The 63,040-nt window shown below is 37.6% G+C and overlaps 3 annotated features.

Moving 5' to 3' along the window:
• Positions 46,832–47,730: an enhancer, noted in NCBI's record as "OCT4-NANOG hESC enhancer chrX:61782657-61783555 (GRCh37/hg19 assembly coordinates)". NCBI's record gives its function as "activates a minimal SCP1, AML or CMV promoter by ChIP-STARR-seq in primed H9 embryonic stem cells {active_cell/tissue: H9 hESC(primed)}" and the evidence as "EXISTENCE:reporter gene assay evidence [ECO:0000049][PMID:30033119]".
• Positions 47,987–48,872: an enhancer, noted in NCBI's record as "NANOG hESC enhancer chrX:61783812-61784697 (GRCh37/hg19 assembly coordinates)". NCBI's record gives its function as "activates a minimal SCP1, AML or CMV promoter by ChIP-STARR-seq in primed H9 embryonic stem cells {active_cell/tissue: H9 hESC(primed)}" and the evidence as "EXISTENCE:reporter gene assay evidence [ECO:0000049][PMID:30033119]".
• Positions 52,837–53,371: an enhancer, noted in NCBI's record as "OCT4-NANOG hESC enhancer chrX:61788662-61789196 (GRCh37/hg19 assembly coordinates)". NCBI's record gives its function as "activates a minimal SCP1, AML or CMV promoter by ChIP-STARR-seq in primed H9 embryonic stem cells {active_cell/tissue: H9 hESC(primed)}" and the evidence as "EXISTENCE:reporter gene assay evidence [ECO:0000049][PMID:30033119]".

The raw sequence follows: 63,040 nt of genomic DNA on the forward strand, positions 1-63,040 counted from the left end.
ACAAAAAGAGTGTTTCACAACAGCTTTATCAAAAGAAGGCTTCAACTCTGTGAGTTGAATGCACACATCACAAAGAAGTTCCTGAGAATGCTTCTGCCAATTTTTTGTGAAGATATCCCTTTTCCAGCGAAGGTCTCAAAGCGTTCCAAATACCCACTTGCAAATTAAAAAGAGTGTTTCAAAACTGCTCTATGAAAAGGAACGTTCAACTCTGTTAGCTGAAAATAAACATCACAAAGAAGTTTCTGAGAATGCTTCTGTGTAGTCTTAATGCGAAGACATATTTCCTTTTTCACCTCAGGCCTTGAAGTGCTCCAAATGTCCACTTGCAGATTCTACAAAAAGAGTGTCTCAAAACTGCTCTATCAAAAGAATCGTTCAACTCTGTGAGTTCAATACACACATCACAAAGAGGTTTCTGAGAATGCTTCTGTCTAGTTTTTATATGAAGATATTTCCTTTTTCACCATAGGCCTCAAAGTGCTACAAAATGTCCATTTGCAGATTGTACAAAAAAGAGTGTTTCAAAACTGCTCTATCAAGGGAAAGGTTCAAGTCATTGAGTTCAATGCACACATCAGAAAGGAGATTCTGAGAATGCTTCTGTCTTGTTTTTGTGAAGGTATCCCTTTTCCAACGAAGGCCTGAAAGCCGTCCAAATATCCACTTGCAAATTCTACAAAAAGAGTGATTCGAAATTGCTCTATGAAAAGGAATGTTCATCTTTGTGAGTTAAAAGCAAACATCAGGGGGAGGAGCCAAGATGGCCAAATAGGAAAAGCTCTGGTCTACAGCTCCCAGCGTGAGCGACACAGAAGGGTGATTTCTGCATTTCCAACTGAGGTACCGGGTTCATCTCACTAGGGAGTGCCAGACAGTGGGTGCAGGTCAGTGGGTGCGCGCACCGTGCGCGAGCCGAAGTAGGGCGAGGCATTGCCTCACTCGGGAAGTGCAAGTGGTCAGGGAGTTCCCTTTCCGAGTCAATTAAAGAGGTGACAGAGGGCACCTGGAAAATCGGGTCACTCCCACCCGAATACTGCGCTTTTCCGAGGGGCTTAAAAAACGGCGCACCACGAGAGTATATCCCGCACCTGGCTCGGAGTGTCCTGCGCCCATGGAGTCTCGGTGATTGCTAGCACAGCAGTCTGAGATCAAACAGCAAGGCGGCAGCGAGGCTGTGGGAGGGGCGCCCCTAATGCCCAGGCTTGATTAGGTAAACAAAGCAGCCGAGAAGCTCGAACTGGGTGGAGCCCAACACAGCTCAAGGAGGCCTGCCTGCCTCTGTAGGCTCCACCTCTGGGGGCAGGGCACAGACAAACAAAAAGACAGCAGTAACCTCTGCAGAAGTAAATGTCCCTGTCTGACAGCTTTGAAGAGAGCAGTGATTCTCCCAGCACACAGCTGGAGATCTGAGCACGGGCACACAGCCTCCTCAAGTGGGTCCCTGAATCCCGAGCAGCCTAACTGGGAGGCACCCCCCAGCAGGAGCACACTGACACCTCACACGCCAGGGTATTCCAACAGACCTGCAGCTGAGGGTCCTGTCTGTTAGAAGGAAAACTAACAAACAGATTGGACATCCACACCAAAAACCCATCTGTACATCACCATCATCAAAGACCAAAAGTAGATAAAACCACAAACATGGGGAAAAAACAGAACAGAAAAACTGGAAACTCTAAAAAGCAGAGCGCCTCTCCTCCCCCAAGGTAACGCAGTTCCTCACCAGCAACAGAACAAAGCTGGATGGAGAATGACTTTGACGAGGTGAGAGAAGAAGGCTTCAGACGATCAAATTACTCTGAGCTACTGGAGGACATTCAAACCAAAGGCAAAGAAGTTGAAAACTTTGAAAAAAATTTAGAAGAATGTATAACTAGAATAACCAATACAGAGAAGTGCTTAAAGGAGCTGATGGAGCTGAAAACCAAGGCTCGAGACCTACGTGAAGAATGCAGAAGCCTCAGGAGCCGATGCGATCAACTGGAAGAAAGGGTATCAGCAATGGAAGATGAAATGAATGAAATGAAGCGAGAAGGGAAGTTCAGAGAAAAAAGGATAAAAAGAAATGAACAAAGCCTCCAAGAAATATGGGACTATGTGAAAAGACCAAATCTACGTCTGATTGGTGTACCTGAAAGTGATGGGAGAATGGAATCAAGTTGGAAAACACTCTGCAGGATATTATCCAGGAGAACTTCCCCAATCTAGCAAGGCAGGCCAATATTCAGATTCAGGAAATACAGAGAACGCCACAAAGATACTCCTCGAGAAGAGCAACTCCAAGACACATAATTGTCAGATTCACCAAAGTTGAAATGAAGGAAAAAATGTTAAGGGCAGCCAGAGAGAAAGGTCGGGTTACCCACAAAGGGAAGCCCATCAGACTAACAGCGGATCTCTCGGCAGAAACCCTACAAGCCAGAAGAGAGTGGGGGCCAATATTCAACAAACTTAAAGAAAAGAATTTTCAACCCAGAATTCCATATCCAGCCAAACTAAGCTTCATAAGTGAAGGAGAAATAAAATACTTTACAGACAAGCAAATGATGAGAGATTTTGTCACCACCAGGCCTGCCTTACAAGAGCTCCTGAAGGAAGCACTAAACATGGAAAGGAACAACCGGTACCAGCCACTGCAAAATCATGCCAAAATGTAAAGACCATCGAGGCTAGGAAGAAACTGCATCAACTAATGAGCAAAATCACCAGCTAACATCATAATGACAGGATCAAATTCACACATAACAGTATTAACTTTAAATGTAAATGGACTAAATGCTCCAATTAAAAGACACAGACTGGCAAATTGGATAAAGTCAAGACCCATCAGTGTGCTGTAACTGAGGAAACCCAGCTAACGTGCAGAGACACACAAAGGCTCAAAAAAAGATAAACGGATGGACGAAGACCTACCAACAAAATGGAAAACAAAAAACGGCAGGGGTTGCAATCCTAGTCTCTAATAAAACAGACTTTAAACCAACAAAGATCAAAAGAGACAAAGAAGGCCATTACATAATGGTAAAGGGATCAATTCAACAAGAAGAGCTAACTATCCTAAATATATATGCACTCAATACAGGAGCACCAAGATTCATAAAGCAAGTCCTGAGTGACCTACAAAGAGACGTAGACTCCCACACATTACTAATGGGAGATTTTAACACCCCACTGTCAACATTAGACAGATCAACGAGACAGAAAGTCAACAAGGATACCCAGGAATTGAACTCAGCTCTGCACCAAGTGGACCCAATAGACATATACAGAACTCTCCACCCCAAATCAACAGAATATACATTTTTTTCAACACCACACTACACCTATTCCAAAATTGACCACATAGTTGGAAGTAAAGCTCTCCTCAGCAAATGTAAAAGAACAGAAATTATAACAAACTATCTCTCAAACCACAGTGCAATCAAACTAGAACTCAGGATTAAGAATCTCACTCAAAACCACTCAACTACATGGAAACTGAACAACCTGCTCCTGAATGACTACTGGGTACATAACGAAATGAAGACAGAAATAAAGATGTTCTTTGAAACCAATGAGAAAAAAGACACAACATACCAGAATCTCTGGGACGCATTCAAAGCAGTGTGTAGAGGGAAATTTATAGCACTAAATGCCCACAAGAGGAAGCAGGAAAGATCCAAAATTGACACCCTAACATCACAATTAAAAGAACTAGAAAAGCAAGAGCAAACACATTCAAAAGCTAGCAGAAGGCAAGAAATAACTAAAATCAGAGCAGAACTGAAGGAAATAGAGACACAAAAAACCCTTCAAAAAATTAATGAATCCAGGAGCTAGTTTTTTGAAAGGATCAACAAAATTGATAGACTGCTAGCAAGACTAATAAAGAAAAAAAGAGAGAAGAATGAAATAGACGCAATAAAAAATGATAAGGGGGATATCACCACCAATCCCACAGAAATACAAACTACCATCAGAGAATACTATAAACACCTCTACACAAATAAACTAGGAAATCTAGAAGAAATGGATAAATTCCTGGACACATACACTCTCTGAAGACTAAACCAGGAAGAAATTGAATCTCTGAATAGACCAATAACTGGCTCTGAAATTGTGGCAATAATCAATAGCGTACCAACCAAAAAGACTCCAGGACCAGAAGGATTCACAGCCGAATTCTACCAGTGGTACAAGGAGGAACTGGTACCATTCCTTCTGAAATTATTCCAATCAATAGAAAAAGAGGGAATCCTCCCTAACTCATTTTATGAGGCCAGCGTCATTCTGATACCAAAGCCAGGCAGAGACACAACCAAAAAAGAGAATTTTAGACCAATATCCTTGATGAACTTTGATGCAAAAATCCTCAATAAAATACTGGCAAAGCGAATCCAGCAGCACATCAAAAAGCTTATCCACCATGATAAAGTGGGCTTCATCCCTGGGATGCAAGGTTGGTTCAATATACGCAAATCAATAAATGTAATCCAGCATAAAAACAGAGCCAAAGACAAAAAACCACACGATTATCTCAATAGATGCAGAAAAAGCCTTTGACAAAATTCAACAACCCTTCATGCTAAAAACTCTCAATAAATTAGGTATTGATGGGACGTATTTCAAAATAATAAGAGCTATCTATGACAAACCCACAGCCAATATCATACTGAATGGGCAAACACTGGAAGCATTCCCTTTGAAAACTGGCACAAGACAGGGATGCCCTCTCTCACCACTCTTATTCAACATAGTGTTGGAAGTTCTGGCCAGGGCAATTAGGCAGGAGAAGGAAATAAAGGGTATTCAATTAGGAAAAGAGGAAGTCAAATTGTCCCTGTTTGCAGACGACATGATTGTATATCTAGAAAACCCCATTGTCTCAGCCCCAAATCTCCTTAAGCTGATAAGCAACTTCAGTAAAGTCTCAGGATACAAAATCAATATACAAAAATCACAAGTATTCTTATACAACAACAGACAAACAGAGAGCCAAATCATGAGTGAACTCCCATTCACAATTTCTTCAAAGAGAATAAAATACCTAGGAATCCAACTTACAAGGGACGTGAAGGAACTCTTCAAGGAGAACTACAAACCACTGCTCAAGAAAATAAAAGAGGATACAAACAAATGGAAGAACATTCCTTGCTCATGGGTAGGAAGAATCAATATTGTGAAAATGGCCATACTGCCCGAGGTAATTTATAGATTCAATGCCATCCCCATCAAGCTACCAATGCCTTTCTTCATAGAATTGGAAAAAACTACTTCAAAGTTCATATGGAACCAAAAAAGAGCCCGCATCGCCAAGTCAATCTTAAGCCAAAAGAACAAAGGTGGAGGCATCACACTACCTGACTTCAAACTATACTACAAGTCTACAGTAACCAAAACAGCATGGTACTGGTACCAAAACAGAGATATAGATCAATGGAACAGAACAGAGCCCTCAGAAATAACGCCACGTATCTACAACTATCTGTTCTTTGACAAACCTGAGAAAAACAAGCAATGGGGAAAGGATTCCCTATTTAATAAATGGTGCTGGGAAAACTGGCTAGCCATATGTAGAAAGCTGAAAGTGGATCCCTTCCTTACACCTTATACAAAAATCAATTCAAGATGGATTAAAGACTTAAATGTTAGACCTAAAACCATAAAAACCCTAGAAGAAAACCTAGGCTTTACCATTCAGGACATAGGCATGGGGAAGGACTTCATGTCTAAAACACCAAAAGCAATGGCAACAAAAGCCAAAATTGACAAATGGGATCTAATTAAACTAAAGAGCTTCTGCACAGCAAAAGAAACTACCATCAGAGTGAACAGGCAACCTACAAAATAGGAGAAAATTTTCACAACCCACTAATCTGACAAAGGGCTAATATCCAGAATCTACAATGAACTCAAACAAATTTACAAGAAAAAAACAAACAACCCCATCAAAAAGTGGGCAAAGGACATGAACAGACACTTCTCAAAAGAAGACATTTATGCAGTCAAATAACACATGAAAAAATGCTCACCATCACTGGCCATCAGAGAAATGCAAATCAAAACCACAATGAGATACCATCTCACACCAGTTAGAATGGCAATCATTAAAAAGTCAGGAAACAACAGATGCTGGAGAGGATGTGGAGAAATAGGAACACTTTTACACTGTTGGTGGGACTGTAAACTAGTTCAACCATTGTGGAAGTCAGTGTGGCGATTCCTCAGGGATCTAGAACTAGAAATACCATTTGACCCAGCCATTCCATTACTGGGTATATACCCAAAGGACTGTAAATCATGCTGCTCTAAAGACACATGCACACGTAGATTTATTGCGGCATTATTCACAATAGCAAAGACTTGGAACCAACCCAAATGTCCAACAGTGATAGACTGGATTAAGAAAATGTGGCACATATACACCATGGAATACTATGCAGCCATAGAAAATGATGAGTTCATGTCCTTTGTAGGGACATGGCTGAAATTGGAAATCATCATTCTCAGTAAACTATCGCAGGAACAAAAAACCAAACACCGCATATTCTCACTCATAGGTGGGAATTGAACAATGAGAACACATGGACACAGGAAGGGGAACATCACACTCTGGGGACTGTTGTGTGGTGGGGGGTGGCGGGAGGGATAGCAGTGGGAGATATACCTAATGTTAGATGACGAGTTAGTGGGTGCAGTGCACAAGTATGGCACATGTATACACATGTAACTAACCTGCACAATGTGCACATGTACCCTAAAACTTAAAGTATAATAATAAAAAAAAAGAAAGAAAGCAAACATCACAAAGTAGTTTCTGAGAATGCTTCTGTGTAGTTTCGTTGAGAAGATATTTCCTTTTACACCACAGGCCTCAAAGTGCTCCAAATGTCCTCTTGCAAATTCTACAAAAAGAGTGTTTCAAAACTGCTCTATCAAAAGAAAGCTTCAACTCTGTGATTTGAGTGCACACATCACAAAGAAGTTTCTGAGAATGCTTCTGTCTAGTTTTTATGTGAAGATATTTCCTTTTTCACCGCTGGCTTCAAAGCGCTCCAAATGCCCAACTGCAGATTCTACAAAAACAGTGTTTCAAAACTGCTCTATCAAAAGAACGCTTCAACCCTGCGAGTTGAATGCACACATCACAAAGAAGTTTCTGAGAATACTTCTGTCTAGCTTTGTGAATATATCCCGTTTCCAACGAAGGCCTCAAAGCGGTCCAAATATCCACTTGTAAATTCTACAAAAAGAGAGTTTCAAAGCTTCCCTATGAAAAGGAATGTTGAACTCTGTCTGTTGAAAGCAAACATCACAAAGAAGTTTCTGAGAATGCTTCTGTGTGGTTTCGTTGACAAGATATTTCCTTTTACACCACAGGCCTCAAAGTGCTCCCAATGTCCTCTTGCAGATTCTACAAAAAGAGTGTTTCAAAACTGCTCTATCAAAAGAAAGCTTCAACTCTGTGATTTGAGTGCACACATCACAAAGAAGTTTCTGAGAATGCTTCTGTCTAGTTTTTATGTGAAGATATTTCGTTTTTCACCATTGGCTTCAAAGCACTCCAAATGCCCACTTGCAGATTCTACAAAAACAGTGTTTCAAAACTGCTCCATCAAAAGAACGCTTCAACTCTGTGAGTTGAATGCACACATCACAAAGAAGTTTCTGAGAATACTTTTGTCTAGCTTTGTGAAGATATCCCGTTTCAAACAAAGGCCTCAAAGCGGTCCAAATATCCACTTGTAAATTCTACAAAAAGAGTGTTTCAAAACTGCTCTATGAAAAGGAATGATGAACTCCGTGTGTTGAAAGCAAACATAACAAAAAGTTGCTGAGAATGCTGTGTGGTTCTAGGGGAAAATATTTCCTTTTTCATCTAAGGTCTCAAAACGATCTAATTGCCCACTTGCAGATTGTACAAAAAGAGTGTTTCAAATCTGCTCTATCAAAAGAATGGTTCAACTCTGTGAGTTGAATGCACACATCACAAAGTGGTTTCTGAGAATTCTTCTGCCTAGTTTTTATGTGAAGATATTTCGTTTTTCATCAAAGGCCTCAAAGCGTTACAAATGTCCACTTGCAGATCGTACAAAAAGAGTTTTTCAAAACTGCTCTATCAAAAGAAAGGTTCAACTCTGTGAGTTGAATGCACACATCACAAAGAAGTTTGTGAGAATGCTTCTGTCCAGTTTTTGTGAAGATATCCAGTTTCCAACGAATGCCTCAAAGCGGTCCAAATATCCACTTGCAAGTTCTACAAAAAGAGTGTTTCCAAACTGCTCTATGAAAAGGAATGCTCAACTCTGTGAGTTGAAAGCAAGCATCACAAAGAAGTTACTGAGAATGCTTCTGTGTACTTTCGTTGTGAAGATATTTCCTTTTTCACCACAGGCCTCAAAGCGTTCCCAATGTCCTCTTGCAGATTCTACAAAAAGAGTGTTTCAAAACTGTGATTTGAGTGCACACATCACAAAGAAGTTTCTGAGAATGCTTCTCTCTAGTTTTTATGTGAAGATATTTCCTTCTTCACCATAGGCTTCAAAGCGCTCCAAATGCTCACTCGCAGATTCTACAAAAACAGTGTTTCAAAACTGCTCTATCAAAAGAACGCTTCAACTCTGTGAGTTGAATGCACACATAACAAAGTAGTTCCTGAGAATGCTTCTGTGTAGTTTTTGTGAAGATTTTCCGTTTCCAGCGAAGGCCTCAAAGCAGTCCAAATATCCACTTGCAAATAATAGAAAAAGAGTGTTTCAAAACTGCTCTATGAAAAGGCATGTTCAACTCTGTGAGTTGAAAGCAAACAAAGAAGTTTCTGGAATGCTTCTGTGTAGCTTTTTTGTGAAGATATTTCCTTTTTCGCCATAGGCCTTAAAACTCTCCCAATGTACACTTGCAGATTCTACAAAAAGGAGATTTCAAAACTGCTCTATCAAAGGAGAGGTTCAGCTCTGGGAGTTGAATGCACACATCACAAAGTAGTTTCTGAGAATGCTTCTGTGTAGTTTTTCTATAAAGATATTTCCTTTTTCATAATAGACCTCAAAGCGCTCCAAATGTCCAGGTGCAGATTCTACAAAAAGAGGGTTTGTAAACTGCTCTATCAAAGAGAGGTTCAACTGTAGGAGTTGAATGCATACATCACAGAAAAGTTCCTGAGAATGCTTCTGTGTTTTTTTAATATGAAGATATTTCCTTTTTCACCATAGGCCTCCAAACGCTCCAAATGCGCACTTGCAGATTCTACAAAAAGAGTGTTTCAAAATAGCTCTATCAAAAGAATGCTCCAACTCTGTGAGTTGAATGCACACATCACGAAGAAGTTCCTGAGAATGCTTCTGTCTAGTTTTTGTGAAGATATCCCTTTTCCAGCGAAGGCCTCAAAACGGTCCACATATCCACTTGCAAATTAAAAAGAGTGTTTGAAAACTGCTCTATGAAAAGGAAGGTTCAACTCTGTGAGCTGCAAATAAACATCACAAAGAAGTTTCTGAGAATGCTTCTGTCTAGTGTTTATGTGAAGATATTTCCTTTTTCACCATAGACTTCAAAGTGCTCCAAATGCCCACTTGCAGATTCTACAAAAACTGTTTCAAAACTGCACTATGAAAACAACGCTTCAACTCTGTGAGTTGAATGCACACATCACAAAGAAGTTTGTGAGAATGCTTCTGTCCAGTTTTTGTGAAGATATCCCACTTCCAACGAAGGCCTCAAAGCGGTCCAATATCCACTTGCAAATTCTACAAAAAGAGTGTTTCAAAGCTGCTCTATGAAAAGGAATATTCAACTCTGTGAGTTTAATGCAAACAACACAAAGAAGTTTCTGAGAATGCTTCTGTGTAGTTTTTAGGTGAAGATATTTCCTTTCTCACCATAGGCCTCAAAGCTCTCCAAATGTCCACTTGCAGATTCTACAAAATTGAGGTTTCAAAACTGCTCTATCAAAAGAGAGGTTCAACTCTGTGAGTTGAAAGCACTAAACACAAAGAAGTTTTTGAGAATGCTTCTGTGTAGTTTTTATGTGAAGATATTTCCTTTTTCACCGTAGGCCTCAAAGCGCTCCAAATGTCCACTTGCAGATTCTACAAAATGAGTGTTCCAAATATCCAGTTGCAAATTAAAAAGAATGTTTCAAAAGTGCGCTATGAAAAGGAATGTTCAACTCTGTGAGTTGAAAACAAACATCACAAAGAAGATTCTGAGAATGCTTCTGTGCACTTTTAATGTGAAGATAATTCCTTTTCCACCTCTGGCCTCAAAGCACTCCAAACGTCCACTTGCAGGTTCTACAAAAAGAGTGTTTCAAAACTGCTCTATCAAAAGAAAGGTTCAACTCCATGAGTTGAATGCACACATCACAAAGTGGTTTCTGAGAATGCTTCTGTCTAATTTTTTGTGAAGATATTTCCTTTTTCATCATAGGCCTCAAAGTGTTATAAATGACCACTTGCAGATCCTACAAAAAGAGTTTTTCAAAACTGCTTTACCGAAAGAAAGGTTCAACTATGTGAGTTGAATGCACACATCACAAAGAAGTTTGTGAGAATGCTTCTGTGTAGGTTTTATGTGAAGATATTTCCTTTTTCACCATAGGTCTCAAAGCGCTCCAAATGCCTACTTGCAGATACTACAAAAAGAATGTTTCAAAACTGCTCTTTCTAAAGAACGGATCAATTCTGTAAGTTGAATGCACACATCAGAAAGATGTTTCTGAGAATGCTTCTGTCCAGTTTTTGTGAAGATATCACGTTTCCAAGGATGGCCTCTAAGTCTTCCAAATATCCAATTGCAAATTATGCAAAAAGAGTGTTTCAAAACTGCTCTATCAAAAGAAATGTTCAACTCTGTTAGTTGAGAGTAATCATCACAAAGAAGTTTCTGAGAATGCTTCTGTGTAGTTTCATTGTGAAGATATTTCCACTTTCACCATAGGCCTCAAAGCGCTCCAAATGTCCACTTGCAGCTACTACAAAAAGAGTGTTTCAAAACCGCTCTATCAATAGAAAGGTTCAACTCGGTGAGTTGAATGCACACATCACAAAGAAGTTCCTGAGAATGCTTCTGTCTAGTTTTGGTGAAGATATCCCTTTTCCAACGAAAGCCTCAAAGCCGCCCAAATATCCACTTGCAAATTCTACAAAAAGAGTGTTTCAAAACTGCACTATCAAAAGAAAGCTTCAACTCTGTGATTTGAGTGCACACATCACAAAGAAGTTTCTGAGAATGCTTCTGTCTAGTTTTTATGTAAAAAAATTTCCTTTTTCACTGTAGGCTTCAAAGCGCTCCAAATGCCCACTTACAGACTCAACAAAAACAGTGTTTCAAAACTGCTGTATCAAAAGAACGCTTCAACTCTGTGAGTTGAATGCACACATCACAAAGAAGTTTCTGAGAATGCTTCTGTCTAGTTTTTGTGAAGATATCCCGTTTCCAACAAAGGCCTCAAAGCCTTCCAAATATCCACTTGCAAATTCCACAAAAAGAGTGTTTCAAAACTGCTCTATGAAAAGGAATGTTCTACTCCGTGAGTTAAAAGCCATCCTCACAAAGAAATTACTGAGAATGCTTCTGTGTAGTTTCGTTTTGAAGATATTTCTACTTTCACCGTAGGCTTCAAAGCACTCCAAATATCCATTTACAGAATCTATTAAAAGAAGGTTTCAAAACTGCTCTATCAAAAGAGAGTTTCAACTCTGTGAGTTGAATTCACACATCCTAAAGAAGTTTCTGGGAATGCTTCTGTGTAGTTTTTATATGAAGATATTTCCTTTTTCACCATTGGTCTCAAAGCCCTCCAAATGCCCACTTGCAGATTCAACAAAAAGAGTGTTTCAAAACTGCTCTTTCAAAAGAACGGTTCAATTCTGTGAGTTGAATGCACACATCAGAAAGAAGTTTCTGAGAATGCTTCTGTTCAGTTTTTGTGAAGATATCCCATTTCAAATGAAGGCCTCAATGCGGACCAAATATCCACTTGCAAAACCTACAAAAAGAGTGTTTCAAAACTGCTGTATGAAAAGGAATGTTCAACTCTGTGAGTTTAAAGCAAACAACACAAAGAAGTTTCTGGTAATGCTGGTTGTGAAGATATTTCCTTTTACACCACAGGCCTCAAAGCGCTCCAATGTCCACTTGCAGATTCTACAAATAGAGTGTTTCAAAACTGTTCTATCAAAAGGAAGCTTCAACTCTGTGATTTGAGTACACACATCACAAAGTAGTTTCTGAGAACGCTTCTATCAAGTTTTTATGTGAAGATATTTCCTTTTTCATCATAGGCTTCAAAGCCCTCCAAATGCCCACTTGCAGATTCTACAAAAACAGTGTTTCAAAACTGCTCTATCATAAGAACGCTTCAACTCTGTGAGTTGAATGCACACATCACAAAGAAGTTTCTGAGAATGCTTCTGTCTTGTTTTTGTGAATGTATCCCGTTTCCAACGAAGGCCTCAAAGCCTTCCAAATATCCACTTGCAAATTCTACAAAAGGAGTGTTTCAAAACTGCTCTATGAAAAGGAATGTTCAACTCTGTGATTTGAAAGCAAACTTCACAAAAATGTTTCTGAGAATGCTTCTGTGTACTTTCGTTGTGAAGATATTTCCTCTTTCACCATAGGCCTTCAAGCGCTCCAAATGTCCACTTGCAGGTTTTACAAAAGGAGTGTTTCAAAACTGCTCTATCAAAACAAAGCTTCAACTATGTGAGTTAAATGCACACATCACAAAGATTTTTCTGAGAATGCTTCTGTCCAGTTTTTGTGAAGATATCCCGTTTCAAATGAAGGACTCAAAGCGGTGCAAATATCCACTTGCAAATTCTACAAAAAGAGGGTTTCAAAACTGCTCTATGAAAAGCAATGTTCAACTCTGTGATTTGAAAGCAAACAACACAAAGAAGTTTCTGAGAATATTTCTGTGTAGTTTTTATGTGAAGATATTTCCTTTTTCAACATAGGCCTCAAAGATCTCCAAATGTCCACCTGCAGATTCCACAATAAGGAGGTTTCAAAACTGCCCTTTCAAAAGAGAGGTTCAACACTGTGAGTTGAATGCACACATCACAAAGAAGTTCCTGAGAATGCTTCTGTGTTGTTTTTATACGAAGATATTTCCTTTTTCTCTATAGGCCATTTGAAGCGCTTTGAGGCCTGTGGTGTAAAGGAAATATCTTCACATAAAAACTGCACAGAAGCATTCTCAGAAACTCCTTTGTGTTGTTTGCTTTCAACTCACAGAGTTGAACATTCCTTTTCATAGAGCAGTTTTGAAACACTTTTTTTTGTAGAATTTGCAAGTGGATATTTGGACCACTTTAAGGACTTCATTCGAAACGAGGTATCTTCACATAAAAACTAGACTGAAGTATTCTTACAAGTGTCTTTGTGATGTGTGCATTCAATTCACAGAGTTGAACCTTTCTTTTGATAGAGCAGTTTTGAAAGACTCCTTTGTAGAACCTGCCACTAGACATTAGGTGCGCTCTGAGGCCTATGGTGAAAAATGAAATGTCTTCATATAAAAACTACACGGAAGCATTCTCAGAAACTCCTTTGTGATGTGTGCATTCAACTCACAGAGTTGAACATCTCTTTTGATAGAGCAGTTTCGAAACCCTGTTTTTGTAGAATCTGTAAATGGATATTTTGAGGGTTTTGAGTCCTACGGTGAAAAAGGAAATATCTTCATATAAAAACTACACAGAAGCATTCTCAGAAACTTCTTTTTGTTGTTTGCTTTCAACTCAAAGAGGTGAACATTCTTTTTCATAGAGCAGTTTTGAAACACCTTTTTTGTAGAATTTGCAAGTGGATATTTCGACCGCTTTGTGGACTTTGTTCGAAGCGGGATATCTTCACATAAAAACTAGACAGAAGCATTCTCAGAATCTTCTTTGTGACGTGTGCATTCAACTCACAGAGTTGAACCTTTCTTTTGATAGAGCAGTTTTGAAACACACTTTTTGTAGTTCCTGCAAGTGGACAATTGGAACGCTTTGTGGCCTACGGTGAAAAAGGAAATATCTTCACATAAAAAGTACACAGAAGCATTCTCAGAAACCGCTTTGTGATGTGTGCATTCAACTCACAGACTTGAGCTTCTCTTTTGATAGAGCAGTTTTGAAACCCTCTTTTTGTAGAATCTGTAATTGGATATTTGGAGTGCCATGAGGCCTATGGTTAAAAGACAATATCTTCACATAAAAGCTACAGAGAAGCATTCTAAGAAACATTTTTGTGATGTTTGCTTTCAACTCATAGTGTTGAACATTCCTTTTCATAGAGTAGTTTTGAAACATTGTTTTTGTAGGGTTGGCAAGTGGATATTTGGACCGTTTTGAGGCCTTCTTTGGAAACGGTATATCTTCCCAAAAACTGGACAGAAGCATCCTCAGAATTTCCTTTGTGATATGTGCATTCAACTCACAGAGTTGAATATGTATTTGATAGAGCAGTGTTGAAAAACACTTTTTTTAGGCTCTGCAAGTGGACATTTGGAGCGCTTTGTTGCCTATGGTGAAAAAGGTAATATCTTCACGTAAAAACTACACAGAAGCATTATCAGAAACTTCTCTCTCATGTGTGCATTCATCTCACAGAGTTCAACATTCCTTTTCATAGAGTGGTTTCTAAACACTCTTTTTGTAGTATTTGCAAGTGGATATTTGGACTGCATTGAGGCCTTCATTGGAAACGGTATACCTTCACTTAAAAACTTTACAGAAGCATTCTCAGAAACTTCTTTGTGATGTGTGCATTTAACTCACTGAGTTGAACCTTTCTTTTGATAGAGCAGTTTTGAAACACTCTTTTTGCAGAATCTGCAATTGGATATTTGGAACACTTTGAGGTCTATGTTGAAAAAGGAAATATCTTCACATAAAAACTAGACAGAAGCATTCTCAGAAACTTCTTTGTGATGGGTGCATTCAACTCACAGAGTTGAAAATTTCTTTTGATACAGAAGTTTTGAAACACTCTTTTTGTAGAATTTGCAAGTGGATATTTGCAAAACTTTGAGGACTTCGTTGGAAACGGGCTATCTTCACATAAAAACTAGACAGAAGCATTCTCAGAAACTTCCTTCTGATGTGTGCATTCAACTCACAGAGTTGAAACATTCTTTTGATAGAGCAGTTTTGAAATACTCTTTTTGTAGAATCTGCAAGAGGACATTTGGAGTGCTTTGGGGTCTGTGGTGAAAAAGGAAATATTTTCATATAAAAGCTACACAGAAGAATTCTCAGAAACTTCTTTGTGATGTGTGCATTCAACTCAATGAGTTGATTCTTTCTTTTGATTGAGCAGTTTTGCAAAACTCTTTTTGCAGAATTTGAAAGTGGACATTTGGAACGCTTTGATGCCTATGGTGAAAAAGGAAATATCTACACATAAAAACTACGCAGAAGCATTCTTAGAAACTTCTTGGTGCTGTTTGCTTTCAACTCACAGAGTTCAACATTCCTTTTCATAGAGCAGTTTTGAAACACTCTATTTGTAGAATCTACTCGTGGACATTTGTAGGTCTTTGAGGCCCATGGTGAAAAAGGAACTATCTTGGCATAAAAACTACACAGAAGCATTCTCAGGAACTTCTTTGTGATGTGTGCATTCAACTCACAGAGTTGAACCTCTCTTTTGATAGAGCAGTTTTGAAACCCTCGTTTTGTAATATTTGTAAACGGATATTTGGGGATTTTTGAGTCCCATGGTGAAAAATGAAATATCTTCACATAAAAACTACACCGAAGCATTCTCAGAAACTTCTTTGTGTTGTTTGCTTTCAACTCACAGAGTTGAATAATCTTTTTCATAGAGCCGTTTTGAAACACCCTTTTTGTAGAATTTGCAAGTGGATATTTGGACTGCTTTGAGGACTTCGTTCAAAACGGTTTATCTTCACATAAAAACTAGACAGAAGCATTCTCAGAAACTTCTTTGTGATGTGCACATTCAACTCACATAGTTGAACCTTACTTTTGATAGAGCAGTTTTGAAACACTCTTTTTGTGGAATCTGCAAGTGGAAATTTGGAGCGTTTTGAGGCCTATGGTGAAAAAGGAAATATCTTCACTTAAAAACCAGAAGGAAGCATTCTCAGAAACTGCTTTGAGATGTGTGCATTCAACTCACAGAGTTGAAACTTTATTTTGATAGAGCAGTTTTGAAACACTCTTTTTATAGAATCTACAGGTGCATATTTGGACAGGTTTGAAGCCTTCGTTGGAAAAGGGATATCTTCACAGAAACTACACAGAAGCATTCTCATAAACTTCTTTGTGTTGTCTGCATTCAACTCATATAGTTGAATATTTCTTCTGATAGAGCAGTTTTGAAACTCTGCTTTTGTAGAACATGCCACTGGACATTAGGAGAGCTTTGAGTCCTATGGTGAAAAAGGAAATATCTTCACATAAAAGCTACACAGAAGCTTTCTCAGAAACTTCTTTGTGATGTGTGCATTTAACTCACGGAGCTGAACCTCTCTTTTGATAGAGCAGTTTTGAAACCCTGTTTTTGTAGAATCTGTAAATGGATATTTGGAGCACTTTAAGGCCTATGGGGAAAAATGAAATATCTTCTCATATAAACTACACAGAATGATTATGAGAAACTTCTCTGTGATGTGGGCATTCAAATCACAGAGTTGAACCTTTCTTTTGATAGAGCTGTTTTGAAACGCTCTTTTTGTAGAATCTGCATGTGGACATTTGGAGCGCTTTGAGGCCTACGGTGGAAAAGGAAATATCTTCACATAAAAACTACACAAAAGCATTTTCACAAACTGCTTTGCTATGTGTGCATTCAGCTCACAGAGGTGAACCTCTCTTTTGATAAAGCAGTTTTGAAAGCCTCTTTTTGTACAATCTGCAACAGGACATTTGGAGCGCTGTGAGGCCAATGGTGGAAAAGGAAATATCTTCACATAAAAACTACACAGAAGCATTCTCAGAAAGTTCTTTGTGTTGTTTGCTTTCAACTCACAGATATGAACATTCCTCTTCATAGAGCAGTTTTGAAACACTCTTTTTGTGGATTTTGCAAGTGGATATTAGGACCGATTTGAGGCCTTCATTAGAAAAGGGATATCTTCACAAAAACTAGACAGAAGCATTCTCAGAAACTTCTTTGTGATGTGTGCATTCAACTCACAGAGTTGAACCTTTCTTTTGATAACGCAATTTTGAAACACTCTTTTCATAGAACCTGTAAGTGGACATTTGAAGCTCTTTGGGGCCTATGGTGGAAAAGGAAATATCTTCACATAAAAACTAGACAGAAGCATTCTCAGAAACTTCTTTGTGATGTGTGCACTCCACTTACAGAGTTGAAACTTTCTTTTGATAGAGCAGTTTTGAAACACTCTTTTTGTAGAATCTACAAGTGGATATTTGGACCGGTTTGAGGTCTTCGTTGGAAAAGGGATATCTTCACAGAAACTAGACAGAAGCATTCTCAGGAACTTCTTTGTGATGTGTGCATTCTACTCACAGAGTTGAACATTACTTTTCATATAGCAGTTTCTAAACCCTCTTTTTGTAGAATTTGCATGTGGATATTTGAACCGCGTTGAGGCCTTCGTTGTAAACGGTATATCTTCAAATAAAAACTATAGAGAAGCATTGTCACAGACTTCTTTGTGATGTGTGTGTTCAACTCACCGGGTTGAACCTTTGTTTTGATAGAATGGTTTTGAAATACTATTTTTGGATAATCTCCAAGAGGATATTTAGAGCGCTTTGAGGACTATGGTGAAAAAGGAAATATATTCACATAGAAACTACTCAGAAGAATATCCCTAGAAACACCTTTGAGATGTATGCTTTGAAGTCACAGAGTTGAACCTTTCTTTTGATAGAGCAGTTTTAATACCCTCTTTTTGTAGAATCTGCAACTGGACATTTGTAGCGCTTTGAGGCCTACGGTGGAAAAGGAAATATCTTAACATAAAAAGTACACAAAAGCATTCTCAGAAACTTCTTTGTTATGTGTGTTTTCACCTCACAGAGTTGAACCTCTCTTTTGATAGATCAGTTTTGAAACTCTCTTTTTGAACAATCTGCAACTGGACATTTGGAGCGCTTTGAGGCCTATGGTGAAAAAGAAAATATCTTCACATAAATACTACACGGAAGCATTCTCAGAAACTTCTTTGTTTTGTTTGCTTTCAACTTACAGAGTTGAACATTCCTTTTCATAGAGCAGTTTTTAAACACTCTTTTTAAGGAATTTGCAAGTCAGTATTTGGAATGCTTTGAGGCCTTCTTTGGAAAAGGGATATCTTCACAAAAACTAGACAGAAGCATTCTCAGAAACTACTTTGTGTTCTGTGCATTCAACTCACAGAGTTGAACCTCTCTTTTGATGGAGCAGTTTTGAAACCCTCTTTTTGTAGAATCTGTAAATGGATATTAGGAGTGCTTTGAGGCCTATGGTGAAAAACGAAATATCTTCACATATATCTACACACAGTTTTGAAAAACTCTTTTTGTAGGATCTGCACATGGACATTTTTAACGCTTTGAGGACTATGATGAAAAATGAAATATCTTCACATAAAAAACACACAGAAGCATTCTCAGAAACTTCTTTGTGTTGTTTGCTTTCAACTCAGAGGATTCAACTTTCCTTTTCATAGAGCAGTATTGAAACACATTTTTTTGTAACTTGTAGGTGGATATTTGGACTGCTTTGAGGCTTTGAGGCCTAAGGTGAAAAAGGAAATATGTTAACATAAAATCTACACAGAAGCATTTTCTCAAACTTCTTTGCACTCAACTCACAGAGTTGAACTTTCTTTTGATAGAGCAGTTTTGAAACACTGGTTTTGTAGAATCTGCAGGTGGACATTTGGAGTGCTTTGAGGCCTGTGGTGAAAAAGGAAATATCTTTACAAAGAAACCACACAGAAGCATTCTCAGAAACTTCTTTGTGATGTTTGCTTTCAACTCACAGAGTTGAACATTCCTTTTCATAGAGCGGTTTTGAAACACTCTTTTTGTAGAATTTGCAAGTGGATATTTGGACTGCTTTGAGGCCTTCGTTGGAAAAGGGATATTTTCACAAAAACTGGACAGAAGCATTCTCAGAATCTTCTTTGTGATGTGTGCATTCAACTCGCAGAGTTGATGCTTCCTTTTGATAGAGCAGTTTTGAAAAACACTTTTTATAGTATCTGCAAGTGGACATTTGGAGCGCTTTCGGGCCTATGGTGAAAAAGGAAATATCTTCACATAAAAACAAGAGAGAAACGTTCACAGAAACTATTTTGTGATGTGTGCATTCAACTCAGAGAGTTGAACCTTTCTTTTGAGGAGCAGTTTTGAAACACTCTTTTTGTAGAATCTTCAAGTGGACATTTGGAGCGCTTTAATCCTATGGTCAAAAAGGAAATATCTACCCATAAAAACTAGAAAGAAACATTCTCAGAAACTTCTTTCTGATGTGTGCATTCAATTCACAGAGCTGAAACATTCTTTTGATAGAACAGTTTTGAAACACTCTTTTTGTAGAATCTGCAAGTGGACATTTGTAGAGTTTTGAGGCCTATGGTGAATAAGAAAATATCTTCACATAAAAACTACACAGAAGAATTATCAGAAACTTGTTTGTGTTGTTTGCCTTCAACTCACAGAGATGAACATTCCTTTTCATAGAGCAGTTTTGAAACACTCTTTTTGTAGAATTTGCAAGTGGTTATTTGGACAGCATTGAGGCCTTCATTGGAAACGGGATATCTTCACATAAAAACTAGACAGAAGCTTTCTCTGAAACTTCTTTTTGATGTGCGCATTCAACTCACAGAGTTGAACCTTTCTTTTGATAGAGCAGTTTCGAAACACTATTTTTGTAGAACCTGCCACTGGACATTAAGAGCGCTTTAAGGCCTGAGGTGAAAAAGGAGATATCTTCACATAAAAATTACAGAGAAGCATTCTCAGAAACTACTTTGTGATGTGTGCATTCAACTCATATAGTTGAACCCCCCTTTTAATAGAGAAGTTTAGAAACCCTCTTTTTGTAGAATCTGGAACTGGACATTTGGAACGCTTTGAGGCCTATGGTGAAAAAGGACATATCTTCATATAAAACTACACAGAAGCATTCTCAGAAACTTCTTTATGTTGTTTGTTTGCTTTCAACTCACAGAGTAGAACATTCCTTTTCCTAGAGCAGTTTTGAAACATTGTTTTTGTAGAATTTGCAAATGGATATTTGGACCACTTTCAGGCCATCGTTGGAAAGGGGATATGTTCACATAAAACCTAGACAGAAGCATTCTCAGAAACTTCTTTATGATGTGTGCTTTCAACTCACAGAGTTCAACATTTCTTTTTATAGAGCAGTTTTGAAACACTCTTTTTGTAGATCCTGCAAGTGGACATTTGGAGAGCTTTAAAGCCTATGGTGAAGAAGGAAATATCTTCAGATAAAAACTAGACAGAAGCATTCTCAGAATCGTCTTTGTGATGTGTGCACTCAACTCACAGAGTTGAAGCTTTTTTTTGATATAGCAGTTTTGAAAAACTCTTTTTGTAGAATCTGCAAGTGGACATTTGGAGAGCTTTGAGGCATGAGGTGAAAAAGGAAATATGTTTACATTAAAATTACACAGAAGCATGCTCAGAAATTTCTTTGTGATGTTTGCTTTCAACTCTCAGAGTTGAACATTCCTTTTCATAGAGCAGTTTTGAAACACTCTTTTTAATTTTAATTTGGATATTTGGACCACTTTGAGGCCTTCGCTGGAAATGGGATATCTTCAGAAAAACTAGACAGAAGTATTCTCAGGAACTACTTTGTGATGTGTGCATTCAACTCACAGAGTTGAACCGTTCTTTCAATAGAGCAGTTTTGAAAAACTCTTTTTGTAGGATCTGCAAGAGGACATTTGTAACGCTTTGAGGCCTAAGGTGAAAAAAGGAAATATCTTCATATAAAAACAACTTAGAAGCATTTTCAGGAACTTTCTTTAGATGTATGCATTCAACTCATAAAGTTGAACCTCTCTTTTGATAGAGCTGTTTTGAAACCCTCTTTTTGTAGAATCTGCAACTGGACATTTGGAGTGCTTTGAGGCTTATGGTGAAAAAGGAAATATCTTCACAAAGAAACTACACAGAAGAATTCTAAGAAACTTGTTAGTGTTGTTTGCCTTCAACTCACAGAGATGAACATTCCTTTTCATTGAGCAGTTTTGAAACACTCTTTTTCTAGAATTTGCAATTGGATATTTGGACAGCATTGAGGCCTTCATTGGAAACGGGATATCTTCACATAAAAACTAGAAAGAAGCATCCTCTGAAACTTCTTTTTGACGTGTGCATTCAACTCACAGAGTTGAACCTTTCTTTTGATAGAGCAGTTTCAAAACACTATTTTTGTAGAACCTGCCCCTGGACATTAGGAGCGCTTTGAGGCCTGTGGTGAAAAAGGAGATATCTTCACATAAAAACTACAGAGAAGCATTCTCAGAAACTACTTTGTGATGTGTGCATTCAACTCATATAGTTGAACCCCCCTTTTAATAGAGTAGTTTTGAAACCCTCTTTTTGTAGAATCTGAAACTGGACATTTGGAGCGCTTTGAGGCCTATGGTGAAAAAGGACATATCTTCACATAAAACTACAGAGAAGCATTATCAGAAACTTCTTTGTGATATGTGCATTCAACTCACAGAGTTGAACCATTCTTTTCATAGAGCAGTTTTGAGACAGTCTTTTTGTAGAATTTGCAAGTGGATATTTTGGCCGCTTAAATGCCTTCGTTGGAAACGGGCTATCTTCACATTATAACTAGACAGAAGCATTCTCAGAAACTTCTTTTTGATGTGTGCATTCAACTCACACAGCCGAACCTTTCTTTTGATACAGCAGTTTTGAAACACTCTTTTGTAGAATCTGCAAGAGGACATGTGGAATGCTTTGAAGCCTGTGGTGAAAAAGGAAATCTCTTCACATAAACACTAGACAGAAGCATTCTCAGAAACTTCTTAGTGACGTGTGCATTTAACTCACAGAGTTGAACCATTCTTTTCATAGAGCAGTTTTGAGACACTCTTTTTGTAGAGTTTGCAAGTGGATTTTTGGACCGCTTTGAGGCCTTTGTTGGAAACGTGATATCTTCATATAAAAACTAGACAGAAGCATTCTGAGAATCTTCTTTCTGATGTGTGCGTTCAACTGAGAGAGTTGAACCTTTCTTTTGATAGAGGAGCTTTGAAACACTCTTTTTGTAGAATCTGCAAGTGGACATTTGGAGCACTTTGTGGCCTTCGTTGGAAACGGTATAACTTCACATAAGAACTATACAGAAGCATTCTCAGAAACTTCTTTGTGATGTGTGCATTCAAATCACAGAGATGAACCTTTCTTTTGATAGAGCAGTTTGAAATACTCTTTCTGTAGAATCTGCAATTGGAGATTTGTAGCGCTTTGAGGCCTATGGTGGAAAAGGAAATATCTTCACATAAAATGTACACATAAGTACTCTCAGAAACTTCCTTTTGATGTGTGCGTTCAACTAACAGAGTTGAAAATTTCTTTTGATAGAGCAGTTTTGAAAAACACTTTTTGTAGAATCTGCAAGTGGACATTTAGAGTGCTTTGAGACCTGTGGTGGAAAAGGATATATGTTCACATATAAACTGCACAGAAGCATTCTCAGAAACTTCTTTGGGATGTTTACTTTCAACTCACAGAGTTGAACATGCCTTTTAATAGAGCAGTTTCGAAACACTCCTTTTGCAGAATTTGCAAGTAGATATTTGGACCGCTTTGAGGCCTTCTTTGGAAACGGTTATTTCTTCACATAAAAACTATACAAAATCATTCTCACAAACTTCTTTGTGATGTGTGCATTCAACTCACAGTGTTGAACATTTCTTTTGATAGAGCAGTTGTGAAACACTCTCTTTGGAGAATCTGCAAGTGGACAATTAGAGCGCTTCGAGGCCTATGGTGAAAAAGGGAATATATTCACATAATAACTACACTGAAGTATTCTCAGAAACTTCTTTGTTATGTGTGCATTGAACTCACAGAATTGAAACTTTCTTTTGATAGAGCAGATTTGAAACACTCTTTTTGTAGTATCTGCAATTGGACACTTGGAGCGTTTTGAGGCCAATGGTGTAAAAGGAAATATCTTCACATAAAAACTAGATGGAAGCATTGTCAGAAACCTCTTTGTGATGTTTGCTTTCAACTCACAGAGTTGAACATTCCTTTTCATAGAGCAGTTTTGAAACACTCTTTTGTAGAATTTGCAAGCGGATGATTGGATCGCTATGAGGTCTTCATTGGAAACGGGATACCTTTACATAAAAACTAGACAGTAGCATTCTCAGAAATTTCTTTGGGATGTGGGCATTCAACCCACAGAGGAGAACTTCATTTGATAGAGCAGTTTTGAAACACCCTTTTTGTAGAATCTACAGGTGGACATTTAGAGTGCTTTGAGGCCTGTGGTGAAAAAGGAAATATCTTCACTTAAAAACTAGACAGAAGCATTCTCAGAAACTTCTTTGTGATGGGTTCATTCAACTCACAGAGTTGAACCTTTCTTTTGATAGAGCAGTTTTGAAACACTCTTTCTGTAGAATTTACAAATGGATATTCAGACGGCTTTGAGGCCTTCATTGGAAAGGGGATGTCTTCACATAAAAACAAAACAGAAGCATTCTCAGAAGCTTCGTTGTGATGTGTGCATTCACCTCACAGAGTTGAACCTTTCTTTTGATAGAGCAGTTTTGAAACACTCTTTCTGTAGAATATGAAAGTGGACATTGGGGGCACTTTGAGGCCTGTGGTGAAAAAGGTTATATCTTCCCGTAAAAACTACACAGAAGTCTTCTCAGAAACCTCTTCATGGTGTATGCTTTCAACTCACAGAGTTGAACATTACTTTTCATAGAGAAGTTTAGAAACACTCTTTTTGTACAAATTGCAAGTTGATATTTGGACCACTTTGATGCCCTCGTTGGATATGGGATATCTTCACATTAAAACTAGACAAAAGCATTCTCAGAAACTACTTTGTGATGTGTGCATTGAACTCACAGTGTTGCACCTTTCTTTTGATAGAGCAGTTCTGAAACTCTCTTTTTGCATAATCTGCAAGGGGACATTTTGTTCGCTTTGAGGCCTATGGTGAAAAGGAAATAACTTCACATAAAGAATTCACAGAAGCATTCTCAGAAACTTCTCTGTGATGTGCACATTCAACTCACAGAGTTGAACCTTTCTTTAGATAGAGTAGTTTTGAAACGTTCTTTTTGTAGAATCTGCAATTGGACATTTGGAGCGGTTTGAGGCCTATGGTGAAAAAGGAAATATCTTCACATAAAAACTAGACAGAAGCATTCTCAGAAACTTCTTTGTGATGTGTGCATTTAACTCACAGAGTTGAACCATTCTTTTCATAGAGGAGTTGTGAGACACTCTTTTTGTAGAATTTGCAATGGATATTTTGACCTCTTAGAGGCCTTCGTTGGAAACGGGCTATCTTCACATTAAAACTAGACAGAAGCATTCTCAGAAACTTTCTTTGTGATTTGTGCATTCAACTCACAGAGATGAACCTTTCTTTTGATAGAGCACTTTTGAAGCACACTTTTTGAAGGACCTGCAAGTGGACATTTGGCATGCTTAGAGGCTTATGGTGAAAAAGGAAATATCTTCACATAAAATCTACACAGAAGTATTCTCAGAAACTTCTTTGTGATGTGTGCATTCAATTCACAGTGTTGAACATTTCTTTTCATAGGGCAGTTTTGAAACACTCTTTTTGTAGAATTTGCAAGTGGATATTTGGACCGCTTTGAGGCCTTCATTGGAAACGGTATATCTTCACATAAAAACTAGACAGAAGCATTCTCAGAATCCTCTTTGTGATGTGTGCATTGAACTGTAAGAGTTGAACCTTATTTTTGATGGAGCAGTTGTGAAACACTCTTTTTGTAGAATCTGCAAGTGGACATTTGAAGTGCTTTGCGGCCTATGGTGAAAAAGGAGATATATCTTCACATAAAAAATACAAAGAAGCATTCTCAGAAACTTCTTTGTGATGTTTGCATTCAACTCACAGAGTTGGAACTTTCTTCTGATAGACCAGTTTTGAAACACTCTTTTTGTGGAATCTGCAATTGGACATTTGGAAAGCTTTGAGGCCTATAGTGAAAAAGGAAATATCTTCACATAGAAACTACACAGAAGCATTCTTAGAAACTTCTTTGTGATGTGTGCATTCAACTCACGCATTTGAAAATGCCTTTACATAGAGCAGTTTTTAAACATTCTTTTTGTAGAATTTGCAAGTCGATATTTGGACCGCTTTGAGGCCTTCATTGGAAGCGGTATGTCTTCACATGAAAACAATACAGAAGCATTCTCAGAAACTTCTTTTTGATGTGTGCATTCTACTCACAGCGTTGAACCTTTCTTTTGATAGAGCAGTTTTGAAGCAGTCTTTTTGTAGAATATACAAGAGGACATTTGAAGCACTTTGAGGCCTGTGGTGAAAAAGGAAATATCTTCACATAAAATTTACACAGAAGTATTCTCAGAAACTGCTTTGTGATGTGTGCATTCAAATCACAGAGTTGAACCTTTTTTTGATACAGCAGTTTTGAAACAATCTTTTTGATGAATCTGCAAGTGGACATTTGGAGCGCTTTGAGGCCTATGGTGAAAAGGGAAATATCTTCACATAAAGACTACACAGAATCCTTCTGAGAAACTTCTTGGTGATGTTTACTTTCAACTCACAGAGTTGAACATTCCTATTCATACAGCAGTTTTGAAACACTCTTTTTGGAGAATTTGTATGTTGATATTTGGACCGATTTGAGGCCTTCTTTGGAAACGGGATATCTTCACACTAAAGCCAGATAGAAGCATTCTCAGAAACTTCTTCGAGATGTGTGCATTCAAGCCACAGAGGTGAACCTTTCTGTTGATAGAGCAGATTTGAAACACTCTTTTTGTAGTATCTGCAAGTCGACATTTAGAGCTCTTTGAGTCCTATGGTGAAAAAGGAAATATCTTCACATAAAAACTACAGAGAAGCATTCCCAGAAACTTCTTGGTGATGTTTGCTTTCACGTCACAGAGTTGAACATTCCTTTTCATCGAGCAGTTTTGAAAGAATCTTTTTGTTGAATCTGCAAGTGGACATTTGCAGCGCTTTGAGGCCTATGGTGAAAAAGGAAATATCTTCACATAAAAAATTCACAGAAGCATTCTCAGAAACTGCTTTTTCATGTGTGCATTCAACTCACCGAGTTGAACATTCCTTTTCATAGAGCAGTTTTGAAACACTCTTTTCATAGAATTTGCAAGTCGATATTTGGACGGCTTTGAGGCCTTCATTGGAAACGGTATATCTTCACATAAAAAGTACACAGAGGCATTCTCAGACACTTCTTTGTGATGTGTGCATTCAACTCACAGAGTTGAACCTTTCTTTCAATAGAGCAGTTTTGAAAGACTCTTTTGGTAGAATCTGCAAGTGGACATTTGGAGAGCTTTGTGGCCTATGGTGAAAATGAAACATCTTCACATAAAAACTACACAGAAGCATTCTCAGAAACTTCTTTGTGATGTGTGCATTCAACTCACAGAGTTGAACCATTCTTTTGATAGAGCAGTTTTGAGAAACTTTTTTGTAGAATTTGAAAGTGGATATTTTGGCCGCTTAGAGGTCTTCGTTGGAAACGGGCTATGTTCACATTAAAGCTAGACAGAAGCATTCTCAGAAACTTCTTTGTGATGTGTGCATTCAACTCACACAGCTGAATATTTCTTTTGATAGACCAGTTTTGAAACACTCTTATTGTAGAATCTGCAAGAGGACATTTGGAACGCTTTGAGGCCTGTGGCGAAAAAGGAAATATCTTAACATAAACACTAGACAGAAGCATTCTCAGAAACTTGTTTGTGATGTGTGCATTCAACTCAAAGAGTTTAACCATTATTTTCATAGAGCAGTTTTGAGACACTCTTTTTGTACAGTTTACAAGTGGATATTTGGACCGCTTTGAGGCCTTCATTAGAAAGGTGATATCTTCATATAAAAACTAGACAGAAGCATTCTGATGAACTTCTTTGTGATGTGTGCATTCAACTGAGAGAGTTGAACCTTTCTTTTGATAGAGCAGTTTTGAAACACTCTTTTTGTAGAATCTGCAAGTGGACATTTGGAGCACTTTGTGGCCTTAGTTGCAAACGGTATTTCTTTGCATAAAAACTACACAGAAGCATTCTCAGAAACTTCTTTGTGATGTGTGCATTCAAATCACAGAGTTGAACATTTATTTTGATAGTGCAGTTTCGAAACACTCTTTTTGTAGAATCTGCAAGTGGAGATTTGCAGCGCTTTGTGGCTTATGGTGAAAAAGGAAATATCTTCACATAAAATGTACACAGAAGTATTCTCAGGAACTTCTTTTTGATGTGTGCATTCAAGTGACAATGTTGAAACTTTCATTTGATAGAGCAGTTTTGAAACACTCCTTTTGTAGAATCTGCAAGTGGACATTTGGAGTGCTTTGAGGCCTTCGTTGGAAATGAGATATCTTTACATAAAAACTAGACAGTAGCATTCTCAGAAACTTCTTTGTGATGTGTGCATTCAACCCACCGAGGTGAAACTTTTTATAGAGCAGTTTTGAAACACTCTTTTTGTAGAATCTACAATTGGACATTTGGAGCGCTTTGTGGCCTATGGAGAAAAAGGAAATATCTTCACTTAAAAACTAGACAGAAGCATTCTCATAAACTTCTTTGTGATGGGTGCAATCAACTCACGGAGTTGAACCTTTCTTTTGATAGAGGAGTTTTAAAACACTCTTTTTGTGGAATCTGCAAGTTGACATTTGGAGCTCTTTGAGTCCTATGGTGAAAAAGGAAATATCTTCACATAAAAACTACACAGAAGCCTTCTCAGAATCTTCTTTGTGATGTTTGCTTTCAACTCACAGAGTTGAACACTACTTTTCATAGAGCAGTATTGAATCACTCTTTTTGTTGAATTTGCATGTGGATATTTGGACCACTTTGTATCATTCATTGGAAATGAGATATCTTCACATAAAAACAAGACAGAAGAATTCTCAGAAACTTCCTCGTGATGTTTGCTTTGAACTCACAGAATTGAACATTCCTTTTCATAGAGCAGTTCTGAAACACTCTTTTTGTACAATTTGAATGTGGAAATTTGGACCGCATTGAGGCATTCATTGGAAAAAGGATATCTTCACTAAAACTGGATAGAATTATTCTCAGAAACATCTTTGTGATGTGTGCATTCAACTCACAGAGTTGAACCTTTCTTTTGATAGAGCTGTTTTGAAACACTCTTTTTGTAGAATCTGCAAGAGGACATATAGAACGCTTTGAGGCCTGTGGTGAAAAAGGAAATATATTGACATTAAAACTAGACAGAAGCATTCTCAGAAACCTATTTGTGATGTGTACATTCAACTCACAAATTTGAACCTTTCTTTTGAAAGAGAATAGTTGAAACACTCCTTTTGTACAATCTGGAAATGGACATTTATAGCGATTTGAGGTCTGTGTTGAAAAAGGAAACATCTTCACATAAGAACTATACAGAAGCATTCTCAGAAACTTCTTTGTGATGTTTGCTTTCAAATCACAGAGTTGAACATTTCTTTTCATAGAGCTGTTTTGAAACACTCTTTTTGTAGAATTTACAAGTGGATATTTGGAACTCTTTGAAGCCTTCATTGGAAACGGGATATCTTCACAAAAACCAAACAGAAGAATTCTCAGAAACTTCTTTGTGATTTGTGCATTCAATGCAAAAAGTTGAACCGTTCTTTTCATAGAGCAGTTTGGAAACACTATTTTAGTAGAATCTGCAAGTGAGCATTTGCAGTACTTTGAGGCCTATGGTGAAAAAGGAAATACCTTCATATAAAAACAACACAGAAGCATTCTCAGGACCCTGTTTTTGTAGAATTTGTAAATGGATATTTGGATCGCTTTGAGACCTATGGTGAAAAAGTAAATATCTTCACATAAAAACTACACAGAAGCATTCTCAGAAACTTCTATGTGATGTGTGCATTCATCTCACAGAGTTGAACCATTTTTTTGATAGAGCAGTTTTGAAACACTCTTTTTGTAGAATCTGCAAGTGGACATTTGGAGCGATTTGGGTCCTGTGGTAAAAAAGGAAATATCTTCACATTAAAACAACGCAGAAGCATTCTCAGAAACTTCTTTGTGGTGTTTGCTTTCAATTCACAGATTTGAACATTCCTTCTCATAGAGCAGATTTGAAGCACTCTTTTGTAGAATTTGCAAGGGGATATTTCAACTGCTTTGAGGCCTTCGTTGGAAATGGGATATCTTCACAAACACTAGACAGAAGCATTCTCAGGAACGTCTTTGTGATGTGTGCGTTCAACTCACAGAATTCAACTGATATTTTGATAGAGCAGTTTTGAAACAATCTTTGGAGAATCTGCAAGTGGGCATTTGGAGCGCTTTGAGGCCTACGGTGAAAAAGGAAATATCTTCATATAAAAACAACACAGAAGCATTCTCAGGAACCACTTTGTGATGTATGCATTCAAATCATATATTTGAACCTCTCTTTTGATAGAGCAGTTTTGAAACCCTTTTTTTGTAGAATCTGAAACTGGACATTTGGAGCACTTTGACGCCTACGGTAAAAAAGGAAATATCTTCACATAAAAACAACACAGAAGCATTCTCAGAAATTTCTCTGTGATGTCTGCATTCAACTCACAGAGTTGAACCTTTCCTTTGATAGATCGGTTTTGAAACACTATTTTGTAGAACCTGCCGCTGGACATTAGGAGCCCTTTGCGTCCTACAGTGAAAAAGGAAATATCTTCACATAAAAACTACACAGAAGCATTCTCAGAAACCTCTTCTTGATGTTTGCATTCAACTTACAGAGTTGAACCTTTCTTTTGGTAGAGCAGTTTTGAAAAAATCTTTTTGTAGGATCTGCAAGTGGACATTTGTAACGTTTTGAGGCCTATGATGAAAAAGGAAATATCTTCACATAAAAACTAGACAGAAGCATTCTCAGAAACCTCTTTGTGATCTGTGCTTTCAATTCACAGAGTTGAACCATTCTATTGATAGAGGAGATTTGAAACACTTTTTTTGTACAATCTGCAAGTGGACATTTGGAGAGCTTTGAGGCCTGTGGTGAAAAAGGATATGTCTTCACATATGAACTATACAGAAGAAGTCTCAGAAACTTCTTTGTGATGTTTGCTTTCAACAGACAGAGTTCAACATTCCTTTTCATAGAACAGTTTTGAAACAGTCTTTTTGTAGTATTTACAACTGTATATTTGAACCACTTTGAGGTCTTCGTTGGAAACGGGATATCTGCAGAAAAATTAGACAGAAGCATTCTCACAAACTCCTTTGTGATGTGTGCATTCAAGTCACAGATTTGAACCATTCTTTTGATAGAGCAATTTTCAAACACTGTTTTTGTAGAATCTGCTGGTGGGCATTTGGAGCGCTTTGAAGCCTATGGTGAAAAAGGAAATATCTTCACATAAAAACTATACAGAAGCATTCTCAGAAACTTCTTTGTGATGTGTGCACTCAACTCACAGAGTTGAAGATTTCTTTCGACAGAGCAGTTTTGAAACACTCTTTTTGTATAATCCGCAAGTGGATATTGGTAGCGCTTTGAGGCCTGTGGTGAAAAAGGAAATATCTTCACAACGAAACTACACAGAAGCATTCTCAGAAACTTATTTGTAATGTTTGCTTTCAACTCACAGAGTTGAACATTCCTTTTCATAGAGCAGTTTTGAAACACTGTTTTTGTAGAATTTGCATGTGGATATTTGGAAGGCTTTGAGGCCTTTGCTGGAAAAGGGATATCTTCACAGAAACTCGACAGAAGCATTCTCAGAAACTTCTTTCTGATGTGTGCCTTCAACTCACAGAATTGAACTATTCTTTTGAAAGAGCAGTTTTGAAACCCTCTTTTTGCAGAATCTGCAAGTGGACATTTGTAGCACTTTGATGCCAATGGTGAAATATTAAATATCTTCACATAAAAATTAGAAGCATTCTCAGAAACCACTTTGTGATGTGTGCATTCAACGCACAGAGTTGAAACTCTCTTTTGATAGAGCAGTTTTGAAACCTCCTTTTTGTAGAATCTGCAAGTGGACATTTGGAAAGCTTTGAGGCCTGTGGTGAAAAAGGAAATATCTTCACATAAAAACTACACAGAACCATTCTCAGAAACTTCTTTGTGTTATTTGCTTTGAACTCACAGAGTTGAACATTCCTTTTCATAGAGCAGTTTTGAAACACTCTTTTTGTAGAATTTGCAAGTGGATATTTGTACCACTTTGAGGCTTTGAGGCCAAAGGTGAAAAAGGATAAACCTTCACATAAAGTCTATACAGAAACATTCTCAGAAACTTCTTTGTGATGTGTGCACTCAACTCACAGAGTTGAAACTTCTTTTGATTGAGCAGTTTTGAAACACTCTTTTTGTAGAATCTACAAGTGGATATTTGGAGCGCTTTGAGGCCTGTGGTGAAAAAGGGAATGTCTTCACAAAGAAACTACACAGAAGCATTCTAAGAAACATCTTTTTGATGTTTGCTTTCAAGTCACAGAGTTGAACATTCCTTTTCATAGGGCAGTTTTGAGACACTCTTTTTACAGTATTTGCCAGTGGATCTTCGGTCCGCATTGAGGACTTCTTTGGAAACGGGATATTTTCACAAAAACTGGACCGAAGCATTCTCAGAACCTTCTGTGGGATGTGTGCATTCAACTCACAGATTTGAGCCTCTCTTTTGATAGAGCAGTTTTGAAATCCTCTTTTTGTAGGATCTGTAAAGGGATATCTGGAGCGCTTTGAGGCTTATGATGAAAAAGGAAATATCTTCACATAAAAACTACACAGAAGCATTCTCAGAAACTACTTTGTGTGGTTTGCTTTCAACTCACAGAGTTGAACATTCCTTTTCACAGAGCAGTTTTGAAAAACTATTTTTGAATTACCTGCCATTGGACATTTGGAGCGCTTTGAGGCCCATGGTGAAAAAGGAAATATATTCACAACGAAACTACACGGAAGCATTCTCAGAAACTTCTTTGTGATGTTTGCTTTCACCTCACAGAGTTGAACATTCCTTTTCATAGAGCAGTTTTGAAACACTATTTTTAATTTGAAAGTGGATATTTGGACCTCTTTGAGGCCTTCGCTGGAAACGGGATATCTTCACAAAAACTGGACAGAAGCATTCTCAGGAACTTCTTTTTGATGTGTGCAATCAACTCACCGAGTTTAACCTTTCTTTTGATAGTTCAGTTTTGAAACAGTCTTTTTGTAGAATCTGCAAGTGGGCATATGGAGCGCTTTGATGCCTATGGTGAAAAAGGAAATATCTTCACATAAAAACTAGACAGAATCATTCTCTGAAACTTCTTTGTGATGTGTGTTCTCAACTCACGGAGTTGAACCTTTCTTTTGATAGAGCAGTTTTGAAACACTTTTTTTAGAATCTGCAAGTGGATATTTGGAGAGCTTTGAGGTCTGTGGTGAAAAAGGAAATATCTTCACAACGAATCTACACAGAAGCATTCTCAGAAACTTCTTTGTGATGTTTGATTTCAACTCACAGAACTGAACATTCCTTTTCATAGAGCAGTTCTGAAACATTCTTTTTGTACAATTTGAAAGGGGTAATTTGGACCGCTTTGAGGTCTTCGTTGGAAAAGGGATATCTTCACAAAAACTGGACAGAAGAATTCTCAGAAACTACTTTGTGATGTGTGAATTCAACTCCCAGAGTTGAACCTTTCTTTCGATGTCGCAGTTTTGAAAAACCCTTTTTGTAGAATCTGCTTGTGGATATTTGGAGCGCTTTGTTGCCTATTGTGGAAAAGGAAATATCTTCACATAAAAACTACACAGAATAATTCTCAGAAACTTCTTTGTTATGTGTGCATTCAACTCACAGAGTTGAACCCATATTTGATTGAGCAGTTTTGAAACTCTCTTTTTGTGGAATCTGCAAGTGGATATTTGGAGCACTTTGCTGCCTGTGGTGGAAAAGGAATATCTTCACATAAAAACTACACAGAAGTATTCTGAGAAACTTCTTTGCAATGTGCTCTTTCAACTCATAGAATTGAACCTTTGTTTTGATTGAGCAGTTTTGAAACACTGCTTTTTAGCATCTGCAGGTGGATATTTGGAGCGCTTTGGGGCCAATCGTGGAAAAGGAAATACCTTCACTTAAAAACTGCACAGATGCATTCTGAGAAACTTCTCTGTGTTGTGTGCATTCTATTTACAGAGTTGAACTATTCTTTTGACTGAGCAGTTTGGAAACAGTGTTTTTGTAGTATCTGCAAATGGATATTTGGAGACATTTGAGGCCTACGGTGGAAAAGGAAATATCTTCACATAAAAATTAGACAGAAAAATTCTAGAAACTTCTTTGTAATGTATGCATTGAACTCACAGAGTTGAACCTTTCTTTTTATTGAGTAGTTTTTAAACACTCTTTTTTTTGGAAACTGCAGAAGGATATTTAGAGTGCTTTGCAGACTATAGTGGAAAAGGAAATATCTTTACATAAAAACTAGACTGAAGCAATCTGAGAAACTTCTTTGTTATCTGTGCATTCATCTCACAGAGGTGAACCTTTCTTTTGATTGAACCATTTTGAAACACTCTTTTTGTGGAATCTGCAAGTGGATATTTGGAGCACTTTGAGGCCTACAGTGGAAAAGGAAGTATTTTCACATAAAAACTAGCAGAAGAATTCTGAGAAACTGCTTTGTGATGTGTGCATTCAACTCACAGAGTTGAACTTTCTTTGGATTGAGCAGCTTCGAAACACTCTTCTTGAGGAATTTGCAAGTGTATATTTGGAGCACTTTGCGGCCTCTACAGGAAAAAGGAATATCTTCACATAAAAACTAGACAGAAGCATTCTGAGAAACTTCTTTGTGAAGTGTACATTCATCTCACAGAGTTGAAACTTTCTTTTCGTTGAGCAGTTTTGAAAAACTCTTTCGTAGAATCTGCAATTGGATATTTGGAGTGCTTTGAGGCCTATGGTGGAAAAGGAAATATCTTCACCTAAAAGCTATGCAGAAGCATTCTGAGAAACATCTTTGTGATGTGTGCATTCATCTCTCAGAATTGAACCTCTCTTTTCAATGAGCAGTTTGGAAACACACTTTTTGTAGTAACTGCAAGTGGATATTTCGAGTAATTTGTGGCCTCTGGTGGAAAAGAAAATATCTTCAAATAAAAACTAGACAGAAGCATTCTGAGAAACTGCTTTGTGCTGTGTGCATTCATTTCACAGGTTTGAAACTTTCTTTTGATTGAGCAGTTTTGAAACACACTTTTTGTAGAATCTGCAAGTGGATATTTGTAGTGATTTGAGGCCTACGGTGGAAAAGGAAATTTCTTCACAAAAAAACGACACAGAAGCATTCTGAGAAACTACTTCGTGAAGTTTACATTCTACTCACAGAGTTGAAGTTTCTTTTGATTGCACAGTTTGAAACACTCTTTGTAGAATCTGTAAGTGGATATTTGGTGAGCTTTGCGTCCTCTAGTGGAAAAGGAAATATCTTCACATAAAAACTAGACAGAAGCATTCTCAGAAACTTCTTTGTGATGTGTGCACACATCTCACAGAGTTGAACATTTCTTTTGATTGAGCTGTTTGGAAACATTCCTTTTGAAGAATCTGCAAGTGCATATTTGGAGCAATTTGATTCCTATGGCAGAAAAGGAAATATCCTCACATAAAAACTACACAGAATCATTCTGAGAAACTTCTTTGTGATCTGTGCATTCAGCTCACGTAGCTGAACCTTTCTAATGATTGAGCAGCTTGGAAACTGTGTTTTTGTGGTATCTGCAAATGGATATTTGGAGAGGTTTGAGGCCTATCGTGGAAAATGAAGCATCTTCACATAAAAATTTTACAGAAGAATTCTAAGAAACTTCTTTGTGATGTGTGCACTCAACTCACAAAGTTTAACAACTTTCTTTTGATTGAGCAGTTTTGAAACACACTTTTTGTAGAATCTGCAAATGAATATTTGGAGAGCTTTGAGGCCTAAGGTGGAACAGGAAATATATTGACATAAAAACTACACAGAAGCATTCTGAGAAACTTCTATGTGATGTGTGCGTTCATCTCACAGAGTTGAATATTTGTTTCGATTCAGCAGTTTTGACATACTCTTTTTGTAGAATCTGAAAGTGGATATTTAGAGCGCATTCTGGCCTATGGTGGAAAAGGAAATACTACACAGAAGCATTCTGAGAAACTTCGTTTTGAACTATACATTCAACTCACAGAGTTGAAATTTTCTTTTGATTGAGCAGTTTTGAAACACTCTTTTTGTAGAATTTGCAAGTGGATATTTGGAGAGATTTGTGGCCTAGAGTGGAAAAAGAAATATCTTCATATAAAAACTAGACAGAAGAATTGTGACAAATTTCTTTGTGATATGCGCGTTAACCTCACAGAGTTGAAATTTTCTTCTCATTGAGCAGTTTGAAACACTTTTTGTAGAATCTGCAAGTGGATATTTGGTGCACTTTGCAGCCTTTGGTGGAAAAGGAAATATCTTCTCATAAAAACTACACAGAAGCACTTGGAGGAACTTCTTTGTGATTTGTGTGTTCTTCTCACAGAGTTAATCCTTTCTTTTCATTGAGCAGTTTTGAAACACTCTTTTTGAAGAATCTGCAAGTGGAAACTTGGAGCGCTTTGAGGCCTATTGTGGAAAAGATAATATCTTCACATAAAAACTACACAGAAGCATTCCGAGAAACTTCTTTTTGATATTTCCACTAAACTCACAGAGTTTAATCTTTCTTTTGATTGAGCAGTTTGGAAACAGTCTTTTCAAAGTATCTGAAAGTGGATATTTTGAGAGGTTTGAGGCCAATGGTGGAAAAGGAAATATCTTCACATAGAAACTAGAAAGAAGCATTTTGAGAAACTTCTTCTTGATGTGTGCATTCATCTCTCAGAGTTGAACCTTTCTTTTCATTGAGCAGATTTGAAATACTCTTTTTATAGAATCTGCAAGAGTTTAGTTGAAGCGCTTTGAGGCTTGTAGTGGAAAAGGAATTATCTTCACATACAAATTACACAGAATCATTCTGAGAAACTTCTTTGTGATGTCTGCATTCATCTCACAAAGTTGAAGCTTTCTTTTGTTTGAGCAGTTTTGAAAAACTCTTTTTGAAGAATATGCAAGTGGTTATTTGAGCTCTTTGAGGTCTATTTTGGAAAAGGAAATATCTTCACATAAAAACTACACAGAAGCATTCTGAGAAACCTCTTTGGGATGTGTGCACTCATCTCACGGAGTTGAACCTATCTTTTCAATGAGCAGTTTTGAAACTCTCTTTTTTTTAGAATCTACAAGTGGATATTTGGAGCCCTTTGCGGCCTTTGGTGGAAAAGGAAATATCTTCACATAAAAACTAAACAGCAGCATAGTGAGAAACTTCTTTGTGATGTGTGCATTCATCTCACAGATTTGAAGCTTTCTTTTGATCGAGCAGTTTTGAAACACTCTTTTTGTGGAATCTGAAAGTGGATATTTGGGAGCTTTGAGTCCTACTGTGGAAAAGGAAATATCTTCACATAAAAAAGACAGAGAAGCATTCTGAGCAACTTCTTTGTGATGTGTGCATTCATCTCACAGATTTGTACCTTTCTCTTGATTAAGCAGTTTGGAAACACACTTTTATAGAATCTGCAAGTGGATATTCGAAGCACTTTGAGGTCTGTGGTGGAAAAGGAAACATCTTCACATAGAAACTACACAGAGGCATTTTGAGAAACTTGTTTGTGCTGTGTGAATTCAGCCCACAATGTTGAACTTATCTTTTCATTGAGCAATTTTGAAACTTTCTTTTTGTACAATCTGCAAGTGGATATTTGGAGCCCTTTCCGGCATATGGTGGAAAAGGAAATATCTTCATATAAAAACTACACAGAAGCATTCTGAGAACCTTCTTTGTGATGTGTGCCTTCATCTAAGAGTTGAACCTTTCTTTTGATTGAGCAGTTTTGAAACACTCTTTTTGTAGAATCTGCATGTGGAAATTCGGAACGCTTTGGGGCCTATTGTGGAAGTGGAAATATCTTCACATAAAAACTACACAGAAGCATTGTGAGAAACTTCTTTGGGATGCGTGCATTCATCTTACAGAGTTGAACCTATCTTTTGATTGAGCAGTTTGGAATCACTCTTTTTGTAGAATCTGCAAATGGTTATTTGGAGCCCTTTGCGGCCTATTTTGTAAAAGGAAATATCACCACATAAAAACTACACAGAAGCATTCTGAGAAACTTCTTTGTGATGTGTGCATTCGTCTCACAGAGTTAAACTTTTCTTTTGATTGAGCAGTTTTGAAACACTCTCTTTATAGAATCTGCAGTTGGATATTTGAAGAGCTTTGAGGCCTATTGTGTAAAAGAAAATATCTTAACATAAAAACTACACAGAAGCATTCTGAGAAACTTCTTTGTGATGTGTGCATTCATCTCACAGACTTGAAATTTTCTTTTGTTTCACCAGTTTTGAAAGACTCTTTTTGTAGAATCTGCAAGTGGAGATTTGGAGCTCTTTGAGGCCTATTGTGGAAAAGGAAATATCTTCACGTAACAACTACACAGAAGCATTCTGAGAAACTTTTTTGTGATGTCTGCATGGAACTCTCAGAGTTGAACCTGTCTTTTGATATAGCAGTGTTGAAACTCTCTTTTTGTAAAAACTGCAAGTGGACATTGGGAGTCCTTTTTGGCTTATGGTGGATAATGAAATATCCTCACGTAAAAACCACACAGGAACATTTTGAGAGACTTCTTTGTGATGTGTGCATTCATCTCACAGAGGTGAACTTTTCTTTTGATTGTGCAGTTTTGAAACACTCTTTTCGTAGAGTATGCATGTGGATATTTGGAGCGATTTCAGGCCTATTGTGGATAAGGAAACATCTTCACATGTAAACTACACAGAAGCATTCTGAGAAATTTCTTTGTGATGTGTGCATTCATCTCACAGTGTTGAACCTTTCTTTTGATAGAGCATTTTTGAAACACTCTTTTTGGAGAATCGGCAATGGATATTTGGAGCGCTTTGAGGCCTACTGTGGAAAGGGAGATATCTTCCCATAAAAACTACACAGAAGAATTCTGAGAAAATTCTTTGTGATGTGTGACTTCAACTCACAGAGTTTAAACTATCTTTTGATTGAGCAGTTTTGAAACTCTCTGTTTTTAAATTTGCAAGTTTATGTTTGGAGACCTTTGCAGCCAATGGTGGAAAAGGAACTATCTTCACATAGAAACTACACAGAAGCATTCTGAGGAACATCTTTGTGATGTGTGCATTCAACTCACAGTATTGAACCTATCTTCTGATTGAGCAGTTTTGAAACTCTCTTTTTGTAGAATCTGCAAGTGGATATTTGGAGCCCTTTGCGGCCTATTGCAGAGTAGGAAATATCTTCACATAGAAACTATACAGAAGTATTCTGAAAAACTTCTTAGTGATGTATGCATTTATCTCATAGAGTTGAACTTTTCTTTCTTTTGATTGAGCAGTTTTGAAACACTCTTTTTATAGAATCTGCAAGTTCATACTTGGATTGCTTTCAGGCCTATTGTGGAATAGGAAATATCTTCACATAAAAACTACACAGAAGCATTCTGAGAAACTTCTTTGCGATGTGTGCATTCATTTCACAGAGGTAAAGCTTTCTTTTGATTGAGCAGTTTTGAAACACTCTTTTTGTATAATCTGCTAGTGGATATTTGGAGCACTTTGAGGCCTATGTTGGAAAAGGAAATATCTTCACATAAAAACTACACAGAAGGGTTCTGAGAAACTTCTTTGTGATGTGTGCATTCAACTCACAGAGTTGAACCTATCTTTTGATTGAGCAGCTTTTAGTCTCTCTTTTTGTAGGATCTGCAAGTGGATATTTGGAGCACTTTGCGGCCTATTGTGGAAAAGGAAATATCTTCACATAACAACTACACAGGGGGTTGGAGCCAAGATGGCCAAATAGGAATTGCTCTGGTCTACAGCTCCCAATGTGAGTGATGCAGAAGACTGGTGATTTCTACATTTCCATCTGAGGTATTTTGTTCATCTCACTAGGAAGTGCCAGACAGTGGGCGCAGGAGAGTGGGTGCAGCACACCACGCATGAGCCGAACCAGGGTGAAGCATTGCCTCCCTCGGGAAGTGCAAGGGGTCTGTGAGTTCCCTTTCCTAGTCAAAGAAAGTGGTGACAAAGGGCACCTGCAAATTCGGGTCTCTCCCACCCTAATACTACGCTTTTCCAATGGGCTTAAAAAACGGTGCACCAGGAGATTATGTCCCACACCTGGCTCAGGGGATCCTACGCCCATGGAGTCTCGCTGATTGCTAGCACAACAGTCTGAGATCAAACTGCAAGGCAGCAGCGAGGCTGGTGGAGGGGTGCCCGCCATTTCCCAGGCTTGCTTATGTAAACAAAGCGGGCAGGAAGTTTGAACTGGGTGGAGCCCACCACAGCTCAAGGAGACCTGCTTGCCACTGTAGGCTCCACCTCTGGGGGCAGGGCACAGGCAAACAAAAAGACAGCAGTAACCTCTGCAGACTTAAATGTCCCTGTCTCACAGCTTTGAAGAGAGCAGTGGATCTCCCAGCGTGCAGCTGGAGATCTGAGAATGGGCAGACTGCCTCCTCAAGTGGGTTCCTGAGTCCTGGCCCCTGAGCTGCCTAACTGGGAGGCACCCCCCAGTAGGGGCAGACTGACACCTCACACGGCCGGGTACTCCTCTGAGACAAAAGTTCCAGAGGAATGATCAGACAGCAGCATTTGCAGTTCACTAAAATCTGCTGTTCTGCAGCCACCGCTGCTTGTACCCAGGCAAACAGTGTCTGGAGTGGACCTCTAGCAAACTCCAACACACATGCAGGTGAGGGTCCTGTCTTTTAGCAGGAAAACTAACAAACAAACAGAAAGGATATCCACACCAAAAACCCATCTGTACATCACCATCATCAAAGACAAAAAGTAGATAAAACCACAAAGATGATGGGGAAAAAAACAGAGCAGAAAAACTGGAAACTCTAAAAAGCAGAGCACCTCTCCTCCTCCAAAGGAATGCAGCTCCTCACCAGCTTCAGAACAAAGGTGGATGGAGAATGACTTTGACGAGTTGAGAGAAGAAGGCTTCAGATGATCAAATTACTCTGAGCTACAGGAGGAAATTCCAACCAAAGGCAAAGAAGTTAAAAACTTTGAAAAAAATTTAGACGAAGGTATAACTAGAATAACAAATTCAGAGAAGTGTTTAAAAGAGCTGATGGAGATGAAAGCCAAGGCTCGAGAACTACGTGAAGAATGCAGAAACCCCATGAGCTGATGCGATCAACTGGAAGAAAGGGTATCAGTGATGGAAGATGAAATGAATGAAATGAAGTGAGAGGGGAAGTTTAGAGAAAAAAGAATAAAAAGAAATGAACAAAGCCTCCGAGAAATATGGGACTATGTGAAAAGACCAAATCTATGCCTGATTGGTGTACCTGAAAGTGATAGGGAGAATGGAACCAAGTTGGAAAACACTCTGCTGGATATTATCCAGGAGAACTTCCCCAATCTAGAAAGGCAGGCCAACATTAAGATTCAGGAAATAAAGAGAACGCCACAAAGATACTCCTCGAGAAGTGTAACTCCAAGACACAGAATTATCATATTCACCAAAGTGGAAATGAAGGAAAAAATATTAAGGGCAGCCAGAGAGAAAGGTCCGGTTACCCACAAAGAAAAGCCGATCAGACTAACAGCGGATCTCTCAGCAGAAACTCTACAAGCCAGAAGAGAGTGGGGGCCAATATTCAACATTCTTAAAGAAAAGAATTTTCAAACCAGAATTTCATATCCAGCCAAACTAAGCTTCATAAGTGAAGGAGAAATAAAATACTTTACAGACAAGCAAATGCTGAGAGATTTTGTCACCACCAGGCCTGCCCTAAAAGAGCTCCTGAAGGAAGCACTAAACATGGAAAGGAACAACCGGTACCAGCCACTGCAAAATCATGCCAAAATGTAAAGACCATCGAGGCTAGGAAGAAACTGCATCAACTAATGAGCAAAATAACCAGCTAACATCATAATGACAGGATCAAATTCACACATAGCAGTATTAACTTTAAATGTAAATGGACTAAATGCTCCAATTAAAAGATGCAGACTGGCAAATTTGATAAAAAGTCAAGACCCATCAGTGTGCTGTATTCAGGAAACCCATCTCACATGCAGAGACACACATAGGCTCAAAATAAAGGGATGGAAGAAGATCTATCAAGCAAATGGAAAACAAAAAAAGGCAGGGGTTTCAATCGTAGTCTCTGATTAAACAGACTTTCAACCAACAAAGAACAAAAGAGACAAAGAAGGCCATTACATAATGGTAAAGAGATCAATTCAACAAGAAGAGCTAATAATCCTAAATATATATGCATCCAATACAGGAGCACCCAGATTCATAAAGCAAGTCCTGAGTGACCTACAAAGAGACTTAGACTCCCACACAATAATAGTGGAGACTATAACACCCCACTGTCAACATTAGACAGATCAACGAGACAGAAAGTTAACAAGGATATCCAGGAGTTGAACTCAGCTCTGCACCAAGCGGACCCAATAGACATCTGCAGAACTCTCCACCCCAAATCAACAGAATATACATTTTTTCAGTACCACACCACACCTACTTCAAAATTGCCCGCATAGTTGGAAATAAAGCTCTCCTCAACAAAAGTAAAATAACAGAAATTATAACAAACTGTCTCTCACACCACAGTGCAATCAACCTAGAACTCAGGATTAAGAAACTCACTCAAAACCGCTCAACAACATGGAAACTGAACAACCTGCTCCTGAATGACTACTGAGTACATAACGAAGTGAAGGCAGAAATAAAGATGTTCTTTGAGACCAACGAGAACAAAGACACAACATACCAGAATTTCTGGGACACATTCAAAGCAGTGTGTAGAGGGAAATCCATAGCACTAAATGCCCACAAGGGAAAGCAGGAAAGATCCAAAATTGACACCCTAACATCACAATTAAAAGAACTAGAAGAGCAAGAGCAAACACATTCAAAAGCAGGCAGAAGGCAAAAAATAACTAAAATCAGAGCAGAACTGAAGGAAATAGAGACACAAAAAACCCTTCAAAAGATTAATGAATTCAGGAGTTGTTTTTTTGAAAGGATCAACAAAATTGATAGAACGCTAGCAAGACTAATAAAGAAGAAAAGAGAGAAGAATCAAATAGACGCAATAAAAAATGATAAAGGGGATATCACCACAGATCCCACAGAAATACAAGCTACCATCAGAGAATACTACAAACAACTCCACACAAATAAACTAGAAAATCTAGAAGAAATGGATAAATTCCTCGACACATACACTCTCCCAAGACTAAACCAGGAAGAAGTTGAATCTCTGAATAGACCAATAACAGGCTCTGAAATTTTGGCAATAATCAATAGCTTACCAACCAAAAAGAGTCCAGGACCAGGTGGATTCACAGCCTAATTACACCTGAGGTACAAGGAGGAACTGGTACCATTCCTTCTGAAATTATTCCAATCAATAGAAAAAGAGGGAATCCTCCCTAACTCATTTTATGAGGCCAGCGTCATCCTGATACCAAAGCAGGGCAGAGACACGACCAAAAAAGAGAATTTTAGACCAATATCCTTGATGAACATTGATGCAAAAATCCTCAATAAAATACTGGCAAACTGAATCCAGCAGCACATCAAAAAGCTTATCCACCATGATCAAGTGGGTTTCATCCCTGGGATGCAAGGCTGGTTCAATATATGCAAAACAATAAGTGTAATCCTGCATATAAACAGAACCAAAGACAAAAACCACATGATTATCTCAATAGATGAAGAAAAGGCCTTTGACAAAATTCAACAACCCTTCATGCTAAAAACTCTCAATAAATTAGGTATTGATGGGACGTATCGCAAAATAATAAGAGCTATCTGTGACAAACCCTCAGCCAATATCATACTCAATGGGCAAAAACTGGAAGCATTCCCTTTGAAAACTGGCACAAGACAGGGATGCCCTCTCTCACCACTCCTATTTAACATAGTGTTGGAAATTCTGGCCAGGGCAATTAGGCAGGAGAAGTAAATAAAGGGTATTCAATTAGGAAAAGAGGAAGTCAAATTGTCCCTGTTTGCATATGACATGATTGTATAGCTAGAAAACCCCATCATTTTAGCCCAAAATCTCCTTAAGCTGATAAGCAACTTCAATAAAGTCTCAGGATACAAAATCAATGTACAAAAATCAGAAGCATTCTTATTCACCAATAACAGACAAACAGAGAGCCAAATCATGAGAGAACTCCCATTCAGAATTGCTTCAAAGAGAATAAAATACCTAGGAATCCACCTTACAAGGGACGTGAAGGACCTCTTCAAGGAGAACTACAAACCACTGCTCAATGAAATAAAAGAGGATACAAACAAATGGAAGAACATTCCATTCTCATGGGTAGGAAGAATCAATATTATGAAAATAGCCTTAGTGCCCAAGGTAATTTATAGATTCAATGACATCCCAATCAAGCTATCAATGACTTTCTTTACAGAATTGGAAAAAAACTACGTTAAAGTTCATATGGAATCAAAATACAGCCCGCATCACCAAGTCAATCCTAAGCCAAAAGAACAAAGCTGGAGGCATCACACTACCTGACTTCAAACTATACTACAAGGCTACAGTAACCAAAACAGCATGGTACTGGTACCAAAGCAGAGATATAGACCAATGGAACAGAACAGAGCCCTCAGAAATAATGCCGCATATCTACAACTATCTCATCTTTGAGAAACCTGACAAAAATAAGAAATGGGGAAAGGATTCCCTATTTAATTTATGGTGCTGGGAAAACTGGCTAGCCATGTGTAGAAAGCTGAAACGGAATCCCTTCCTTACACATTATACAAAAATTAATTCAAGATGGATGAAAGACTTAAACGTTAGACCTAAAACCATAAAAACCCTAGAAGAAAACCTAGACATTACCATTCAGGACATAGGCATGGACAAGGACTTCATGTCTAAAACACCAATAGTAATGGCAACAAAAGCCAAAATTGACAAACGGGATCTAATTAAACTAAAGAGCTTCTGCACAGCAAAAGAAACTACCATCAGAGTGAACAGGCAACCTACAAAATGGGAGAAAATTTTCCCAACTGACTCATCTGACAAAGGGCTAATATCCAGAAAATACAACGAACTCAACAAATTTACAGGAAAAAAACAAACAACCCATCAAAAAGTGGGCAAAGGACATGAACAGACACTTCTCAAAAGAAGACATTTGTGCAGCCAAAAAACACATGAAAAAAATGCTCACCATCACTGGCCATCAGAGAAATGCAAATCAAAACCACAATGAGATACCATCTCACACCAGTTAGAATGGCAATCATTAAAAAGTCAGGAAACAACAGGTGCTGGAGAGGATGTGGAGAAATAGGAACACTTTGACACTGTTGGTGGGACTGTAAACTAGTTCAACCATTGTGGAAGTCAGTGTGGCGATTCCTCAGGGATCTAGAACTAGAAATACCATTTGACCCAGCAATGCCATTACTGGGTATATACCCAAAGGACTATATATCATGCTGTTATAAAGACACATGCACACGTCTGTTTATTGCGGCACTATTCACAATAGCAAAGACTTGGAACCACCCCAAATGTCCAACAATGATAGACTGGATTAAGAAAATGTGGCACATATACACCATGGAATACTATGCAGCCATAAAAAATGATGAGTTCATCTTTTTTGTAGGGACACGTTTGAAATTGGAAATCATCATTCTCAGTAAACTATCGCAAGAACAAAAAACCAAACACCGCATATTCTCACTCATAGGTGGGAATTGAACAATGAGAACACATGGACACAGGAAGGGGAACATCACACTCTGGGGACTGTTGTGGGGTTGGGAAAGGGGGGAGGGATAGCTTTAGGAGATATACCTAATGCTAAATGACAAGTTAACGGGTGCAGCACACCAGCATGCCACATGTATACATATGTAACTAACCTGCACTTTGTGCACATGTACCCTAAAACTTGAAGTATAATAATAATAAAATTTAAAAAAAAATGAAAAAGAAAATCAGGGAAGCATAGACAGGTGAGCACTAGTTTTGTGCCTTCAGTGTCCCTTGAGATATAAGCAGCTTCAGAAATAGAGGCCCAGGCCTGAAAATCTGAAAGAAAGGAGGGGTCAAGAGGACTCGGAGTCCAGCAGAGCTTTAAAAATATCTCATATGGCCACAGGTGAAAAACTGTCCCTAACCACTACAGAAAATGAGGGATCCTGACACATACTGAGGTCTTGAGGTGAAATATTGCTACGGAAGCATAACAGGAGGAGGAAGCTCCAGGAGTAGCATGGCACCACCATGCTGATACCAAGGCCCAAAGTAGGGCATTTTTTGATGGCATTAACTAGGTACAGCCCTAGCATTTCATTCTGGCAGAATAAGAAGTAAATCCTCTCTGGAGTGTAAAATTATTCCACAGCCCAAAATTGCTTCTAAAATGTTGTAGGGCAAGTATCAATTTAAATCTACATAGATATTAAGTGTATTAAACATAGTGTGATTTCAATCAACAAAAACAAAACACACAAAATGGAGAGAAAAAAAAGCCAACAGAAAAGGACCAAAATAATTGGCGGATATTGGGCCACTAATATATGATATGCTGAATGCATTCCATGACAAGGTCAAGAAATTTAGCAGAGAACCAGAAACTATAAAAAGAAATCAAACAAATGTCATATATACAGTAATTCAAACCAATAACTCAATGGATGAATGTAACAGTAAATTTGACAGTTAAATTTGCTCTTGCAAGTGATCCGCTGGAAGTTTGGTCAGGCCATGAGGCAATTTGTAATAAGTGAAAAGAATAAAATCATTTCTAGACAAAACAAAAAACGACAAAAAAAGAGAAACACTTTTTGTAGGATCTGCAAGTGGATAGTTGAAGCACTTTGAGGCCTGTTGTGGAAAAGAAAATATCTTCACATAAAAACTACACAGAAGCATTCTGAGAAACTTCTTTGTGATGTGTGCATTCATCTCACAAAGTTGAAGCTCGCTTTTGTTTGAGCAGTTTTGAAACACTCTGAAAAATCTACAAGTGGATATTTGAAGCGCTTTGAGGCTTATTGTGGAAAAGGAAATATCTTCACATAAAAACTACACAGAAGCATTCTGAGAAACTTTTTGTGATGTGTGCATTCATCTCACAGATTTGAACCTTTCTTTTGTTTAAGCAGTTTTGAAACACTCTTCTTGTAGAATCTGCAATTGGATATCTAGAGCGCTTTGGATCCTATGGTTGAAAGGGAAATATCTTCACAATAAAGCTACACAGAAGCATTCTGAGAAACACCTTTGAGATGTGAACATTCATCTCACAGAGTTGAAGCTTTTTGATTGAGCAGTTTTGAAACACTTTTTTGTAGAATTTGCAAGTGGATATTTAGAGGAATTAGGGCCTATTGTTGAAAAAGACATATCTTCACATAAAAACTACACAGAAGCATTCTGAGAAACTGCTTGTGAAGTGCGCATTCATCTCACAGTGTAGAACGTTTCTTTTGATTAGCAGTTTTGAAACACTCTTTTTGTAGAATCTGAAAGTCGATATTTGGAGCGCTTTGAGGCCTATTGTTAAAAAGGAAATATCTTCACATAAAAACTATACAGAGGCATTCTGAGACACTTCTTTATGATGTGTGCATTCATCTCACAGAGTTGTACATTTCTTTTGATTTAGCAGTTTGGAAACACTCTTTTTGTAGGATCTGGAAGTGGATATTTGAAGCGCTTTGAGGCCTATTGTGGAAAAGGGTATATCTTCACATAAAAACTACACAGAAGCATTCTGAGAAACTTCTTTGTGATATGTGCATCCATCTCACAGAGTTGAACCTATCTTTTGATTGAGCAGTTTTTAAACTCTCTTTTTGTAGAATCTGCAAGTGGACATTTGGAGAACATTACAGCCTATGGTGGAAAAGGAAATATCTTCACATAAAAACTACACAGAAGCATTCTGAGAAACTTCTTTGTGATGCATGAATTCAATTCAAAGAGCTGAAACTATCTTTTGATGGAGCAGTTTATAATCTCTCTTTTTGTGCATTCTGCAAGTGGATATTTGGAGCCCTTTGCAGCCTATTTAGGAAAACGAATTATCTTCATATAAAAACTACACAGAAGCATTCTGAGAAACTTCTTTGTGATGTGTGCATTCAAATCACAGAGTTGAACCTTTGTTTTGATTGAGTAGTTTTGAAACTATCTTTTTATATAATCGGGAAGTGGATATTTGAAGTGCTTTGAGGCCTATGGTGGAAAATGAAATATCTTCACATAAAAACTACACAGAAGCATTCTGAGGAACTTCTTTGGGATGTGGGCATTCATCTCACAGAGTTGAACATTTCTTTTGATTGAGCAGTTTTGAAACACTCTTTTTGTGAAATCTGCAAGAGGATATTTGGAGGGCTTTGGGGCCTATTGTGAAAAAGGAAATATCTTCACATAAAAAGTACACAGAATCATTCTGAGAAAGTTCTTTGTGATGTGTGCACTCATCACACAGAATTGTACTTTTCTTTTGATTGAGCAGTTTGGAAACACTGCTTTTGTAGGATCTGCAAGAGCATATTTGGAGCACTTTGAGGCCTATTGTGGAAAAGGAAATATCTTCACATAAAAACTACAAAGAAGCATTCTGAGAAATGTCTTTGTCATGTGTGCACTCAACTCACTGCATTGAACCGATCTTTTGATGGAGCAGCTTTGAAACTCACTTTTTGCAGAATCTGCAAGTGGATATTTGGAGCCCTTTGTGGCTTAATGTGCAAAACGAAATACCTTCACATAAAAACTAGACAGAAGCATTCTCAGAAACTACTTTCTGATGTGTGCATTAAACTCATAGTGTTGAACCCATCTTTCGATTGAGCAGTTTGGAATCTCTCTTTTTGTAGAATCTGCAAGTGGATATTTGGAGACTTTTGCAGCCTATTTTGGAAAAGGAAATATCTTCACATAAAAATTACACAGAAGCATTCTGAGAAACTTGTTTGTGATGTGGGCATTCAACTGACAGGTTTGAACCTGTCTGTTGATTGATCAGTTTGGAAACTCTCTTTGTATAGAATCTGCAAGTGGATATGTGGAGCCCTTTTCAGCCTATGGTGGAAAAGGAAATATCTTCACAAAAAAACTACACAAAAGCATTTTGAGTAACTTCTATGTGTTGTGTGCATTCATCTCAAAGAGTTGAACCTTTCTTTTGTTTGAGCAGTTTTGAAACACTCTTTTTTTAGAATCTGCAAGTGGATATTTGAGCACTTTGAGGCATAATGTGGAAAAGGAAATATCTTCACATAAAAACTACACAGAAGCATTCTGAGAAACCTCTTTATGATGTGTGCATTCATCTCACAGAGTTGAACCTTTCTTTGGATTGAGCAGTTTTAAAACACTATTTTTGTAGAATCTGCAACTTTATATTTCTAGCGCTTTGAGGCCTATGGTGGAAAAGGAAATACCTTCACATAAAAACTCCACAGAAGCATTCTGAGAAACTTCTTTGTGATGTGTGCATTCATCCCACTGAGTTTAACCGTTCTTTCAATTGAGCAGTTTTGAAACACACTTTTTGTAGAATCTGCAAGTGGATATTTGGAGAGCTTTGAGGCCTGTTGTGGAACAGGAGATATCTTCACATAAAAACTACACAAAAGCATTCTGAGAAACTTCTTTGCAATGTGTGCATTCACCTCATGGAGTTGAAGCTTTCTTTTGATTGAGCAGTTTTGAAACACAGTTTTGTAGAATCTACAAGTGTTTATTTGGAGCGCTTTGAGGCCTAATTTGGAAAAGGAATTATCTTCATATACAAACTACACAGAAACATTCTGAGAAACTTTCTTGTGTTGTGTGCATTCAACTCACAGAGTTGAACCAATCTTTTGATTTAGAAGATTTGAAACTCTCTTTTTGTAGAATCTGCAAGTGCATATTTTGAGCCCTTTGTGGCCTATGGTGGAAAAGGAAATATCTTCACATAAAAACTACACAGAAACATTCTGAAAAAATACTTTGCGATGTGTGCATTCATCTCACAATGTTGGACCTTTGTTTTGATTGAGCAGTTTTGAAACTCTCTTTTTGTAGAATCTTCAAGTGCATATTTTGAGCCCTTTGTGGCCTATGGTGGAAAAGGAAATATCTTCACATACAAACTACACAGAAACATTCTGAGAAACTTCTTTGTGATGTGTGCATTCAACTCACAGAGTTGAACCTTTCTTTCGATTGAGCAGTTTTGAAACAATCTTTTTATAATATCTGCACGTGGATATTTGAAGCGCTTTGAGGCCTATTGTGGAAAAGGATACGGCTTCACATAAAAACTACAAAGAAGTCTTCTGAGAAACTTCTTTGCTATGTGTGCATTCATGTCACAGAGTTGAAGTTTCTTTTTGTTTGAGCAGTTTTGTAACACTCTTTTTGCGGAATCTGCAAATGGTATTTAGAGCGCTTTGAGGCCTATTTTGTGGAAAAAGAAATATCACAAAAACTACACAGAAGCATTCTGACAAACTTCTTTGTGATGTGTGCTATCATCTCACAGGGTTGAACCTATCTTTTGAATGAGCAGTTTTGAAACTCTATTTTTGTAGCACCTGCAAGTAGATATTTGGAGCCCTTAGCGGCCTATGGTGGAAAAGGAAATATCTTCACGTGAAAACTACACAGAAGCATTCTGAGAAATTTCTTTGTGATGTGTGCATCATCTCAAAGAGTTGAAGTTTTCTTTTGATTGAGGAGTTTTGAAACTCTCTTTTGTGGAATCTGCAATTGGATATTTAGAGCGCTTTGAGGCCTACTGTGGGAAAGGAAGTATCTTCACCTAAAAACTACACAGAAGCATTCTGAGAAACCTCTTTGTGATGTGTGCGTTCATCTCGCAGAGTTTTACTTTTCTTTTGATGCAGCAGTTTGGAAACACTCTTTTCGTAGAATCTGCAGGTTTATATTTGGAGCACTTTGAGGCCTATTGTGGAAAAGGAAATAACATAAAAACTACACAGAAGCATTCTGAGAAACTTCTTTGTGATGTGTGCATTCATCTCACAGGGATGAAGCTTTCTTTGATTGAGCAGTTTGGAAAAACTCTTTTTGTAGAATCTGCAAGTGCATATTTGGAGCGCTTTGAGTCCTACTGTGGAAAAGGAAATATCTTCACTAAAAATTACATGGAAGCATTCTGAGAAACTTCTTTGTGATGTGTGCATTCAACTCACAGAGTTGAACCTATCTTTTGATTTAGCAGCTTTGAAAATCTCTTTTTGTAGAATCAGCAAATGGATATTTGGACCCTTTCAGTCCTAAGGTGGAAAAGGAAATATCTTCACATAAATACTACCCAGGAGCATTCTGAGAAACTTATTTGTGATGTGTGCATTCATCTCACAGAGTTGTACCTTTCTTTTGATTGAGCAGTTTGGAAACACACTTTTTGTAGAATTTGCAAGTGGATATTTTGAGCGCTTTGAGGCCTATGGTGGAAAAGGAAATATCTTCACATAAAAACTACACAGAAGCATTCTGAGAAACTTCTTGGGGATGTGGGCATTCATCTAACAGGGATGAACGTTTCTTTTGATTGAGCAGTTTTGAAACATTATGTTTGTGAAATCTGCAAGAGGATATTTGGAGGGCTTTGAGGCCTATTGTGGAAAAGGAAATATCTTCGCTTAAAAACTACACAGAATCATTCTGAGAAACTTCTTTGTGATGTGTGCACTCATCACACAGAATTGTACCTTTCTTTTGATTGAGCAGTTTGGAAACACAGTTTTTGTGGAATCTGCAAGTGGATATTTGGAGCACTTTGAGGCCTAATGTGGAAAAGGAAATATCTTCACATAAAAACTACAGAGAAGCATTCTGAGAAACTTCTTTGTCACGTGTGCATTCAACTCGCTGCTTTGAACCGATCTTCCAATTGAGCAGCTTTGAAACTCACTTTTTGTAGAATCTGCAAGTGGGTATTTGGAGCCCTTTGCGGCCTAATGTGCAAAACGAAATACTTTCACATGAAAACTAGACAGAGCATTCTCAGAAACTTCTTTCTGATGTGCGCATTAAACTCATAGAGTTGAACCCATCTTTCTATTGAGCAGTTTTGAATCTGTCTTTCTCTAGAATATGTAAGTGCATATTTAAAGACTTCTGCGGCCTATTTTGGAAAAGGAAATATCTTCACATAAAAATTACACAGAAGCATTCTGAGAAACTCCTTTGTGAGGTTTGCATTCATCTCACAGAGTTAAAACTTTCTTTTGTTTTAGCAGTTTTGAAACAGACTTTTTGTAGAATCTGCAAGTGGATATTTGGAGTTCTTTGAGGCCTATGGTGGAAAAGGAAATATCTTCACATAAAAACTACACAGAAGCATTCTGAGAAACTTCTTTGTGATCTGTGCAATCATCTCACAGGGTTGAACGTATCTTTTGAATGAGCAGTTTTGAAACTCTATTTTTCTAGGATCTGCAAGTAGATATTTGGAGCCCTTAGCGGCCTGTGGTGGAAAAGGAAATATCTTCACATGAAAACTACACAGAAGCATTCTGAGAAACTTCTTTGTGATGTGTGCATTCATCTCACAGAGATGAAGCTTTCTTTTGATTGAGCAGTTTGGAAACACTGTTTTTGTAGAATCTGCAAGTGCATATTTGGAGAGCTTTGAGGCCTATTGTGCAAAAGGAAATATCTTCACTTAAACACTACATAGAAGCATTCTGAGAAACATGTTTGTGATGTGTGCATTCATCACACAGAGTTGAACCTATCTTTTGATTTAGCAGCTTTGAAAATATCTTTCTGTAGAATCTGCAAATGGATATTTGGAGCCCTTTCTGGCTTAAGGTGGAAAAGGAAATATCTTCACATAAAAACTACCCAGAAGCATTCTGAGAAACTTCTTTGTGATTTGTGCATTCATCTTAAAGAGATGTACCTTTCTTTTGATTCAGCAGTCTGGAAAAACACTTTTTGTAGAATTTGTAAGTAGATATTTGGAGCGCTTTGATGCTTGTGGTGGAAAAGGAAATATCTTCACAAAAAACTACACGGAAGCATTCTGAGAAGCTTCTTTGTGAGGTGGGCATTCATCTCACAGAGTTGAAACTTTCTTTCATTTTAGCAGTTTTGAAACCCTCTTTTTGTAGAATCTGCAAGTGGGTATTTGGAGTGCTTTGAGGCCTATGGTGGAAAAGGAAATATCTTCACATAAAAATTACATAGAAGCATTCTGAGAAACTTCTTTGTGATGTGTGCATTCAACTCACACAGTTTTACCTATCTTTTTATGGAACAGTTTTTAATAGCTTTTTTTGTAGAAACTGCAATTGGACATTTGGAGCCCTTTGTGGTCTGTTTTGGAAAAGGAAAAACCTTCACATAAAAACTACAAGGAAGCATTCTGAGAAACCACTTTGTGATGTGTGCATTCCTCTAGCAGAATTGAAGCGTTCTTTTATTTGAGCAGTTTTTAAACACTCCTTTTGAAGAGTCTGCAAGTGGATATTTAGAGCCCTTTTTCGCTTACAGTGGAAAAGGAAATGTCTTCAAATAAACACTACACAGAAGAATTCTGAGAAACTGCTTTGTGATGTGTGCAATCAGCTCACAGAGTTGAAACTTTCGTTTGATTGAGCAGTTTTGAAACACTCTTTTTGTGGCATCTGAAAGTGGATATCTGAAGCGCTTTCAGGCCTACTGTGGAAAAGGAAATATTCTTCACATCAAAACTACGCAGAAGCATTGTGAGAAAAATTTTTGATATGTGTGCATTCAACTCACAGAGTTGAACCTATCTTTTGATTGAGCAGTTTTGAATCTCTCTTTTTGTATAATCTGCAAGTGGATATTTTGTGCTATTTGTGGCCTGTTTTGGAAAAGGAAGTATCTTCATATAAAAACTACACAGAAGCATTCTGAGAAACTTCTTTGGGATTTGTGCATTCATCTCACAGAGTTGAATCCTTCTTTTGATTTAGCAGTTTTGAAGCGTTCTTTTTGTAGAATCTGCAAGTGGATATTTGGAGTGCTTTGAGGCCTATTGTGGAAAAAGAAATATCTTCACACAAAAACTACCATTAAAGTCAGAGAGTGCAACCTATCTTTTCATTGAGCAGTTGTGAATCTCTCTTTTTGTAGAATCTGGAGGTGGATATTTGGAGCCCTTTGCGGCATATGGTGGAAAGGGAAATATCTTCACATAAAAACTACATAGAAGCATTCTGAGAAACTTCTTTGTGATGTGTGCATTCATCTAACAGAGTTGAACCTTTCTTTTGATTGAGCAGTTTGTAAAAATATTTTTTTTGTAGAATCTGCAAGTAGATAATTGGAACACTTTGTGGCCTGTGGTGGAAAAGGAAATATCTTCTGATAAAAACTACACAGAAGCATTCTGAGAAACTTTTTTCTGATATGTGAATTCACCTCACGGATTTGAACCTAACTTTTGATTGAGCAGTTTTGAAACTCTCTTTTTGAAGTATCTGCAAGTGGATATTTAGAGCCCTTCTCGGCCTATGGTGGAAAAGAAAATATCTTCACTAGACAGAAGGATACTGAGAAACTTCTTTGTGACGGGTGCATTCATCTCACAAAGTTGAAGCTTTCTTTGATTCAGCAGTTTCAAATCACTCTTTTTTTTGGATAATATTTTTTTTTATTATACTTTAAGTTTTAGGGTACATGTGTACATTGTGCAGGTTAGTTACATATGTATACATGTGCCATGCTGGTGCACTGCATCCACTAACTCGTCATCTAGCATTAGGTATATCTCCCAATGCTATCCCTCGCCCCTCCCCCCACCCCACAACAGTCCCCAGAGTGTGATATTGCCCTACCTGTGTCCATGTGATCTCATTGTTCAATTCCCACCTATGAGTGAGAACATGCGGTATTTGGTTTTTTGTTCTTGCGATAGTTTACTGAGAATGTTGTTTTCCAATTTCATCCATGTCCCTACAAAGGACATGAACTCATCATTCTTTATGGCTGCATAGTATTCCATGGTGTATATGTGCCACATTTTCTTAATCCAGTCTATCATTGTTGGACATTTGGGTTGGTTCCAAGTCTTTGCTATGGTGAATAATGCCGCAATAAACATACGTGTGCATGTGTCTTTATAGCAGCATGATTTATAGTCCTTTGGGTATATACCCAGTAATGGGATGGCTGGGTCAAATGGTATTTCTAGTTCTAGATCCCTGAGGAAACGCCACACTGACTTCCACAATGGTTGAACTAGTTTACAGTCCCACCAACAGTGTAAAAGTGTTCCTATTTCTCCACATCCTCTCCAGCACCTGTTGTTTCCTGACTTTTTAATGATTGCCATTCTAACTGGTGTGAGATGGTATCTCATTGTGGTTTTGATTTGCATTTCTCTGATGGCCAGTGATGATGAGCATTTTTTCATGTGTTTTTTGGCTGCATAAATGTCTTTTTTAGAGAAGTGTCTGTTCATGTCCTTTGCCCACTTTTTGATGGGGTTGTTTGTTTTTCTCTTGTGAATTTGTTTGGGTTCATTGTACATTCTGGATATGAGCCCTTAGTCAGATGAGTCGGTTGCGAAAATTTTCTCCCATTTAGTAGGTTGCGTGTTCACTCTGATGGTAGTTTCTTTTGCTGTGCAGAAGCTCTTTAGTTTATTTAGATCCCATTTGTCAATTTCAGCTTTGGTTGCCATTGCTTTTGGTGTTTTAGACATGAAGTCCTTGCCCATGCCTATGTCCTGAATGGTAATGCCTAGGTTTTCTTCTAGGGTTTTTATGGTTTTAGGTCTAACGTTTAAGTCTTTAATCCATCTTGAATTGATTTTTGTATAAGGTGTAAGGAAGGGATCCACTTTCAGCTTTCTACATATGGCTAGCCAGTTTTCCCAGCACCATTTATTAAATAGGGAATCCTTTCCCCATTGCTTGTTTTTGTCAGGTTTGTCAAAGATCAGATAGTTGTAGATACGTGGCGTTATTTCTGAGGGCTCTGTTCTGTTCCATTGATCTATATCTCTGTTTTGGTACCAGTACCATGCTGTTTGGTTACTGTAGCCTTGTAGTATAGTTTGAAGTCAGGTAGTGTGATGCCTCCAGCTTTGTTCTTTTGGCTTAGGATTGACTTGGTGATGCGGGCTCTTTTTGGTTCCATATGAACTTTAAAGTAGTTTTTCCCATTCTGTGAAGAAAGGCATTTGTAGTTTGATGGGAATGGCATTGAATCTGTAAATTACCTTGGACAGTATGGCCATTTTCATGATATTGATTCTTCCTACCCATGAGCATGGAATGTTCTTACATTTGTTTGTATCCTCTTTTATTTCCTTGAGCAGTGTTTTGTAGCTCTTTTTATAGAATCTGCAGGTGGATATTTAAAGCTCTCTGAGGCCTATTGTGGAAAAGGAAATATCTTCACATTAAAACTACACAGAAGCATTCTGAGAAACATCTTTGGGATGTGTGCATTCATCTCACAGAGCTGAAGCTTTCTGTTGATTGACCAGTTTTGAAACAGTCTTTTTGTAGAATCTGCAAGGGGATATTTGGAGCCATTTGTGACCTATTTTGGAAAAGGAAATATCCTCACATAAAAATTACACATAAGCATTCTGAGAAACTTCTTTGTGATGTGTGCATTCATCTCACAGAGTTGAAAGTTTCTTTTGATCGAGCAGTTTTGAAACACTCTTTTTATGGAATCTGAAATTGGATATTTGAAACGCTTTGAGACCTATTGTAGAAAAGGCAATATATTCACATAAAAACTACACAGAAGCATTCTGAGAAACTTCTTTCTGATGTGGGCATTCATCTAACAGAGCTGAAGTTTTCTTTTGTTTGAGCAGTTTTGAAACAATCTTTTTGTAGAATCTGCAAGTGGATATTTGGAGGGCTTTGTGGCCTATTTTGGAAAAGGAAATATCTTCACATAAAAACTACATAGAAGCATTCTGAGAAACCTCTTTGTGATGTGTGCATTCAACTCACAGAGTTGAACCTATCTTTTGATTGAGCGGTATTGAAAATCTCTTTTTGTCGAAACTGCATATGGATATTTGGAGACCTTCACGGCCAATGGTGGACAAGGAAATATCTTCACATAAAAACTACACAGAAGCATTGCGAGAAACAGCTTTGTGAGCTGGGCATTCATCTCACAGAGATGAACCTTTCTTTTGTTTGAGCAGTTTTGAAACACTCTTTTTGTATAGTCTGCAAGTGGATATTGAGAGCGCTTTGAAACCTATTATGGAAAAGGAAATATCTTCACATAAACACTACACAGAAGAATTCTGAGAAACTTCTTTGTGATGTATGCATTCAACTCACAGAGTTGAAGCTCTCTTTTGATTGAGCAGGTTTGAAACACTCTTTTTGTAGAATCTGCAAGTGGATATTTGCAGCACTTTGAGGCCCATTGTGGATAAGGAAATATCTTCATATGAAAACTACGCAGAGGCATTTTGAAAAACTGCTTTGTGATGTGTGCATTAATCTCCCACAGTTGAACTTTTCTTTTGGTTGAGCAGTTTGCAAACACTCTTTTTGTAGAATCTGAAGGTAGATATTTGGAGCGCTTTGAGGTCTATGGTGGAAAAGAATATATTTTCACATAAAAACTACATAGAAGCATTCTGAAAAACTTCTTTGTGATGTGTGCATTCATCTCACAGAGTTGAAGCTTTCTTTTGAGTGAGCAGTTTCGAAACTCTCTTTTTGTAGAATCTGCAAGTGCATATTTGGAGCGCTTTCAGGCCTATAGTGGAAAAGGCTGTATCTTCACATAAAAACTACACAGAAGCATTTTGGAAACTTTTTTGCGATGTGTGCATTCACCTCATAGATTTGAAGCTTTCTTTTGATTGAGCAGTTTTGAAACACTTTTTTGTAGAACCTGAAAGTGTATCTTTAGAGCACTTTGAGGACTATGGTGGAAAAGGAAGTATCTTCACATAAAAACTGCACAGAAGAATTCTGAGAAACTTCTTTGTGATGTGTGCATTCAACTCACAGAGTTGAACCTATCTTTTCATTGAGGAGTTTTGAATCTCTCTTTTTGTAGAATCTGCAAGTGGATATTTAGAGCCCTTTGCGGCCTATTGTGGAAAAGGAAATATCTTCACATAAAAACTACAGAGAAGTATTCTCAAAACTTCGTTCTAATGTGTGCATTCATCTCAAAGAGTTGAACTTTTCTTTTGTTTGAGCACTTTTGAAACACTCTTTTTGTAGAATCTGCAAGTGCATATTTGGAGGGCTTGGAGGCCTATTGTCAAAAAGGAAATATCTTCACATATAAACTACACAGAAGCATTCTGAGAAACTTCTTTGTGTTGTATGCATTCAGTTAGCAGAGTTGACCATTTCTTTTCATTGAGCAGTTTCAAAAATTTTTTTTTTTTTTTTGTAGAATCTGCAAGAGGATATTTGGAGTGCTTTGCATTGTATGTTGCAAAAGGAAATACCTTCACATAAAAACTAGACAGAAGCATTCTGAAAAACTTCTTTGTGATATGAGCATTCGTCTCACAGAGTTGAAACTTTCTTTTGATTCAGCATTTTTGAAACACACTTTTTGTAGTATCTCCTAATGGATATTTGGAGCTGTTAGAGGCCGACCATTGAAAAGGAAATATCTGCACATAAATAATACACAGAAACATTATGAGAAACTTCTTTGTTATATGTGCATTCATCTCACAGAGCTGAAATGCCCTTTGATTGAGCAGTTTTGTAACAGTGTTTTTGTGGTATCTGCAAATGAATATTTGGAGAGGTTACATGCTTATTGTGGAAAAGGAAATATCTCCACATAAAAACTACACAGAAGCATTCTGAGAAACTTCATTGTGATGTGTGCATTCATCTCACAGATTTGAACCTTACTTTTGATTGAGCAGTTTTGAAACACTCTTTTTGTTAGAATCTACCAGGGAATATTTTGAGCCCTTTTGTGGCCTATGGTGGAAAAGGAAATATCTTCACATAAAAACTACATAGAAACATTCTGAGAAACTTCTTTGTGATGTATGCTTTGAACTCACAGATTTGAAACTTTCTTTTGATTTTGCAGTTTTGAAACACTGTTTTTGTAGAATCTGCAAGTGGATACTTGGAGCACTTAGCGGCCTATTGCACAAAAGGAAATATCTTCACATAAAAACCTAATGGAAGCATTCTGCGAACCTTCTTTCTGATGTGTGTATTCATCTCACCGAGTTGAACTTTTCTTTTGTTTGAGCAGTTTTGAAACTCTCTTTTTCTAGAATCTGCAAGTGGATACTTGGAGCACTTTGTGGACTACAGTGGAAAAAGAAATATATTCACATAAAAACTATACAGAATAATTCTGAGAAACTCCTTTGTGACGAGTGATTTCATCTGACAGAGTTGAACGTCTCTTTTGATTGAGCAGTTTTGAAACAATCTTTTTGTAGAATCCGCAAGTGTATGTGTGGAGCGATTTGAGGCCAATGGTGGAAAAGGAAATATCTTCAGATAAAAACTAGACAGCAGCATTCTGAGAAACTTCTTTGTGATGTGTGCATTCATCTCACAGAGTTGAACCTTTCTTTTGATTCAGAAGTTTTGAAACACTCTTTTTGTAGAATCTGCAAGTGGATATTTGGAGCGCTTTGAGGCCTATGGTGGAAAAGGAAATATCTTCAAATTAAAACTAGACAGAAGCATTCTGAGGAATTTTTTTGATGCGTGCATTTATCTCACACTGTTTTACATTTCTTTTCATTGAGGAGTTTAGAAACACTCTTTTTGGGGAATCTGCAAGTGGATATTTGGAGCGCTTTGAGGCATATTGTTGAAATGGAAAAATCTTCACATAATAACTAGACAGAAGCATTCTGAGAAACTTCTTTGTGAGGTGTGCATTCAACCCACAGACTTTAACCTTTCTTTTGATCGAGCAATTTTGAAACACTCTTTTTGTAGAATTTGTACATGAATATTTGGAGAGGTTTGAGGCCTATGGTGGATAAGGAAATATCTTCACAAAAAAACTACAGAGAAGCATTCAGAGAAACTACTGTGTGATGTGTGTGTTGAACTCACAGAGTTTTAATTTAATTTTGATTGAGCAGTTTTGAAACACTCTTTATGTAGAATCTGCAAGTGGATATTTGGAGCGCTTTTAGGCCTATGGTGGAAAAGGAAATATCTTCAAATAAAAACTAGACACCAGCATTCTGAGAAACTTCTTTGTGATGTGTGCATTCATCTCACAGAGTTGAAGCTTTCTTTTGATTCAGAAGTTTTGAAACACTCTTTTTGTAGAATCTGCAAGTGGATATTTGGAGCGCTTTGAGGCCTATGGTGGAAAAGGAAATATCTTCAAATTAAAACTAGACAGAAGCATTCTGAGAAATTTTTTTGATGTGTGCATTCATCTCACACTGTTTTACATTTCTTTTCATTGAGGAGTTTAGAAACACTCTTTTTGGGGAATCTGCAAGTGGATATTTGGAGTGCTTTGAGGCATATTGTTGAAATGGAAAAATCTTCACATAAAAAATAGACAGAAGCATTCTGAGAAACTTCTTTGTGATGTGTGCATTCAACTCACAGAGTACAACCTTTCCTTTGATTGAGCAGTTTGGAAACAGGGTTTTTGTAGTACCTGCAAATGGATATTTGGAGAGATTTGAGGCCTATGGTGAAAAGGAAATATCTTCACATTAAAACTACACAGAAACATTCTGAGAAACTTCTTTGTGATGTAGGCATTGAACTCACGGAGTTGAACCTTTCTTTTGATTGAGGAGTTCTGATACGCTCTTTTTGTAGTATCTGCAAGTTGATATTTGGAGCCCTTTGTGGTCTATAGAGGAATAGGAAATATCTTCACATAAAAACTAGACAGAAGCATTCTGAGAAACTACTCTGTGATGTGTGTATTCATCTCACAGAGTTGAACCTTTCTTTTGATTGACCAGTTTTGAAACACTCTGTTTGTGGAATCTGCAAGTAGATATTTGGACTGATTTTCGGCCTCTAGAGAAAAAGGAAATATCTTCACGTAAAAACTAGACACAAGAATTCTCAGAAACTTCTTTGTGATGTGAGCATCCAACTCACAGCGTTCAAACTTTCTTTTGATGGATCAGTTTTGAAACCCTCTTTTTGCACAATCTGCAAGTGGATATTTGGAGAGCTTTGAGGCCTATGGTGGAAAAGGAAATATCTTCACTTAAAAACTACACTGAAACATTCTGAGAAACTTCTTTGTGATGTGTGTATTCAACTGATAGAATTGAAGCTATCTTTTGATTGAGCATTTTTGAATCTCTCTTGCTGTAGAATCTGCAACTGGGTACTTGGAGCCCTTTGAAGCCTATTTTGGAAAAGGAAATATCTTCATATAAATCTACCAAGAAGCATTCTGAGAAACTTTTTGTGATGTGTGCCTTCACCACACAGAGTTTAAACTTTCTTTTGTTTGAGCAGTTTTGAAACACTCCTTTGTACAATCCGCAAGTGGGTATTTGGAGCTCTTTGGGGCCTAATGTGGAAAAGGAAATATTTTCACATTAAAAACTACACAGAAGCATTGTGAGAAACTTCTTTGTGATGTGTGCGCTCATCTCACAGAGTTCAAGATTTCTTTTAATGGAACAGTTTTGAAACACTCTTTTTGTAGAATCTGTGAGTGGATATTTGGCGTGATTTGAAGCCTCTTGTGGAAAAGGAAATATCTTCACATAAAAACTACACAGAAGCATTCTGAGAAACTTCTTTGTGAAGTGTGCATTCAACTTACAGAGTTCAACCTAACTTTTGATTTAGCAGTTTTGAATATCTCTTTTTGTAAAATCTGCAAGTGGATATTTGGAGATCTTTGCGGCCAATTTTGGAAAAGGAAATATCTTCACATAAAAACTACACAAAAGCATTCTGAGAAACTTCTTTGTGATGTGTGCATTCATCTCACAGGATTGAAGCTTTCTTTTGACTGATCAGTTTTGAAACAGTCTTTTACAGGATCTGCAAGTGGTTATTTGGAGCGCTTTGAGGCCTATGGTGGAAAGGAAATATGTTCACATAAAAACTACGCAGAAGCATTCTGAAAAACTTCTTTGTTATGTGTGTATTCAACTCATGTAATTGAACCAACCTTTTTATTGAGCAGTTCAGAATCTCTAGTTTTGTAGAATCTGCAAGTTGATATTTGGAAACATTTCAGCCTATTTTGGAAAAGGAAATATCTTTACATAAAAACTACCCAGAAGCGTTCTGAGATACTACTTTATGATTTGTGCATTCATCTCACAGAGTTGAACATTTATTTTGTTTGATCAGTCTGAAACACTCTTTTCTTAGAATCTGCAAGTGGATATATGGGGCGCTTGGGTCCTACTGTGGAAAAGGAAATACCTTCACATAAAACTACACAGAAGCATTCTGAGAAACCCCTTTGGGATGTTTATATTCATCTCACAGAGTGGAAGATTTCTTTTGATGGAGCAGTTTTGAAACACTCTTTTTGTAGGATATGCCAGTGGATATTTTGAGTGCTTTGAAGCCTATTGTGGAAAAGGAAATATCTTCACATAAAAAACACAGAGAAGTATTCTGAGAAACTTCTTTGCGATGTGTCTGTTGATCTCACACAGTTGAATCTTTCTTTTCTAAGAGTAGGTTGAAACACTCTTTTTGTAGAAACTGATAGTGGATATTTGGAGCTCTTTCGGTCCTTTTGTGGAAATGGACATATCTTCACATAAAAACTACACAGAAGCATTCTGAGAAACTTCTTTGCAATGTGTGTATTCCTCTCACAGAGTTGAGCCTTTCTTTTGATTGAGCAGTTTTGAAACAATCTTTTTGTAGAATCTGCAAGTGGATATTTGGAGCATTTTGAGGCCTATGGTGGAAAATAAGATATCTACACAAAAACTGCACAGAAGCATTCTGAGAAACTTCTTTGTGATGTGTGCATTCAACTCACAGAACAGAACCTATTTTTGCACTGAGCAGTTTTGAATCTCTCCTTTTGTAGAATCTGCAAGGGGATATTTGGAGACCCTTGCGGCCTATTTTTGAAAAGGAAATATCTTTACATAAAAAACACACAGAAGCATTCTGAGAAACTCCTTTGTGATGTCTGTATTCATCTCACAGAATTGAAACTTTCTTTATATTGAGCAGTTTTGAAACACTCTTTTTATAGAATCTGCATGTTGATATTTGGCGCGCTTTGAGGCCTACTGTGGAAAAGGAAATATCTTCACATAAAAACTGCACAGAAGCTTTCTGAGAAACTTCTTTGTGATGTGTGCATTTATTTCACAGAGTTGAAACTTTGCTTTGATTAGGCAGTTTGGAAACTCTCTTTTTGTAGAATCTGCAAGTGGATATTTGGAGCGCTTTCAGGCCTATGGTGGAAAAGGAAATATCTTCACATAAAAACTACACAGAAGCATTCTGAGAAACATCTTTGTGATGTGTGTATACAACTCAAAGAATGGAACCTATCTTTTGATTGGGCAGTTTTGAATCTCTCGTTCTGTAGAATCTGCAGCTGGATATTTACAGCCTTTTGTGGCCTATTTTTGAAAAGGAAATATCTTCACATAAAAACTACACAGAAGGATTCTGAGAAACTTCTTTGTGATTTGTGTATTCAACTCATAGAACTGAACATATCATTTTATTGAGCGGTTTTGAATCTCTAGTTTTGTAGAATCTGCAAGTGGATATTTGGACTTGGCGGCCTATTCTTGAAAAGGAAATATCTTCACATAAAAACAAC

The sequence above is a fragment of the Homo sapiens genome, chromosome X (assembly GCF_000001405.40).
Source record: "Homo sapiens chromosome X, GRCh38.p14 Primary Assembly".
Lineage (NCBI taxonomy): Eukaryota > Metazoa > Chordata > Mammalia > Primates > Hominidae > Homo > Homo sapiens.